Genomic DNA, 70,711 nt, shown 5'->3' with positions numbered 1-70,711 from the left:
AGGCTGGAGTGCAGTGGCACGATTTCGGCTCACTGCAACTTCCCAGGTTCAAGCAATTCTCCCGCCTCGGCCTCCCGAGTAGCTGGGATTACAGGTGGGCACCACCACACCCAGCTAATTTTTTTTTGTATTTTTAGTAGAAATGGGGTTTCACCATGTTGGTCAGGCTGATCTCGAACTCTTGACCTGAGGTGATCCACCCGCCTCGGCCTCCCAAAGTGCTGGGATTACAGGTGTGAGCCACTGCACCCAGCCCAAAGCATCTTGAAAAGTATTCTCTTTTGTTAATGTAATGTTCTGCCATTCTTACCTAGTGAGAATATAGAACCTAAGTTTTACCTTATTGGGGAAGAAGCTCATGTAATTATATACAGAACATCCAAGGGAGAGTTAACTATTCCAATCTTTATCTTTTTTCCTGTAGCTTCATAAACAAGCAGATATGCAAGAAGAGAAAAACCGAATCGAAAGAGTCCTTGGCGCTACTCTTTTGCCTGACCTGATTCAAAAAGTCCTCACGTTTGCACTTTCAGTAAGTTATAGTGAAAACTGCATTTAGAGTGAATCATTAGCCATCTGTGACAAGTGTCTCTGATTCAGCTCTGATCCTCTTGAGCTGCCTTAACCCTAACTAAAGCTTCCTTTTCCAGATCAACTGGCTTGAGTTTTTGTTACTGACTTCTGTTTTTCTCCCACTAGTGGCGAGAATCAGAATTCTCTCTCCAGAATGGAAACTGTGAGGACAGGGATTCTTGAAAACTGGGAAACTGGCTTATGCCTTTGCTTACTTTGTGTCTCTTCCTTTCTTAAACCTATAGGCTCCTAAGCAAGTATCTGTTGAGCAGTCTGTCTGTCTGAACCTGTCTCAGTACCTCATTCTTATTTTGGTTGATCTTTAGGTTAAACATTATCCTCTTTGCTGAGAACTTCTGGTGCCAGTTATTCCTAAAACAAGGAATAAGTGTCTTCAGTGTGATTACTTCAGTGTCAACAGTATGTTGCACTTTCTGGTACCAGAATATGTTTTTGGTACACTAGACTTTTAGCTCTTTCTTTTTTTAGGAAGAGGTACGTCCACAGGACACTGTATCGGTAATTGGTGGAGTAGCTGGAGGCAGCAAGCATGGAAGGAAAGCTGCTTGGAAATTCATAAAGGACAATTGGGAAGAACTTTATAACCGATACCAGGGAGGATTCTTAATATCCAGACTAATAAAGGTATGTGAAAAATTTTGAGTAGCTTGCTAATCATGGATATTATTGAGTGACATCCATGATTCACTACACCCATACATTGTGGTCTTTGCTCTTTAAAAGTTTCCTATGGCCAGGCACAGTGGCTCACGCCTGTAATCCCAGCACTTTGGGAGGCCAAGGTGGATGGATCACCTGAGGTCGGGAGTTCGAGACCAGCCTGGCCAACATGGTGAAACCCTGTCCCTACTAAAAATACAAAAATTAGCCAAGCGTGGTGGCGGGCACCTGTAATCCCAGCTGCTTGGGAGGCTGAGGCAGGAAAATTGCTTGAACCTGGTAGGTGGAGGTTGTGGTGAGATGAGGCTATTGCACTCCAGCCTGGGCAATGAGTGTGAAACTCCGTCTCAAAAAAAAAAAAAGAGTTTCCTTAAATAGTTACTGGCTTTATTTAAGGACTTCTCCATCTCCCATCACACATCCTTTATAACAGACTGAAGTTGGCAGAGAACATAATGATTTGTTTTTAGGGTAAATGGAAGTTTGTTCCCAGCCTCTTTTAGTTTCACTTACTATTTAAAACCATTGTTTTACAGCTATCAGTTGAGGGATTTGCAGTTGATAAAATGGCTGGAGAGGTTAAGGTAAGGAAAACACTGTTTACTCTTCACTTTTCAATCTAGTAAGTAAAAACAATAACCTGATTGTAATTATAGTGTTGGGATAATGTACTGTAGCATCTCTGTGTTTTTGTTTAGAGAAAGACATCATGCAGGGCCGTAAGAATTTCCTAAAAATGGCTGGGCATGGTAGCTCACACCTGTAATCTCAGCACTTTGGGAGGCCGAGGTGGGTGGATCACCTGAGGTCAGGAGTTGAAGACCAGCCTGGGCAACATGGTGAAACTCCAAATTAGCTGGACACAGTAGTGCACACCTGTAATCCCAGCTACTCGGGAGGCTGAGGCAGGAGAATCACTTGAGCCCGGGAGGCAGAGGTTGCAGTGAGCTGAGATCATGCCGTAGCACTCCAGCCTGGGTGACAGAGTGAGACTCTGTCTCAAAAAGAAAAAAAAAAATTTTCCTAAAAATGATAGAAAGCCTTCAGATGGTTTATAAACAAGGCAGTGACTTGATCTGATTTGTGTTATAAAAATTTCAGTCTGGCTGCAATGTAGATAATAGTTTGGAATGAGGAAGAGAAGATGTTGGGAAGCTAACTCTCCCAGCAAGAATGATAGAATAGCTTACAGTAGGGTCGTGGCAGTAGTGGAGGAGACAGAGTAGTGAAGGAGATTCAGGGGCTTGAATTTGTTAACCATTAGTTCAACAATATTTATTGATTGGCTTCTCTGTTGTGAGCATAAAACGAGCCAGGATAATCCCCAGGTTTCTGGTGTGTAAATGTTGGTACTACTTACTGAGATGGAAGGGAAAAAGACTTGAGGCCCTGAGAACTGAACCATGTTTAGGAGTCTTGGAACAGTAGCAATTGTCATCTCTGTAAATAAGGTTATTGATTTCTAAAAGGTCTATGTTTAATCAGATGGATTAGTCATTCTGTCTTTCACTCCTGTGGTGACTAATTCAAAGGAAAAGCCCCATCATTTTGCCAGTTGGTGTTTAAGAGTTGCTTTGTTTTCTGTGAAACCATTAGAAAAGTTTATTCAACTTTTAATCATTAAGCATTGTGATAAATTATAAACTTAGAAATTGTTTTACTGTATTAAAAATGTTGGATTCCTGTAATTCTAGCATTTTGGGAGGGTGAGGTGGGAGGATTGCTTGAGCTCAAGAGTTCAAGACCAGTCTGGGCAACATGCTAGGACCCCATCTCTACAAAAAGGAAAAATAAATTAGGCCTGGGAGTGCATGCTTGTGGTCCCAGCTACCCAGGAAACTAAGGTGGGAGATGTACTTGAGCCCAGGAGGTTGAGGCTGCGATGAGCCATGATCGCTTCATTGCACTCTAGCCTGGGCAACAGAGTGAGACCCTATCTCAAAAAAAAAAGAAAAAAGACTCTGGGATGTTAAATTATTACGGCACAGCAGCAATTTAAACTTCTTTGTATTATCATCTCTTACAAATTAATCTTTATTTGAAGCAGCCAAAATGTGTTGAATCCTTAAGTACTCTGTGCTAGGTGTTTTGTCAAATGTTTATATGGATTGTCTCTTTAATCTTCTGGAGTAAATATTTTTTCATAGTTGAAAAAACTGAGACTTAGAACAGTTAATTTTCTCATTCACAAGCCAGTACATGACAAAGCCTAGATTCAAGTTCCAAGTCTTCAGTCCAAAGACTATATTTACCACTACACAATTAGCCTAAAAGAAAAGCAGTAGGTTCTGTCTCTTTATTAACTTTTGATGAGGCTGTTAAGCATATAATATTTAAGGGGAGAATTCCTATATGCAGTTGCTTGTTTTCTTTTAGCCTGAGGGTGGCAGTGGTAAATTCTCATGCCTGAAGGTTATGCATCCTTCATATAGACCAGTGGTTATTTTTTCATAACCTGTAATATTAACTTCTTATTGCTGGTAATGATCCTGCATTCTTGGTTGTTTTATACCAGGCTTTCTTCGAGAGTCACCCAGCTCCTTCAGCTGAGCGTACCATCCAGCAGTGTTGTGAAAATATTCTGCTGAATGCTGCTTGGCTAAAGCGAGATGCTGAGAGCATCCACCAGTACCTCCTTCAGCGGAAGGCCTCACTACCTACAGTGTGAATCCTGAGGTGCCGCCATTGGCGGTTCTGCTGCTTCGCTGCAGGGATAAGGTGGAGCTATCGAACAGCTGATTCATATGCCAAGAATTTGGAGTCTTCTTTCAAACCAGTGGGGGTTGGACAATGAATGTAGTTAACTGGTTCCTGCTCACACTCCAGAATTAAATTCTATTGAAAAAGGAAAATCAGCAATTCAGCAAAAAATAAATAAAAAATAAAAATGTAAATATGATAGTAATAAAATAGAGCATAACGAAACTGTGAAACTTTCTGAAGCCTTGTCAGTGGTTAAAAGTATTTAACACTCTACTGTTAATGACAGATGTTCTGTTTTTATAACTTACCAAAAGGAAACTAGAGGCTTCTTCGTGAAGAGGATTTTTGTGAAGTGGTTTCTGCAAGCAGCCTATAAGTCAAGGGTGGCATCCATTTCTGGGAATGGTTAAACACAAAAGGCTGATAGCTGGCATAACATAGTTGGAGTCAGTGCATAATTCCAAGTGGCTTTTTTTTTTTTTTTTTGGCATGGGGACTGGCCAGGAAGATATATTTTCCTGCATAACTCAATCTGAACCAAGGATTGTAGTTTTCCTCCTTGCCTTCCCTTCTTTGTGACCCCTTGGCCAAAAAAAAAAAAAAAAAGTTAAAAAACCTACCCTGTTCTGGTTTTTTTCCTCCCTTTAGTTCCACCCCAACCCCCATTCCCCAGTGTCCTTCTTAGAGATAAAGAAATAATAAGGAAACATCTTTCATAGCCACGTTAAATAAGAGAAACTGATACACATTATTTTTTCTTTCTTTTTAAAGATGACTTATAAGAACCCTGAAATTCACACAGGTGAGACAATAGAAATAAAAAGATCTTCAGCCAGGCCTTTCTGAATGAGTTATTCTGCTAAAAATGGTCTTAGTTGTCTGACAAGCCAACTATTGAACCTCTTCATAACAGTGTCAACACTGGTTTCTCCTGGTTCATTTTATGTGTGCAAGAAGTCAGTGGTAACTGCTGCAGGGCTTCTACATTAGTGGTAACTGGTTTAAAAAACAGACTATAAGCCTGTGTGTGCCACTGTTTGCTTCAACAGTATATCCTACTAACAAGCCTCACCTATTTAATCCAATGAGTTTTAAATCTAAATCTCATTCCCTTCCTCTTTCCCTACCTTTTTCTTTTTTTCTTAAAATTTTTTTTGTGTTATTAACATAAATTCATATTTGGTGTGGCTTAACTGTATTTCAGAAGGTCATCAGATTGTGAGACTGCTTCCTTGAAACATTTTTGTGCTATTGTTTTAAAAAAATAATAATTAAAAAACAGTTGGCGTTAATAAAAATGTCAATGTGAAATTGATGTCCTGATTCACTTTATTCTCTTTGATAAGAAACTAAAAACTTTCCTATTATTCAGTAGGCTTATGCAAAGTTATACTATCATAGGATTTTTCAAATTCAAGAAAATCCAGTTCCTTAATTCCTAATCTATAGATCCTAACAGAAAAATCCTGAGATTCATTCTAAATCAGTTCTACATTCTCAAAACTCTCTCGGAGACTCTTAGAGTCAGCATTCAGGAATGAACTTGAGACTTCCTCAGTCCCTACTTTTGAGGCACCCTAGTCCAGGCACCATGCTCAGGGCTGCCCTCAGGCTCTCCAAATGTGCTTAAGGCACCAGTGAAGCAGGGGCACCAAAAAGACTGAGAAAAATGCAGTTTTTTTTTTTTTTTTTTTTTTGAGACGGAGTCTCGCTCTGTCGCCCAAGCTGGAGTGCAGTGGCCGGATCTCAGCTCACTGCAAGCTCCGCCTCCTGGGTTCACGCCATTCTCCAGTTTTAATAGAAGAACTCAGAATTTTACAATCAGAAATTCTGGAAACAGGTTATTTTACTTTCAGCATACACACGATTTTTCTGTGTAATAAGTAGTTTGAATTACATTCAGGGAGAGATTATACTGGATGTCTTCCATTTGCCTTTCAGAACCCCTCTTCATCCCACTCTGGACCCCAGTGGGTGCTGACCCACATGGACTGCATGAATGGCTCCCTTGCCTTCTGACTTGAGCTTGTGTTTATCCAATTAGTAATATCCAAAGAAGATGAAAAGACATGAGGAAAAGATGGTCAGAGTACTCTGGCTTTCTCATTGCCAGGTCACATGGGCTGTCTGTGTCCCTTTACCAAAGACCACAGCTCTTATCAAGCAGCCCCCTCTAGCTTCTGGCTCCTACTCTTTGCTCCTTCATATCTAGGAAAAGGAAGGAGAACTTGAGAGCGGGGTGCGGTGGCTCATGCCTGTAATCCCAGCACTGTGGGAGGCCAAGATGGGTAGATCACCTGAGGTCAGGAATTCAAGACCAGCCTGGCCAACAGGGTGAAACCCTGTCTCTACTACAAATACAAAAATTAGCTGGGTGTGGTGGCGCATGCCTGTAATTCCAGCTACTCGGGAGGCTGAGGCAGGTGAATCGCTTGAACCCAGGAGGTGGAGGTTGCAGTGAGCTGAGACTCCATTGCACTCCAGCCTGGGCAACAAGAGCAAAATTCCGTCTCCAAAAAAAAAAAGACTCAAGCTGGGCGCAGTCACTCATGCCTGTAATCCCAGCACTTTGGGAGGCTGAGGTAGACAGATCACCTGAGGTCAGGAGTTTGAGACCAACCTGGTCAACTCAGTTACCAGCCCTGGATTATGCCATTATTCTTCATTGATTTTCCTGTACTCTGTCCATGTCTTTGTAAATAGTCCTTTATTAAACCTTCCTCAGTTTGTGTTCTTTCCTACGAATACCTTGAGTGATTTGGGCACAATAGCCCTGCTGCTTTGGGTCTCTAAAGGTTTTTAATCTAGCCTTTTCTGTGTCAGATGTTTTGTCTTTCAAGTAGCTCCCTATCATAAGTCATACACCCATTTTACAGATGAGAACGCAGACTCAGAAAAGTTAGGTAAATTAATACAGCAAAATAACTATCAGAACCAGTGATCTAGCCAGGCTTGCTAGTCTCCTAAGGCTGTGGTCTTCCAGGGAACTGCCATGTCTCCACAATTAAAAGATCATAGTTAGATGGGGCCAGGCAATAGCATTAAAGCTTAATTATTTTTTCCTAATATATTTTGGTTACAAATATTAGTGGAAATCAGAAGGTTTGGAAGAAACAAGTATGTTAATGCCTCCTATGGAGAGTTTTACATTACTTTTCATTAATGAGATTCAGTAAAGCTTTTTGGAACAGTGGGCAGTGGTGGGTGAATTCTTAACTTGCAATTTCTAAGGATAGGTTTTAGGGAGCAAGGAATAAATCTGTTGAGTACAATTTGAGGAGGATTAAGAGGAGTTCTATAGCTCTAAATAGATTCTTCAAATTCTATAACCCAAAAAGTTTCCAGAATTACCAGAAAGACATCACGGAGCCACATGTAAGTGCTAATGTTTTTTGTTTTTGTTTTCTAGCAAGTCATTAAATAAAAGCAAGTGGGCCAGGCACAGTACCTCATGCCTGTAATCCCAACACTTGCCACGGCAGGTGGATTACCTGAGGTCAGGAGATGAAGACCAACCTGGCCCACATGGCAAAACCCCATCTCTGCTAAAAATAGAAAAATTAGCCAGTGTGGTGGTGCACGCCTGTAATCCCAGCTACTCAGGAGGCTGAGGTGGGAGAATCTACTTGAACCCAGGAGGCGGAGGTTGCAGTGAGCTGAGCTCGCGCCACTGCACTCCAGCCTGGGCAGCAGAGTAAGACTCCCTCTCAAAAAAATAATTAATTTAAAAATAAATAAGGCAGGCGCGGTGGCTCACGCCTGTAATCCCAGCACTTTGGGAGGCCCAGGCGGGCGGTTCACCCAGGGAGTTCGAGACTAGCCTGACCAACATGGAGAAACCCTGTCTCTTAAAAAAAAAAAAAAGAAAGAAAAGCCGGATGTGGTCGCACATGCCTGTAATCCCAGCTACTTGGGAGGCCGAGGCAGGAGAATCGCTTGAACCCGGGAGGCAGAGGTTGCAGTGAGCTAAGATCGTGACATTGCACTCCAGCCTGGGCAACAAGAGTGAAGCTCCATCTCAAAAATAAAATGAATAAAATAAAAATAAAAATCCAAGCTTTTGGTAATATGTTTATACTGGTGAATCTATACTTACAGCATCATTCTTGATTGAATAATATATTGCCTGATAGAACTGAATCTCTTCCTTTACTAGATACTAGTTTGAGAGTTTCAGAGTTGGTTTTCTCTAAATGAGTATTTGCGACAATGCCAAATACCCACCCAAGAAGGACCATGCCTTCTTGTACCAACCCTGGTGCAAGCAAAATGACTGAGGTGTTTGGTGTCAAATGTGAGAATAAGAGCCTTGATGTTAACAAAACATTGAGCTGAACAACTGCTTTCCCTAGGAAACCAAATCAGAGGATTGGTTGTTCTACCAGTTTGATGGCCAATGTTGTGATAGGTGACAGTGTCAGGTGAAGGAAAGTCAAGTGAGTTGTTACTGCCATTTATAAAGAACTCTGATTGCTCCTGTGATTCCACTGCAAGTATCTGGCAGCTGTAGCTTTCACTACTGGGCTTCTGTTTCCAACACTGAGGAGGAATTGGCAGAGAATGAACATAGTTTACTATCATGATCTGTGCTTTGTCAGGGAGGTTGTAGCAGCTAACAGCAGATATACTATACATCAATTAAGATGACTACCAGGAAGAAAAAAATAGTCCTTGCCATGGTTTGACTGACAGTACCAGTATGGTCCTCTGAGACATCCCCTACCTCTACTCTAACCAACTTTAACCTTCATCATCAATTTGACAAATTTTACAGGTATATTACATTACACTGCAATTTTGGGCAACTCTTAATAGGGCACTGATTACCTTGCATTATTTGTACTAATCTAGACATTCTCTTCCTTAATGCTTATTAGCTTGTACTTTTAAAGTTAAGGAGGGGGCCAGGCACGGTGGCTCACGCCTGTAATCCCAGCACTTTGGGAGGCTGAGGCAGGTGGATCACTTGAGCCCAGGAGTTTGAGATGAGCCTGGGCAACATAGTGAAACCCCAGCTCTACAAAAAATACAAAAATTAGCTGGGTGTGGTGGCACACACCTGTAGTCCCAGCTACTTGGGAGGCTGAGGCAGGAGAATCGCTTGAGCCCAGCAGGAGGAGGTTGCAGTGAGCCGAGATCATGCCACTGCACTCCAGTCTGGGTGACAAGGCAAGACCCTATCTCAAAAAAATAAAATAAAAAATAGTTAAGGAGGTGCAGGTATGGTAGCTCACACCTGTAATCCCGGCACTTTGGGAGGCCAAGGCAGGAAGATAACTTGAGCTCAGGAGATTGAGACCAGCCTTGTCAACATGGTAAAACTTTGTCTCTACTAAGAGTAAAAAAATTAGCTGGGCATGTTGGCATGTGCCTGTAGTCCCAGCTACTCAGGAGGCTGAGGCTGCACTGAGCTATGATCGCACCACTGCATTCCAGGCTGGGTGAGAGTGAGCGTGAGACCCTGTCTCAATAATAGGGTCAGGCGTGGTGGCTCGTGCCTGTAATCCCAGCACTTGGGAAGCCGAGGTGGGTGGATTGCTTGAGCTCAGGAGATCAAGACCAGCCTGGGCAACATAACGAAACCCCGTCTCGTTATACAAAATACAAAAAAGCCAGGCATAGTGGTATGTGCCTGTGGTCCCAGCTACTCAGGAGGCTGAGGTGGAAGGAGGATTGCTGGAGCCCAGTAAGTTGAGGCTACAGTGAGCCATGATGGTACCACTGCGCTCCATCCTGGGTGACAGAGCAAAACCCTGTCTCGAACAAACAAAAGTAACAGTAATAAAAATAAGGAGAAGAAAAAATCAGTATGTGGAATGGCTATTAGGTTAGTGGGAGAAGTCTCAAGAACACCATACAAAATAATAGAAGGGAGATGGAAGGAAACAACTTACAAGAAAAAGTACAAAGCACTTAAATTAAATATTTGAGATGAATGAGAATGGATGAGATTGCTGTTGCTTTTCTAACAGGTCAATTCCCTCTTCTATCAGCAGAGCACTTGTAAGTCAGAATGTAAACAGAAGTGATAGAATGAACTTAATACTGTGACCTCTACAAGTGCAAAGAAGTTCTTTGTTTTCTTCTTTTTTGTCTTGAGATGGTCTCTGTCACCCAGGCTGGAGTGCAGTGGCGCGATCCCGGCTCACTGCAGCCTTGAACTTCGGGGCTCAAGGGATCCTCCCACCTCAGCCTCCTGAGTAGCTGGGCCTACAGGTGTGCCACCACACCAATTTAATTCGTTGATTTTGTGGAGGTGGGGTTTCACCATGTTGCCCAGGCTTGTCTCGAACTCCTAGGCTCAAGTGATCCACCCACCTCAGCCTCCCAAGTTGCTGGGATTACAGGCATGAGCCATCTTGCCCGGCCTTAGTTAATTTCTTTTTGAGATGGAGTCTTGCTCTGTTGCCCAGGCTGGAGTACAATGGCGTGATCTCGGCTCACTGCAACCTCCACCTCCCAGGTTCAAGCGATTCTCTTGCCTCAGCCTCTCGGGTATCTGGGATTACAGGCACGCACTACCTGTCTGGCTAATTTTTGTATTTTTAGTAGACACGAGGTTTCACCATGCTGGCCAGGCTGGTCTTGAACTCCTGACCTCAGGTGAACCGCCCGCCTGGGCTTCCCAAAGTGTTGGGATTACAGGTGTGAGCCACCGTGCCTGGCCTCTTAATTCATTCTTATAACAGTAACAGAGTAGATAGACTACTGGATAAATAATGAAATAGGGCCGGGCGCGGTGGCTCAAGCCTGTAATCCCAACACTTTGGGAGGCCGAGACGGGCGGATCACGAGGTCAGGAGATCGAGACCATCCTGGCTAACACAGTGAAACCCCGTCTCTACTAAAAATACAAAAACTTAGCCGGGCGAGGTGGCAGGCGCCTGTAGTCCCAGCTACTCGGGAGGCTGAGGCAGGAGAATGGCGTAAACCCGGGAGGCGGAGCTTGCAGTGAGCTGAGATCCGGCCACTGCACTCCAGCCTGGGTGACAGAGTGAGACTCCGTCTCAAAAAAAAAAAAAAAAAAAAAAAAAAAAAGAAATAGTACATGACTTAGATCTCTTGGCTACCAAACCTGGCCTTCTCTTAATTTCTTATTCTCAGCAAATGGAAGACCTGTGTGATCAATACAGTAGCTACTAGCCATATGTAGCTATTTAAATTAATTAGAATTAAATAAAAAGTTGCTTGGGGCTGGCTCATGTCTGTAATCCCAGCACTTTGGGAGGCTAAGGCAGGTGGATCACTTGAGTTCAAGACCAGCCTGGCCAACATGGCGAAACCCGTCTCTACTAAAAATACAAAAAGTAACCAGGCACATGCCTGTAATCCCAACTACTAGGGAGGCCGAGGCAGGAGAATTGTTTGAGTCCAGGAGGTGGTGACTGCACTCCACGCCACTGCACTCCAACCTGGGCAACAGGGCAAGACTCTGTCTCCAAAAAAAAAAGTTGCTTGGTTGAACTAGCCATATATCAACTGTGCAGCAGCCACATAAGGCTAGTGGCTACTGTATTGGACAGCACAGATATAAATCATATTCATCACTTAGGAAAGTTCTGTTGGACCACCCTGAGCTACATCTCGTATATGCAAGTGTATTTTTTTGTGTATCACTGAAAGTAACAGCCTGGGAAACATGGTGAGACTCTGTCTCTACAAAAAATTTGAAAAATTAACTGGGTGTGGTAGCACACACCTGTAGCCCCAACTGCTTAGAAGGCTGAGGTTGGGGGATCGCTTGAGTCCAAGAGGTGGAGGCTGCAGTGAGCCGTGTTTGTGCCACTGCACTACAGAGCCTGGGCAACAGAGTGAGACCCTGTCTCCAAAAAAACAAAAAAGCTACATTTCTACTAATCTTGTAACCAACTGCTGTTCATCTAAGAACAGTATATCACTAACCACTATTCATTTAAAATTTTATTTTTCATGAATGTAATACATGTCGTATTCATTTTCCAAAAATTGAAGGGAAAAAAGTGACTCTCTTCTTACAAACTCATCTACGTTTTTATACTCTATGCATTTTGTGTATTTTCAGTAATGAAGATAGGCTGTGCCTCCTTCACTTGTCCGACCATGTAACCAGAGCCACGTGTTTTCAGTCTTTGCTGTATGAAGCTAAATGTGCCATGCTCAGAGCTGCCACCCATGTCCTAAGACATGAAGCTAATCACTAAAGACTACTTGTGAACAAAGTAACAAGCTGGCAAATGCATACCTTGAGAAGTGTTTCTTCCTTGTTTAGAGTCACTGGTTCATGAATGTTTTCCAGCCTGACTTCCTGATGTTAAATGCCAGTTTTGTGGAGTGTACACATTTGAAGAATGTGACTTTAAGTTCCTGGCTCAATTAGTTTAAGTCGCTCATGTAATGAATTCACTCAATGTTCTTTCCTCGCTGGAGATGTGAACTGCACTATTTTTGGAACTAACACTTGCAATCCTATACACTATTGCCTGGGTGTTGAGCTACAAATTTTGGTTAATATCACCATTAACTAGATTCAGAAAGTTATATGATGATGAATTTCAGAAAGATTTTAGTAAAGAGAGATGTGGCTGGTTTGAAAAAAAGCGGGGTGAGGGTGCTCTTCTCATAGGTTCCCAATGTGCAGGGACCTCAGCTTGCTGACACTGTTGAAATGAGGCCATGCATTCCTCCCACTGGGGCTTGCTTACCTGCTGATGCTTGTCACGCCAGCCTGAGCAACTGTGTTGCCCTGACTCCTAGGCTTGGTTGCCCCCATTAACTTGGTGACACTTCACTGCTTCCAACAAATAAAACAAATGTGCCACCCATCCAGAAATGACCCAAGTATGCACTAAACCCAGGAAAGACCTGAGATAGGAAAAATCTAGGTAGCTTTAAATGTTCCTGTTCTTTAGGATCCAACCTTAGCCATCCCCAGTAAGATGCTGGGCAAAGGTTCTCATTGGTATGTAAGCATCACAGAAGGCTGGTGAGAAGGGGACTGGCCTTTTCTAGTCATTATCAAATAATACAGGGGCACTGTGCTCCAGCCTCACAGGCTGCTGTTTGATGTGACAGGTGTGCATTTTGGCCACTGGTCAGAAGACCTTGGTTATCACAAGAACCTTGTCAGAAAAACCCCACAGCATTAAACCTGAGTGCAGTATTCAAGGCAAGGTTCTGATGGTTTTGTTCAATGGCTACGGGATTCAGATAGCAGACAGTAGTTGCAAAAGCTTTTACTGCAGAAGGAAATGCCTATTATATTAGACATTGAGGCTACAGTATCAAATAAGATAGACTTGGTCTCTGCCCTAATGGAGCTTATGATCTAGCAGGGACAAGGGATATCGAATGAGTAATTTTAAGCGTGCCAACTCTGGAGTGGGAAGTTCAGTGTGCTATACCAGACAGTCCAAAGTAGCCTGAAGGTTCAGGAAAGTCTCCCTGGAAAAACGTTAAACTGAAACCTGAAAGATGAGTAGTTGCCAGGCAAAGAGGAGAGAAAAAGTATTATTAGCAGAAGAAACAGCATGTGCAACGGGCCTGTAGTTAGAAGGAAGCAGACGTGGCCGGGCGCGGTGGCTCACACCTGTAATCCCAGCACTTTGGGAGGCCGAGGCGGGTGGATCATGAGGTCAGGAGATCGAGACCATCCTGGCTAACATGGTGAAATCCCGTCTCTGCTAAAAAAAATGCAAAAAATTAGCCAGGTGTGGCGGCAGGCGCCTGTAGTGCCAGCTACTCAGGAGGCTGAGGCAGGAGAATGGCGTGAACCCAGGAGGTGGAGCTTGCAGTGAGCCGAGATCACACCACTGCACTCCAGCCTGTGCGACTGAACGAGACTTCGTCTCAAAAAAAAAAAAAAAGAAGAAGGAAGCAGACCTATTTAAGAAAGCAAAAGAGGGCTAGGCACGGTGGCTCATGCCTGTAATCCCAGCACTTTGGGAGGCCGAGGTGGGCACATCACCCGAGGTCAGGAGTTCGAGACCAGCCAACATGGTAAAACCCGTCTTTACTAAAAATACAAAAAATTAGACAGGCATGGTGGCAGGTGGCTGTAATCCCAGCTACTCAGGAGGCTGAGGCAGGAGAATCGCTTGTACCTGGGAGGTGGAGGTTGCAGTGAACCGAGATGGTGCCATTGCACTCCAGCCTGGGCAACAAGAGCGAAACTCCATCTCAGAAAAAAAAAAAAAAAAAAAAAAAAGCAAAAGAAATCCAAGATGGGCCGGGTGCAGTAGCTCACACCTGTGATCCCAGCACTTTGTCAGGCTGAGATGGGAGGATCGCTTAAGCCCAGGAGTTCAAGACCAACCTAGGTAACATAGTGAGACCCAGTATCTACTTAAAAAAAAAAAAAAATTAGCTAGGCATGGTGGCATGTGCCCATAGTCCCAACTACTTGGGAGGCTGAGGTGGAAGGATCGCATGAGTCCAGGAAGTTGAGGTATGTGAGATGTGGTCCAGTCACTGCACTCTAGCCTGGGTGACTGAGCAAGACCCTGTCTCAAAAACAGGGTTCTTGGCCGAGTGCGGTGGCTCACACCTGTAATCCCAGCACTTTGAGGGGCTGAGGCAAGTGGATCATGAGGTCAAGAGATCGAGACCATCCCAGCCAACATGGTGAAACCCTGTCTCTACCAAAAATACAAAAATTAGCTGGGCATGGTGGTGCACGTCTGCAGTCCCAGCTTCTCGGGAGGCTGAGACAGGAGAATCGCTTGAACCCAGCAGGCAGAGGTTGCAGTGAGCTGAGATCGCACCACTGCACTCCAGTCTGGTGACAGAGTGAGATTCCATCTCAAAAAAATAAATAAATAAAAAAGGAGACTCAGCCAGGCGCAGTGGCTCACGCCTGTAATCTCAGCACTTTAGGAGGCCAAGGCAGACAGATCGCCCAAGGTCAGGAGTTTTGAGACTAGCCTGGCCAAAACAGTAAAACCCCGTCTCTACCAAAAATACAAAAAAATTAGCCAGGCGTGGTGGTGCACGTCTGTAATTCCAGCTCCTCTAGAGACTGAGGTACAAGAATCACTTGAATCTGGGAGGCAGAGATTGCAGTGAGCCTAGATAGTGCCATTGCACTTCAACCTGGGTGACAAGAGCGAGACTGTCTCAAAAAAAAAAAAAACTGAGGAAAAAAAAGAAAGGAGAACAGAAAGCTCTTGGGAAAGTGGTACAAGAGGGGTTTGGAGAGACAGACTAGAGCCAGGCTGGCAAGAACTTGGGCCTTGTTAAAGATTCAGAACTCGGCCAGGCATGGTGGCTCACATCTGTACTCCCAGCACTTAAGAGAGGCAAAGGTGGAAGAATCACCTGAGCCCAGGAGTTCAGGACCAGCCTAGGAAACATAGTGTGCCTCCATTCTCTGAAAAAAGTAAAAATACTCAGAACTCTAACTAAGGAACAAAGGGAGAGCATCAGATTCCTTACCTGTAAAGTGGGAATAATAACAGTTATCTCATAGTTACCGGGGAGCAAAATGAGAATAATACAAATAAAAGGTCTTTTTAAGTTATAAAGCATTATAGGAATACTACTAAGATTATATTGTCGGTAATAATAAGTTGTGCTGCTTTCTTAATAGAACCCAAGAGTTCAAATCTCCTTATAATGGGAATATGAAATACCCTCTAAAACCCTGACCTACTCCAGGGAACTGATGGAAAGGTCATAAGTTTATTTCAGTTGGAACTTCCAGTATGAGGCTTATGAAGCCTGGGGGTGAATGCAGCTGTTTGGAGCAGGATCACACCATTTATGGCAATGTAGATTTCTCAGCTCTACACCAACTCCCCGACACCGCTTCCAGAAAAGATCATCCTGCCTCCTTCTCAAACCCACCAGAGCAGAATCACCAAAGCATTCTTGCCTCTTGATTTCTTTCTTTTTTCTTTTTTTAAGACAGAGTCAGGCCGGGCGCGGTGGCTCAAGCCTGTAATCCCAGCACTTTGGGAGGCCGAGACAGGCGGATCACGAGGTCAGGAGATCGAGACCATCCTGGCTAACACAGTGAAACCCCGTCTCTACTAAAAATACAAAAACTTAGCCGGGCGACGTGGCGGGCGCCTGTAGTCCCAGCTACTCGGGAGGCTGAGGCAGGAGAATGGCGGGAACCCGGGGGGCGGAGCTTGCAGTGAGCTGAGATCCGGCCACTGCACTCCAGCCTGGGCGGCAGAGCCAGACTCTGTCTCAAAAAAAAAAAAGACAGAGTCTCGCTCTGTCGCCCAGGCTGGAGTGTAGTGGTGTGATCTCAGCTCACTGCAACCTCTGCCTCCCGGGTTCAAGCAATTTCTTCTGCCTCAGCCTCCCGAGTAGCTGTGACTACATGGGTACGCCACCACGCCCAGCTAATTTTTTGTAATTTTAGTAGAGATGGGATTTCACTGTGTTAGTCAGGATGGTCTCCATCTCCTGACCTCGTGATCCACCTGCCTCGGCCTCCCAAAGTGTCAGGATTACAGGTGTGAGCCACTGCGCCCGGCCACCTGTTGATTTCTTATAGCCAAAGTTTAAGCCCAGCTTTTTTTTTTTTTTTTTTTTTTGACAGAGTCTAACTCTATTGCCCAGGCTGGAGTGCAGTGGTGTGATCTCCGCTCACTGCAACCTCCACCTCCTGGGTTCAAGCAATTCTTCTGCCTCAGTCTCCTGAGTAGCTGGGACTACAGGCATGTGCCACCACATCCAGCTAATTTTTGTATTTTTAGTAGAAATGGAGTTTCACCAAGTTAGCCAGGGTGGTCCTAGCTCAGCTTTATAGAAGCTGCCATCATTCCAGAAATGTTACACTCCTCTGAGCTGTTCATGGCAAAATCATTATCCCAATTGGTACCTGCTTTATTACACTTTAGGGAAAATTCTACCTATTTCCAAATATGTGATATTTTATTCTTACAATGGTTTCGAGTAGTAGGCACAACCAGTAGTCAAATTTCATAGAATGGATGAGAAACCTGGAGTTTACCTCTCCAATCTGATCAGCCCTGACATGCCATCATGGAGAAACATAATGGTTCATTTTAGGCCATTTCCTCTCTGCCTGCAAAATATGAAACATTGCCCAAGGATAGGAGGGCAGAGCTTCTGCCCAGATAGGCATGTGATTTACCATTACCACAACCCTCTTGCTAGCTCTGAGTAGAACAAACAAGACACAGTTCTTCCCCAGGGAGGACACTGACTACTCTAAATATTCTATAGTACTGCACCCCAGAGGTTGCAAACTTGCAGTTTTTTTCTTGACCTACACAATGCTTTAAAAGTCTTTTTGAAATTTTATTTTTTATTTTATTTTCTCATGTGGCCAGTATGTGGGAAGGCCAAAAATCCTCAATCTGCTTGAAAATTTCCATTCCAGCTTTTAAAAATCGAGGGATTTTAAATAAAAATCCAGATTACCAGCTTTTCTTGAAAAATCACCACCAAGCACAGCAGCTCATGCCTGCAATCCCAGCACTTTGGGAGGCCAAGGCGGGATGATTCCTTGCTTGAGCCCAGGAGTTCAAGAACAACCTGGGCAACAGAGCACAACCTCATCTCTGCAGATAATTTAAAAATGAGCCACAGGGTTGGCCGGGCGTGGTGGCTCAGCCTGTAATCCCAGCAATGGGGAGGTGGAGGTGGGTGGATCATCTGAGGTCAGGAGTTTAAGGCCATCCTGGCCAACATGGTGAAACCCCGTCTCTACTAAAAATACAAAAAATTAGCCAGAAGTGGTAGCACACACCTGTAGTCTCAGCTACTTGGGAGGCAGAGGCAGGAGAACTGCTTGAACCCAGGAGGTGGAGGTTGGAGTGAGCCGAGATCATGCCACTGTACTCCAGCCTGGGTGACAAAGTGAGACTCTGTTTCAAAAAAAAATTAGGTGGGCATGGTGGTGCGTGTCTGTGGTACCAGCTACTCAGGAGGCTGAGCTGGTTACATAGCATTCAGTCACTTACACAGCACTGCCACATCCCTGTGAGCTGCACTGTGGTTGATGCTTTTATTATCTCTTCCACCCTCCCATTTTTCATAAAAGGACCTGAGTCCCAGAGGGTGCTTTACCCAAGGTCACACAAGTCATCACTGGAACCTCTGTCAAAACCCTGCTGTTCTGGACACTCAGTGATGCATTTATATTATTTTATTTTATTTTTTTGAGACAGAGTCTTGTTGTTGTCACCCAGGCTGGAGTGCAATGGCACGATCTCGGCTCACTGCAACCTCTGCCTCCCAGGTTCAAGCAATTCTCCTGCCTCAGCCTCCTGAGTAGCTGGGATTACAAGTACCCACCACCACATCTGGCTCATTTTCGTATTTTTAGTAGAGACGGGGTTTCACCATGTTGGCCAGGCTGTTCTCGAACTCCGCCCGAAACAGGGTCTCTTTTTTTTTTTTGAGACGGAGCCTAGCTGTGTCACCCAGGCTGGAATGTGGTGGTAAGATCTCAGCTCACTGCAGCCTCCACCTCCCAGGTTCAAGAGATTCTCCTGCTTCAGCCTCCTGAGTGGCTGGGACTACAGGTGTGTACCACCATGCCCAGCTAATTTTTCTATTTTTAGTAGAGACAGGGTTTCACCATGTTGGCCAGGCTGGTCTCAAACTCCTGACCTCAAAGGATCTGCCCACTTCAGCCTCCCAAAATGTCGGGATTACAGGCGTGAGCCACTGTGCCTGGCTTTTTTTTTTTTTTGAGACAGGGTCGCCCACTGTCATGCAGGCTAGAGTGCAGTAGCACAATAGTCGCTCACGGCAGCCTCTACCTCTCGGGCTTAACTGATCCTCCCACCTCAGCCTCTGAAGTATCTGGGACTAGAGGCATGAGTCACCATGCCCAGACTAACATTTTAATTCAAACATGTATTAACTTAATGCTTTAATTTACTAATTGAATTTCATTAATTCAATTCCCAGTTAACCAAAAGAAACCCAGGATAGCTGGAACAAAGAGGACTCATGCTGGCTGGAGTGCAGGCAGGGTGGTTGGAAAGGAAGTAGCCATCTTGGACCATAAAGAGGAAAGCCCATGTTATGCTGGGCTTGGTGGAAATTGACATACTCGTTTATGCCTCTGTAAATATTATTCACCACTGGGCAATTTAGTCTACTATGATTATGTTTTGTTTCTTTGTTAAAAAAATTTCATAGAGTCAATTATACATAAAAACAAAATTGGGATTTATTTGCTTAGTTTCTATGTACCAATCATGAATTTATTCTCCATAATTCACTAAAACTATAGATTTTTCCTGTATTCATTTCATCTTATTTCTTGGGTACCTCCCTCCTGGAGGCTTCTGTCCTCTGGCTCTAGCCTTACTGATTGCTCCCTAGGCCTGCTGCCAGGCCAGCTATCACCCTAGGATTTCCCTTCATTATCATCCTGGAGACTTTATTTCTCACCTATACTGGAATATCCTGTTGCCTGGATCACGTCTTCCTGTTTCTTGGTTTATTCTCTTATTCCGGTGCACCACATCCTCCAGTAGTTTCCTGAGAAAGGGTACACGGATAGTAAATAAGATTTCACATATCTGAAAATATGCTTTATTTTTTTGAGACAGGGTCTCACTCTGTCACCCATGCTGGAGTGCAGTGGCATGATCATGGCTCACGGCAGCCTCTATCTCCCTGGGCTCAGGTGAACCTCCACGTGCAGCCTCCCAAGTAGCTGGGAGTCCAAGCGCACACCATTTTTTTTTTTTTTTTTCTTTCTGTAGAGATAGGGTTACACCATGTTGCCCAAGCTGCTCTTGAACTCCTGAGGCTCAAGTGATCCATCAGCTTCGGCTTACCAAAGGCTTGGTATTACAGGCATGAGCCACTATACCTGGCCTTGAAAATATGCTTACTCTACTGAATTCACAATTTAAATAATTTATAAAATTATATATCATAAATCATTGGAAAGCATTCCTACATTATCCTTCAGCATGGCTAATAAGCAGCATGATGCCATTCTCATCGTTGTTCCTTTGAATGTGACCTGCTTTTTCTGTTTTAGGATCCTCTATTAACTCATTGATCTGAAACAGCATGATAATATGTCTTTGAATGAACGTTTTCATCCATTACATTGTGTACTCACTGGGCCTTTCATTTTGGAAATCTAGGCCATTCAGATCTGAGATGACTTCTTGAATTTTTCCTTTGATGATTGTTTTCTCTCCATTTCTCTATGTTGTTCCGTATCACTGTAATGCTTCTTTTTTTTTGAGACAGAGTCTCACTCTGTCACCCAGGCTGGAGTGCACTGGCGCAGTCTCCGCTCACTGTGACCTCCGCCTCGCAGGTTCAAGCAATTCTCCTGCCTCAGCTTCCCAAGTAGCTGGGATTACAGGTGCACACCAACATGCCCGGCTAATTCTTGTATTTTTAGTAGAGATGGGGATTCATCATGTTGGTGAGGCTGGTATTTAACTCCTGACCTTGTGATGTGCCCACCTCGGCCTCCCAAAGTGCTGGGATTACAGGCGTGAGCCACCACACCCGGCCCTCTGTAGTGCTTCTTAATTGAATATTAGTCTTACTGGGCCACCTTTAGTTCTTAAAAAAATTTTCCAGCTTTTAGGGTTTTTTAAAAAGCTATTTTCTCAATTTTATCTTCTAACTCATTGATTAAAGTTAATGGTTATCATATTTTTTAGATGTTTTATTCTCCAATGTTCTTTTTAAAAAACAACCTGTTCTTATTTCATTGATACAACATTGTTATATCTCTGAGAATATGTATCCTCTGTTTAAAGTCGTCTAAACGATTTTGTTTTTTCCTGTTCAGGCACTGTAGCTGGGATTACAGGCACGTACCACCACCCCCAGCTAATTTTTGTATTTTCAACAGATACGGGGTTTCACCCTGTTGGCCAGGCTGGTCTCAAACTCCTTACCTCAGGTGATCCAATCCCCTTGGACTTCCAAAGTGCTGGAATTACAGATGTGAGTCACTGCACCCAGCCTAGATCAGTTTTTTTAATGGGCAAAATATTTAAACAGATATTTCACAACATAAGATATATGAATAGCCAATAGACTGGTAAAAAATGTTCAACATCATTGGCTGGGCGTGGTGGCTCGCGTCTGTAATCCCAGCACTTTGGGAGGCCAAGGCAGACGGATCACGAGGTCAGGAGATCAAGATCATCCTGGCTAACGCAGTGAAACCCGGTCTCTACTAAAAATACAAAAAATTAGCCAGGCGTGGTGGCGTGTGCCTGTAGTCCCAGCTACTAGGGAGGCTGAGGCAGGAGAATGGCAAGAACCCAGGAGGCAGAGCTTGCAATGAGCCGAGATCGCACCACTGCACTCCAGCCTGGGTGACAGAGCGAGACTCCATCTAAAAAAAAAAAAAAAAAAAAAAAAAAAAAAATCGACCTCATTAGGTCATCATAGAAATGCAAATTTAAACTATAATGAAATACCACGATTAGAATGGCTAAAATTAAAAAGACTGACAATATCAAGTGTTTATGAGAATGTGGAGCAACTAAAACTCTCAAACATCTGTGGTAGAAATGTACAGTAATACAGCAACTTTGGAAAAGAGTTTGGTAGTTTCTTATAAATATATGCATACCATATGACCTAGCATTTCCACTCCTAGGTGGAAATAAGATAAAAGCGTAAGTCCAAGCAGGGCACGGTGGCTCATGCCTGTAATCCCAGCACTTTGGGAGGCTGAGGTGGGTGGATCACTTGAGGTCAGGAGTTCAAGACCAGCTGGGCCAACATGGTGAAACCCCGTCTCTGCAAAAAAAAAATAAAAAAAAAATTAGCTAGGCATAGTGGCACATGCCTGTAATCCAACTACTTGGGAGGCTGAGGCAGAAGAATTGTTTGAACCTGGAAGGCGGAGGTTGCAGTGAGCCGAGACCACGCTACTGCACTCCAGCCTGGATGACAGAGTGAGACTTCGTCTCAAAAAAAATAAAGCACATGTCCACACAAAGACTTACACAAAAACATTCAAAACAGCATTAATTCACAGTAGCCCCAGACACAATCCAAATGTCCATAAACAGGAGAATGACTAAGCCAATTCTGGCAAATTCCTACAACAGAGTATTACTCAGCAAGAAAAAGGAACAAACTATTGATACATGGAACAACTGGATGAATCTCACACTAAGTAAATGACAACAGACACAAAAATACTACATGTTTTATGATTCTATTTGTACAAAAGTCTAAAAAAGACAAATCTGGCCAGGTGTGGTGGCTCAGGTCTGTAATTCCGGCACTTTGGGGAGGCTAAGGCAGAAGGATCACTTCAGTCCAGCATTTGAGATCAGCCTGGGTAACACAGCAAAACCCTGTCTCTACAAAAAATACAAAAATTAGCTGGGTATGGTGGCACGTTCCCATAGTTTCAGCTACTCAGGAGGCTGAGGTGGGAGGACTGCTTGACCCAGGAAGTGGAGGTTGCAGTGAGTCGAGATTGCATCACTGCACTCCAGCCTGGGTGACAGAGTGAGACCCTGCCTAAAAAAAGAAAAAAGAAAAAAAAGACAAATCCAATCTATACTGACAGAGGACAGATTGGTGGTTGCCTAGAGATGGAGGTGGAGGAGGAAAGTCGTTTGGAAATGACACAAGAACTTTTGGGGGTGACAGAAATGTTCACTATCTTGATTGTGATGGTGATCAGATTAGCATAGAAACTTAAAACCTACATTAAAAAAAATATGTTATACCACAATAAAGGCAATTTAAAAATAAACACAATGAGATAACACTATACATCCACCCACTAGAATGTCTAAAACTAAAAAGACAAGACTGGCTGGGTACATTGACTCGTACCTGTATTTCCAGCACTTTGGGAGGCCAAGGTGAGAGGATCACTTGAGCCCAGGAGTTCGAGATTAGCCTGAGCCACACAGTGAGACCCTGTCTCTACAAAAAATAAAATTAGCCAGGCGTGGTGGCATGCACCAGTGGTCCCGGTTACTTGGGGTGTTGAGGTGAGAAGACTGGCTGGGGAGGTTGAGGCTGTAGGCCACTGCACTCCAGGCTGGGCAACATAGCAAAATCCTGTCTCAAACCGCTTTGGAAAACAGGTTAGCAGCTCCTTATATAAAAATATAAGCTTAACATATGACCCAGCAACTCTACTCCTAGTTATTTTTCCAAGAATAATTCAAACTTGTCCACCCAATGACTGGCACATACATGTTTATGACAAGTTTATTTATAGTAGTCCCAAATGGAAACAACCCAAATGTCCATCACCAGATGAATGAATAAATGTGTGGTACATCCATGCAATGGAAAACGATGAAAAGGGATGAACTACTGCTATGCGCAACAACGTGATTAATTTCAAAAACACACTGAGCAAAAGAAGCACCAAAGAGTACATATGGCATGATTTTACTTATATAAAATTCTAAAGAACACAAAATAAAATAATGTCCACAAGTAGACTGTGGCTGTAGGATATAGGGGGTTGATTGCAAAGGAGGGTAAGTCATGGTGCTGGTAAATTGGTTCCCAAAAACAGAAAGAAAAAGCCTGGATATGTGGTACTTACTGCTTTCTGTGGTGTAAATACTCCCACCATGACCAACTTTGAGCTACTAACATGATGTTACTAATGTAGATTTGGGAAGAGATGTACATATTTGGCTCTTCTGAGCTGGTACTAGCCAGCTCCAGCACATTACCACAGAAAGGAACAAACATGATCAGATGGTCAACATCTTGACTGTGGTAGTGGTAGCACAGGTTTATACAATTGTCAAAATTTATTGAACTGTACTCTTAAAATTGGTGCACTTTACCGAATATAAATTGTATTTCAAAAACAGTTATGTTTCGAATAAAATATCGGCAACAACCCATATGCCCAATAACAAGGGACTGGTTACATTAGTTTATTGTCTATCCTCTTGATAGACTAGGATGCAGCCATTCAAACAACTTAGAAGATTTCAGCAACACTGCAACATGCTTTGCTATACTGTATTGTGTTTTGTGGCAGAATAGGAAATTTTATTTATTTATTTATTTTTATTTTTATTTTTTTTTGAGATGGAGTTTCACTCTTGCTGCCCAGGCTAGAGTGCACTGGTGCAATCTTGGCTCACGGCAACCTTCGCCTCCCAGGTTCAAGTGATTTTCCTGCCTCAGCCTCCCAAGTAGCTGGGATTAGAGGCATGTGCCACCACACCCAGCTAATTTTGTATTTTTAGTAGAGTCAGGGTTTCTCCATGTTGGTCAGGATGGTCTTGAATTCCCGACCTCAGGTGATCCGCCCGCCTCAGCCTCCCAAAGTGTTAGGATTATAGGCGTGAGCCACTGCGCCTGGCCAGGAAATTTTATTTTTACCATATGTTTGTCTATGCAAATTTTGTGGGCAGATGGATAACATGAGGCTTTTTGAAAGCACTGTCATGAGTTAATTCTTTTCTTTGTATTTAGAAGCAGTATATAGCTAAATGGTTGACAGCCCAGAATCTGTAGCCAGACTACCTGGGCTAGTGTTCAGATCCCACGTGTTACCTCTCTCAGCTGGGTGACCTTAAGCAACTAACCTAAACTCTTTGAGCCTTAGTTTCTTTTTTTTTTTTTTTTTGTCTATTTTTGGGACGGAGTCTTGCTCTGTCGCCCAGGCTGGAGTGCAGTGGCACGATCTCGGCTCACTGCAACCTCCACCTCCTGGGTTCAAGCAATTCTCCTGCCTCAGCCTCCTGAGTAGCTGGCACTACAGGCACCTGCCACCACACCTGGCTAATTTTTTTTATTTTTTAGTAGAGACAGGGTTTCATCATCTTGGCCAGACTGGTCTTGAACTCCTGACCTCATGATCCACCCGCCTCGGCCTCCCAAAGTGCTAGGATTACAGGCATGAGTCACCACACCCAGCCAAGTCTTAGTTTCCTGACTGTAAAAAAGGTACAATAGGAGGACCTATCTCGGAGGGTTGCTGGGAGGATTAAATGAGTCACTATATGTAAAGAGCCTTGAACAATACAAAGAGTATGTGTTTTAAAGACATTAGGCTGCCTGCAGTGGCTCATGCCTATAATACTAGCACTCTGGGAGGTGGGAGGTTCACTTAAGCCTAGGAGTTTGAGATCAGCCTGGGCAACATGACAAAACCCCATTTCTACAAAAAAATACCCCCCAACACACACACACACAAATTAGCCAGGTGTGGTGGCACACACCTGTAGTCCCAGCTACTGAGGAGGCTAAGTTAGGAGGATCACTTGAGCAGGAAGTTCAAGGTTACAGTAGGATCACGTCACTGCACTCCAGCCTGGGTGACAGAGCAAGACACTGTCTCAAAAAGAAAAAAAAAGGGGGTCTGGGTGCAGTGGCTCACGCCTGTAATCCCAGCACTTCGGGAAGCTGAGGCGGGAGGATCACCTGACTTTGGGAGTTCGAGACCAGTCTGACCAACACGGAGAAACCACGTCTCTACTAAAAATACAAAAAAATCGGCCGGGCGCGGTGGCTCAAGCCTGTAATCCCAGCACTTTGGGAGGCCGAGACGGGCGGATCACGAGGTCAGGAGATCGAGACCATCCTGGCTAACACGGTGAAACCCTGTCTCTACTAAAAAAATACAAAAAACTAGCCGGGCGAGGTGGCGGGCGCCTGTAGTCCCAGCTACTCGGGAGGCTGAGGCAGGAGAATGGCGTAAACCCGGGAGGCAGAGCTTGCAGTGAGCTGAGATCGCACCACTGTATTCCAGCCTGGGCGACAGAGCGAGACTCCGTCTCAAAAAAAAAAAAAAAAAAATACAAAAAAATTAGCCGGGCATGGTGGAGCATGCCTGTAATCTCAGCTACTCGGGAGGCTGAGGCAGAAGAATCGCTTGAACCCAGCAGGTGGAGGCTGCGGTGAGCCAAGATCACGTCATTGCACTCCAGCCTGGGCAATAAGAGTAAAACTCGGTCTCAAAAAAAAAAAAAAAAGCTATTATTTCCATGAAGCAATGATATTGTTTGGACAATAAAAATGCTTACTATGTGCTAGGTAGGGAACACAGGAATTTATATGACATGGCTTCTAACCTCGAGGAGCTATAAATGTGGTTCTCAATTGTGGGGAGGGTTTGTGAGGGATTTACTCCCTTCCTAGGAGATATATTCTGTAACATCTGGAGACTTTTTTGATTGTCCCACCATGATTTGGTGGGAGAGGAGCTAGTGGAACTTAGTGGGCAGGGGCCAGAAATGCTGCTAAACATTCTGAAATGCACAGGGCAACTTCCCCGCAAATAATAATGTGAGGGCAGGCACAGTGGCTCACGCCTGTAATCCCAGCACTTTGGGAAACGGGTGGATCACTTGAGGCCAGGAGTTCGAGACAAGCCTGGGCAACACAGCAAAACCCCATCTCTACAAAAAATAAAGAATTAGCCAGGTGTGGTGGTGCATGCCTGTAATCCCAGCTACTCAGGAGGTTACCCAGCTACTGGGAGGCAGAGGTCACAGCGAGCCAAGATCACGCCACAGCACTCCAGTCTGAACAAGAATGAGACTCGGTTTCCTGCCACCACCACCCCCACCCCTGCAAAAAAAATAATTATGTTGTCCAAAATAATCAAGGTTGAGAAACCCTGAGTCATAGTCTAACTCAGGACAAAAGATACATGCATACATACAAATTGTACAAAGCAGATAATCAAAATAGAGCATTATGCAATTATACATATAAAAAGATAAAAACAGAAAAGAAGAAGAGCCCTGGGCCAGAGTACAGGATTCCCTGTGACACCTGGCCCGGAAGACAGGCCTCAGTGAACTTCCAGTTTTGGGACCCAGTGGACATACTTCAATGATTTGCAACTTTTAGCTTATTCTACCAGAAGGTACCTTTTTTTTTTTTTTTTTTTTTTGAGACGGAGTCTCGCTCTGCCGCCCAGGCTGGAGTGCAGCGGCCGGATCTCAGCTCACTGCAAGCTCCGCCCCCCGGGTTCATGCCATTCTCCTGCCTCAGCCTCCCGAGTAACTGGGACTACAGGCACCCGCCACCTCGCCCGGCTAGTTTTTTGTATTTTTTAGTAGAGACGGGGTTTCACCGTGTTAGCCAGGATGGTCTCGATCTCCTGACCTCGTGATCCGCCTGTCTCGGCCTCCCAAAGTGCCGGGATTACGGGCTTGAGCCACCGCGCCCGGCCGGCCAGTAGGTACCTTTTATAAAGGTTAAGTCAAAAGGCTTCACTTCTGCATTGCACTACCAGTGTGAAAATGTACTGGGGCCAGTTCACATATATTTAATTCATATTATCTTTTCAATGCAACTTGATAAAGAGTTGAGTCAATTAAAAATTCTTAAAACAGTGGAGCAAGGTGGCTCATGTCTATAATCCCAGCATCTTGGGAGCACCTTGAGCCCAGGAGTTTAAGACCTGTCTGGGCAACACAGGGAGACCCTGTCTCTACAAAAAAATGAACAAAATTAGCCAGGTGCAGTGGCTCACACCTGTAGTACCAGCTTTTTGGGAGGCTAAGGCAGGAGGATTGTTTGAGCCCGGGAGGTTGAGGCTGCAGTGAGCCAAGATCATGCCATTGCATTTCAGCCTGGGCAACAGAGCAAGATCCTGTCTCAATAAATAAAATAAATAAATAAACAAACAAACAAATAAAATTATTAAAAGGACATTTTTTGGAGTTAACAAGAAATGATACATAGGAATATTTTGGTTTCCATTTAAAATAGAACTATTTTGGGGAAAATATGCCAATATTTTAATGGTGGATATAATTTGAGGTTGCAGGTGGTTTCTGCTGAATTCCTTTTCAAAATTTCTACAGTGAGGAACATACATTACTTTGATAAGCTGAGAAAGAAGAAAGCATCTGGGCGCAGTAACTCACACCTGTAATCTCAGCACTTTAGGAGGCTGAGTCAGGTGAACTGCTTGAGCTCAGGAGTTCGAGACAGCCTGGGCAATGTGGTAAGACCATGTCTCTACAAAAAATACAAAAATTAGCTGGGTGTGGTGGCACATGCCTGTAGTCCCAGCTTGAATAGAGGTAGTGGAGGCTGTAGTGAGCTGAGATTGCGCTACTGTATTCCGGCTTGGGTGACAGTGTGAGACCCTGTCTAAAAAAAAAAAAAACCTGATGTAATCCATAGATAGTTCAAGGAAATGCAACTTCAAGTCTCGGTGTAATCCTCCCCACCCTACTAAACCATGTGGCCACCAACTCCTCCCATTTGGGAAACACTGCAAAGTGGCACCACCACCTATTTCACAGTGCAAGCCAGAAACCTAGTAGGGACCAGTGGACACTTCCCTCCTCTTTCAATCAATCACAAAGTTCTTCATGCCACTGCACTCTAGCCTGGCTGACAAAGCGAGATCCTGTGTCAAAACAAACAAACAAACAAAAATCACCAAGCTCAATTAATTTTGCTATCTCTGTGTTTCCACCACTACTTCCACCCTTCTCCTTTTCACAAGTATCATGTCCTATGTGATTACTGCAATGGCCTCCTAACTGGTCTCCCTGCATCTACTCTTTCCCCTTCCCATCCAATCTCTACATTGTAATGACCATCCTTCTTAAAACCTTTCAATAGCTCCCCTTTGCTCTTAGGATACAGACAAAACCACTTGCATGGCAGGGAAGGTCTTGTGGTCTTGCTTCCACTCAACACTAGCTCAACTCAATCCCTTGTTCTCTGTTTTGGGGACACTGGCATTCTTGCAGTTGTAATCCCCAAGCTCCTTCCCACCACAGAGCCTCCATACACACTATTCCTCTCTTCTTCACCTGAGTGACTCTCTTCCCTTCCTCAGCTAAGCTTTCCCTGAACTCCCTGACTGGAACCTTCCTTGCCATATGTCACTTTTACAACTTTACATGTTTGAGAGATAAAATGATTAAAGTTTATCTTCCCTAACAGACCAAGGACCACTCACTTAGCATAAAATACACGGTAAGTAGATAATAGCCATGCTAAACTGGCATTCACCAAGTCTTTTATTTTTTCTTTTTAAAAAATTAAAATTAAAGCTGCCATATTTTTCTTTTTTTTTTTTTTTTTTTTGCTGCGTTACCCAGTCTGGAGTGCAGTGGTGTGATCTCGGCTTGCTGCAATCTCCACCTCCTGGGTTCAAGTGATTCTCCTGCCTCAGCCTCCCAAGTAGCTGGGATTATAGGCTCTTGCCACCAGGCCCAGCTAATTTTTGTATTAAGTACAGATCAGGTTTCACCATGTTGGCCAGGCTGGCCTCAAACTCCTGGGCTCAAGTGATCCTCCAGCCTCAGCCTCCCAAAGCACTGTGATTATAGGCATGAGCCACTGCACTCAGCCCATTCACCAGGTCTTAACTCACTTAGGACCTCCCCATTTGTCCCTACATAGTAAGGACAATTAATAGTCCCATTTTACATTGAGGAAAGTTAACTCACAAACTAAGAAGTGGAAGAGCTGGGATAGGAACTCAGGCACTCAATTTCTGGAGTCTGTGCTCATCACTCAAGCTCCAGTACCTCACCAGCATTTATTGAATGTACTTTTGATGGGAACTAAACAGCATCATCAGAACTTTAGTTCAACTAAAGTCAGTTCATTTTGATTTTGGTAAGGATTTTATGTTCGATTGGAACTTTGCTGCAAAACTTTCATTTTCTCAGCATTTTACTTCAGCCACAGGGTCCAGCTGTCACCCAGGCTGGAGTGCAGGATCATAGGTCACTGAAGCCTTGAACTCCTGACCTCAAGTAACCCTCCTGCCTCACCCTCCTGAAGTACATGCCACTATGCCTGCCTTTTTCAAAATTGTATAGGTTGGGCGCGGTGAATCACACCTGTAATCCCAGCACTTTGGGAGGCCGAGGCGGGTGGATCACTTGAAGTTAGGAGTTTGAAGTCAGCCTGGCCAACGTGGTGAAACCCCATCTGAAATACAAAAAAAAATTAGCTGGATGTGGTAGTGGGCACCTGTAATCCCAGCTACTTGGGAGAACAAGGGATTGAGTCAAGCTGGTGTTGAGTGGAGGCAAGACCATACAAGACTTTACCTGACATGCAAGTGGTTTTGTCTATATTCTAACGGCAAAGGAGAATTGCTTGAACCCAGGAGGCGGAGGTTGCAGTGAGCCGAGATGGCGCCACTGCACTCCAGCCCGTGTGACAGAGCGAGACTCTGTCTCAAAAATCCATGTGCCCTCACTGGTATCATCATGACTGATGTTGAGACAGAGGTAGCCCAGCAAACTGCTGGAGAGCAGGGGAAAGTTAACCTGAGTGAAACAAATTATGGATAATTTGTAGTGTAGGTAACTCACGTAAGGACAATTCCAGGATTTTCAGAGATGACATCTTACTTAATCTTCATTGACTTTTTTGCAGGGGGGAGGGGGGGCAGTCTCACTGCAACCTCTGACTTCTGGGTTCAAGTGATTTTTCTGCCTCAGCCTCCTGAGTAGCTAGGATTACAGGCTCCCGCCACCACAACTGGCTAATTTTTGTATTTTTAGTACAGACAGGGTTTCACCATGTTGGCCAGGCTGGCCTCAAACTCCTGGGCTCAAGTGATCCTCCAGCCTCAGCCTCCCAAAGTACTATGATTACAGGCGTGAGCCACCATGCATGGCAAATCTTCATTGATTTCTTTTTTTTTTTTTTTTTTTTTTGAGATAGAGTCTTGCCCTGGCATCCAGGCGGGAATGCAGTGTTTTGTTTTGGTTTTTTTTTTGAGATGGAGTCTTGCTCTGTCACCCAGGCTGGAGTGCAGTGATGCAATCTTGGCTCACTACAAGCTCTGCCTCACGGGTTCAAGTAATTCTCCTGCCTCAGCCTACTGAGTAGCTGCGATTGATTACAGGTGCCCACCACCACGCCCGGCTAATTTTGTATTTTAGTAGAGACAGGGTTTCACCGTGTTGGCCAAGCTGGTCTCTAACTCCTGACCTCAGGTGATCTGCCCACCTCAGCCTCCCAAAGTGCTGGGATTACAGGCGTGACCCACCACACCCCGCCCAATCTTCACTGATTTATAACAAAGTTACACAGGGCAGTTCTTCCACAGTTAATAGATGAAGCAAAAGGCTGGGGTTAGGGAACTGCTAAGCCATGGGAAATCCACTAGTCACAGTATGGTATGAGGAACGGTGTCCCTACATTTTTAGCTTCAAAACTGCAAAGATATCTCTAGCAGAGAAAGACCATTTCTTCCTCTCTTAACAAAGAGTTCGCCAAGCTTTCCCAATTCTTTTTTTTTTTTTTTTTTTGAGACGGGGTCTCGCCGTGTCGCCCAGGCTGGAGTGCAGTGGCGCGATCTCGGCTCACTGCAAGCTCCGCCTCCCGGGTTCACGCCATTCTCCCGCCTCAGCCTCCGAGTAGCTGGGACTACAGGCGCCCGCCACCACGCCCGGCTAGTTTTTTGTATTTTTAGTAGAGACGGGGTTTCGCCGTGTTAGCCAGGATGGTCTCGATCTCCTGACCGCTTTCCCAATTCTTTGTGAAACCCTTCAGCAAAGTCAGACTTCCTCCTAGGTTTTCCCAGTGTGGCTAGTGCAGGACAATTACCTCACAAGCTCAAGTCATATGTTAAAGAGCTCTATGAACTGCTACATCAAATTACCCCTACACCAGTACTGTGAAAACGAAACAATTCAAGAAATTCTTTGTTCCCATTTATTTTTTATTTTTTTTGAGAGTCTTACTGTCGCCCAGGCTGGAGTGCAGTAGTGAAGTCTCGGCTCACTGCAGCCTCCACCTCCCGGGTTCCAGAGATTCTCCCATCTCAGCCTCCCAAAGAGCTGGGATTACAGGCGTGCGCCACCATGCTCGGCCAGCTTTTTTTTTTTTTTTTTTGTATTTTTTTTGTATTTTGTAGTAGAGACAGGGTTTCACCATGTTGGCCAGACTGGTCTCGAACTCCTGAAGTCCGGCCTCCCAAAGTGCTGGGATTACAGGCATGAGCGACTGCACCCGTCCCCATTATTACACTTTTCCTTTATCATTTTAAAAATCTTTGTTTTTTAAAAGACAGGATCTCGCTACGTTGTCCAGCTTAGTCTTGAACTCCTGGGCTCAAGCGATCCTCCCAAAGTCCTGGGATTACAGGTCTGTGCCACTGCTCCCAGCCTAGGAAATTCTTTTTTTTTTTTGAGACGGAGTCTCGCGCTGTGTCACCCAGGCTGGAGTGCAGTGGCGCGATCTCGGCTCACTGCAAGCTCCGCCTCCCAGGTTCACGCCATTCTCCCGCCTCAGCCTCCGAGTAGCTGGGACTACAGGCGCCCGCCACCACGCCCGGCTGGTTTTTGGATTTTTAGTAGAGACGGGGTTTCACCATGTTAGCCAGGATGGTCTCGATCTCCTGACCTCGTGATCCACCCGCCTCGGCCTCCCAAAGTGCTGGGATTACAGGCTTGAGCCACCGCGCCCGGCCCCAGCCTAGGAAATTCTTAACCTACAGCCCACTTACCAATGTCAAAGAAAGTCAAGATACTGTATGCACATTTTTTTCTTTTCTTTGAGACGGAGTCTCGCTCTGTTGCCAGGCTGGACTGCAGTGGCGTGATATCGGCTCACTGCAACCTCTGCCTCCAGGGTTCAAGAGATTGTCCTGCCTCAGCCTCAGCCTCAGGAGTAGCTGGGACTACAGGCATGCGCCACCACGCCGGGCTATTTTTTTGTATTTTAGTAGAGACGGGGTTTCACCATGTTGGCCAGGATGGTCTCCATCTCTTGACTCGTGATCCGCCCCGCTCGGCCTCCCAAAGTGCTGGGATTACAGGCATCAGCCACCGCACCCGGCCCACATTTTCTTTATATGCATTTTGCTAAGAAAAGGCATTCATGAGTTTCTTCAGGAGTTCAGAACGAAAACAGGTCAAGAACCACGATCCTTTATGCCTGTACACACATTCTTTCTGGTTCGAGGTTGAGCCTTTACAGGGTGAAGCATTTCCATTCTGTCAAGGATGGGGTGTCTTAAGTGTAGGATTCCCTTAGCTCACCCCTAAGCAAGTCAGACTTAGTACAGGTCTCAAGCCCTATATAAGCAGGCCTAGGGGACTCCTTGGAGAGAAAGCTGCTTATAGGGGCAACGGCAGTCAGGAGAGCTTGAGCTTATCAAGCCACTAACCAGCTGTACGACCTTGGACAAGTTCCATACCCTCTAGGTTCCTGAACCCATTCCTTACCAAGCCACTAACCGGCTGTGTGACTTTGGGCAAGTTCCATACCCTCTCTGGGCTTCAGTTTCCACATCTACACATTTCAAGTGGAGCCACATGGCCTTACGGATCCGTCCCAGCCAAGAGCACGGTACCAAGCCGACCTAGCCATTAAAGCAGCTTCCTGCGGGCGCGGCGCAGGACTTCAACGGTCCCCCCTCCCCCGCTCACGCCCGCGAAAGCCTCGCTCAACACGCCCCTCGGAGCGACGGCGCTTACCCAACCGCAGCCCCAGCGCTCGAACCCAGCTCCGCCTCTTCCCGGGGGCGTCCCATCGTGCCCCGCGCCGGGCTCCTAGGGCAGCCGGGCGCCTCCCGCCTTCCCGCGCCCCGACCCCGAACTCCTCTCCCCAGTTCTCCCAGGCACCCTATCCTATCAACGCCCACTATCCCAGCCAATCGCGCAGGCTCCGAGTCGTGCCTTCGGTCCACCCTCCTCGGCGCTCAGCCGGTCTGAGCTCAAGGCCTTTACCAAGCCCACCCAATCAGCGGTGGGCTCTCTCCGGCCCCATCCCAATCTCCCTCCCCTCGGCCAATTAGGGCGCTCCATTCCCCTGCCCGCCCAGCCACCCCGGGCCTTGAAACCAGCAGGCGAATGGGCGAAAGGCGGCCTTTCGACGCTGAGCGCCTGGCCAATTGGGGATTCCGCGTGGCCAGAACAGCGGCCAATCGCCGTGGAGCGCGGCGCCGCCGCGGCGAGGTCCGGCCCGAATATCCCTCCGCCTTCCTCCCGCCCTCGCTCCCTCCTTGCGCGCCGCCTCTCACTCACAGCTTCTCTTCCTTCTTTCTCCCTCCGCCTCCCGAGCACCAGCGCGCTCTGAGCTGCCCCCGGGGTCCCTCCCCCGCTGCCAGCAGCCCATTCGGAGGGAGGAAGTAAGAGAAGAAGAGACTAAGGGGAGCTGGAGCGACTACCCAGAAAGAGCCGGTGAATGGGCTTGTGGTGACCCCCGCCCCCCACCCCACCCTCCCTTCCCACCCGACCCCCAACCCCCATCCCCAGTTCGAGCCGCCGCCCGAAAGGCCGGGCCGTCGTCTTAGGAGGAGTCGCCGCCGCCGCCACCTCCGCCATGGAGCTGATCACCATCCTCGAGAAGACCGTGTCTCCCGGTAGGACGCAGGAGCCGGGGGTCGGGCTGAGGTGATTGGGGTGGGGGAGGGGAGCCCGGCCCCTCTGACCCCGCTCCGTCTCCCACTTTCCTCCCCCCAGATCGGCTGGAGCTGGAAGCGGCGCAGAAGTTCCTGGAGCGTGCGGCCGTGGAGAACCTGGTGCGTGCTACCCCGCCGCGCCCATCCCGCCGCGTCCCCATCCCCTGCGTGCGGGGCCTTCCCGCCCTCCTGGAGGCCCAGGCCTCGGGAACCTACCCCGCCCCATCCCGTCCCCCTCCCCCCCAACCCGGTCCAACCTAACCCCGCCATCGGGAAGCCGGTGGGTGTGTCCCGCCCCGGGCCCTGCGACTGGCCAATGGCGCGGCGCGCCGGGCTGCCTGTCGCCCAATCATTGCGCGGCCTGAGGGCGGCGGTGCAGCGGGAGGGAGAAAGAGGGAGGGAAGGGAAGTTAGGTTGCGCGGCGCTGCGTGTTCAGCAGAGGTGGGGGTGGGGGAGTCAGGCCTAGGGGCCATGTGGAAGCTCTGGGCCCGGTTGCCCTCCCTGTCTGACCCCGGCCGGCTATCCTTCCTGTCCCGTGGCCCCTGTGGCTCTCCCCACCTATTTCCTAGAGCTCTGCCCTTTCCTCGCTACCTTGGTCTGTGCTCATGGCCAGGCCTGGCACCCGACTGCCTCTTAACCCATTTCCACTAATATTTTTCCCTCTTCTGCCCGGTTATTCCTCTCGGGGTATTTTCTTTTTCTTCCTTTTTTTTTTTTTTTTTCCTTTCCTTCTGACCTGGATGAATAGAAACCTAATCACTAGGGATCTGCACCCAGACAACAGTCTGAGGCTCATCTTTGAGATCGGGCCTGTTTCCTGATGAAATCACAGAGGAAAGTTACTCGTTTTTCATATTTTAAAATTTAAGGGGTCCGGAGAAAATGAAGCTAAGTCCGCTAGAGACTGGTCCTTTGTATAAAAATGTGGGATGGATTGGTTGAAACAGCCTAGATGCCAGTTAAGTTTCTCTTTGGTGTCCATCTCCTATTGGGAGATGGGGTCAGAGGGAAGGATTGGATGATGCTTGCCATCTTTGAGAAAGGTAATAGGAAATAAGTCTGAATAACATTGTAACCATATGTGTTTCTTTGTGTTATATAGGCAAAATGTCAACATCAACAAAGTGACAAGGCTTATTTTATACAGACTGCCTTTGAATGATTTTTTTTTGTTCTTCATATGTGCCAATTTTTACAACTAACCTGTTTATCCTTTCCTAGAAGAGATTTTTCCACTAGTATAGGCTGATAATTCCATTTAGGGTATTATTCCTGTTTCTGCTTTTGCTAATTTTGCAAGAAGCTTTTTATCTCATTCCTAACATTCTTAACATTCTTTAGTGGTACATAATTAATAAAACTTTTAAGAATTATCTTCTGCTGTGATTGCAGAACTTGTTAGCAGTAAGAAAAATGTATCTGCTTTTGGCTTTTCCTGCTAACTTTGCTGTTTGGGCACGGTTTTTTTGCTGGACAGAGAGGTGTGTGTGTTAAATTTTTAAACAAAGGGAGTAGTTTTTGAGGCCTGTGGATTACAAAAGGTTACAAAAGAACATGCTTTTCAGGGATCCACTGTATTCCTCAACTAAAGTCCAAATGTATAGGAGCAAGTAATTGTTGATTATTAGATACAAAGTTATTTTTCTTGAACAGCTTGCCTGAACATTTTTTTCTTTCACTTTTTCCCTATTTCTAAATATCTTACCACTTTTCCTTATAAATCCGCTTTTTTCGTTGTTCCCTTTTTGCTGAGTGCCCACAAATAAAACAGAGGATGAGGCTCCTAAGTTTGTTTAGGCTTATCTGTATTTCCCTCTCTCATAAAAGATCACCTCCTTCCATGGGATGAAAAGCTACCCTGCTGCTGCCATGAGATGGAAAGTTGGATCATTCTTTTGGGGCCAAGGTTTTTGAAATTTAGATAAACAGTTTTATTTTCTACCCGCATCATAACAGCCATTCATTCAAGTACCAGACATTATTAAGAATTCTTGGGACACCTCAGTATACACAGAAGACTAACTACTACCATACTCTAAAACCTTGCAATTCAGGGGGTATAACGTGACAATTTGGGTACTAGGAATGATTTTGATAGGAAAATCTGCAATTCCTCATTAAGTGCTAGGCTCCATGAGAAAAGTGGAAGACTTCCTGTTATATACTAAGTAACGTTTTTATAGAAGTCTTGTAGTAGGTATTTTGTGGTTTCCTGAGATGCTTATGATATACCAAAAAAAAATTAGACATTAGTTCCCCCCCCACCTCGCCCCTCCTCCGGTGGTTCAGTGCTCCATAAATTATTCTCAGTTGTGGAAATTCCTAAGATAATTTTATTTACAAATGTATCTTCCCTTAACAGCCCACTTTCCTTGTGGAACTGTCCAGAGTGCTGGCAAATCCAGGAAATAGTCAGGTTGCCAGAGTTGCAGCTGGTCTACAAATCAAGAACTCTTTGACATCTAAAGATCCAGATATCAAGGCACAATATCAGCAGAGGTGGCTTGCTATTGATGCTAATGCTCGACGAGAAGTCAAGAACTATGTGAGTAACACTCATCTGTTTGGTTATATTGCCTAGAGAACAAGAAATTGCTTTCTCAGATCTTTTGCTATTTGCATGGGATAGAGCTGACAGTGTGATAGGTTTCTGGGACCTGAACTTCACCTAAAGATAAAAATTGTCTTTGTCTTAAATCTTTCTCAGCACAGCTTGTCCATTCCCACTGATGGATTGGAATTCTTTTTAGATGATTGAGGTAGGCTGCAGCAGCTTGGGAAACTTTAATTGTGTGTCATAATTTGTAAAAATCTGTTTGACAAATGGGAGTAGTGTATAAATTGGTGCTGTATACCCACATCACTTAGGGAATTTGTTAATACGTATTTCCAAGCTCTCCAGAAATTCCGATTTGGTACTTCTGGAGTACAGCTCAGGCACTTTTTTTTTTTTTTTTTGGAGACAGTCTTGCTCTGTTCCCCAGGCTGGAGTGCAATGGCATGATCTTGGCTCACTGCAACCTCCGCCTCCCGGGTTCAAGAAGTTCACTGCCTCAGCCTCCCAAGTAGCTGGGATTACAGGCACCCGTCACCACGCCCAGCTAATTTTTGTGTTTTTAGTAGAGACGGGGGTTCACCATCTTGGCTAGAGTGGTCTTGAACTCCTGACCTCATGATCCATCTGCCTCGGCCTCCCAAAGTGCTGGCATTACAGGCGTGAGCCACTGCGCCTGGCCAAGGGATGTTTTTTAAACTGTCTCCCCAAGTGATTATCCAGTCAACCAGCACCTGGCTCTTGTTGAACTTCTGCTGTTTCAATCTCAATCTTTGCTGGTTTAGCATGGCACTATGTGGAGTCAGAAGGAAAGTTACATGATCTCTTGGGCCTTGGAGGCCCAAAGAGTTTGTGAAATAGGAGTGTGACATTAATGGCGTTTTATCTACTTAGCCAATTATAAAAAAATCTTTCTTCAGAAACACTTGACTTTTTTCCCAGGGCATTTAGAGTGGGATGAATTTTGGGGAGAAAAGGTGATGAATTTTGAATCGTGACATTCTTGTTACTGTCTTGTTGAATTAGAAATTCATAGTTCTAAATGAAGCAAAGGACTCAGAATATATGGACTGGTGTTTTGTTTTGTTTTTTTGCTTGTTTGTTTGTATTTTTTGAGAGGGAGTCTTGCTCTGTTGCCCAGGCTGGAGTGCAATGGCGCAATCTCGGCTCACTGCAACCTTCACCTCCTGGGTTCAAGTGATTCTCCTGCCCCAGCCTCCTGAGTAGCCGGGATTACAGGTGTACGCCACTAGGCTGGCTAATTAATTTTTGTATTTTTAGTAGAGATGGGGGTTTCACCGTGTTGGCCAGGCTGGTCTTGAACTCCTGACCTCTGATGATCTGCCTGCCTGTCTTCCCAAAGTACTGGGATTACAGGCGTGAGCCACTTCGCCTGGCTGTTTTTCAATTAAGTTCTTTAGTGATCTGTCTGACATGGGTAAGGCACAAAGAGGAGTGAGTTAAATACCTGTGCAATCATCATTTTGTCCTTGGTATCTGAGTGGAAACTAGTAGGGAATTCCTACATATGTACTTGTGCAGGTCATGGTTATGCACATCATACTTGCTAATTCCTGGTTCTAGATATCAGCGTTAGGTAAAGTAGTGCCCTGTAAGGCACCAACTTTTCTATCTAGTTGTGTACCTCCTTCTGTCACCAATTTTGCATACCCATGATAAGGAGCCAGCTTATTAAATCCAACTTGGTTTCAAATCTTTTTGGAATATGTAGAGCTGTTTCTATTCATGTTGGGTCTGCTTGTGTAATAATAACATTTTAATTCCTTCTCTCTCAGCTAAGTGACATAAATGGAAGTATATTCTATCACTGGAAATCTCGATACTGATAGTGCCCATTCAGTTTCTCATCTTCTTAAATTACACACTAGTAAATGGGATAAGATGTAATTGGAATTGGAATTGGCTTATTTTTTGGCACATCACTCTTAACACCAACCTTTAAAAAAAACAAGTGGGCGCAGTGGCTCATGCCTGTTATCCCAGCACTTTGAGAGGCTGAGGTGGGTGGATCACCTGAGGTCAGGAGTTCGAGACCAGCCTGGCCAGCATGGCGAAAGCCTGTCTCTACTAAAAATACAAAAATTAGCTGGCTGTGGTAGGGGGTACCTGTAGTCCCAGTTACTCAGGAGGCTTAGACAGGAGAATTGCTTGACCCTGGGAGACAGAGATTGCGGTGAGCTAAGTTTGTGCCATTGCATTCCAGGCTGAGTGACAGAGTGAGACTCCGTTTCTTAAAAAAAAATAAATAAATATTAGATAATAATTTGTATAGGCATGGTTAAGCCCTTGGGCATGGGGGGAAAAAAAGCTAACAGTTACCTTGGCCTTTTTCTCTTTCATAGCACAACTGATAATTAATACTAAGTTTCACTGTCAGTGATCTTTTTTGAAATCTGGATACTGGGGCACAATTGAGCCAGTTTCTCTTTTTTGATAATTGAATATTACTATTAAGGTTACCTCTAGTTTAAACAGAAAACTTTTAGTACCCAAGAGTTGGACATTTGTAGTTTCTTAATCACCTCAAGTAATATGGAGTCTTCAGAAAGCAATCTAAAGGAAAAAGGTAAAAGTAGAATGGGATTCAGTGCACTCCACATATGTACTAGGATATGATGTAGTGCGGTGTGAAGGCACCCTGGACTTGGGTTAATAATATCCATTCAGCCTCTGGCATTTTGGACAATTCACCTTGTTTTTCCCCCTTGTTCCCTCATGTCTTTGACATACAGTTTTTGTCCATTCTAGCTCTGCTGGTCCTCCAGAGCAAAGCCTTTCATTCAACATCAATCAGAACTGTTTAGTGTTGGGTAGAGCTGATGGGGGTGGGGGCCAGGGATGATGATATACCATATAAGAAGGAAAGGGGGAGTTCATTATTGGTACTAGCTGCTGCAAAGCAGGATACTAAGTGATCCAACCCAGTCAGCAGAGCTGGTCTGAATATCTGGCAGCTATTCTTTGTCCCGTATTCATGCCAGAACAGTTAACTGTTTGCCTGTGAGTGGACTGGTGATTCTTAGTGAGTTCATTGACTGAATTAGCTGATCATGGTAATGATTAACTCTAGGTCAATTGTGACTTCATCTTTTATCATACCTGTGCTATTACCCTTTACATAAATGGTGGTGTGGTTACCATGTCAAGCGAGACATGTTTAATGACAAGTGGATCTTGTTTTGACATCTGGCTAGATTCTGTCAGTGGTAGAGAGAACAGTTCTTTGATTCTTGGGCAAACAGAACAAATCCTTTCAAATTGGAAGTTATATAAAGATAAGTTCATGGGTGTTATTAACATCAGCAACTTTGTTTTTGTATTTAGTGATGTTGTTACTTGACCAAGGCCTTTCTATGTAAGTCACCCAGAGTTCTGGGTTGTCAGTGATTAGAAGGAAAACGTTTTGTTTCAGCCCACGTCTCATGAGTGAGATCTCCTTGGATCAGGTTAGACAGTGATCTACTGTGAATCAGACCCACCTGAATGCCCCAGAACTAGCTTCATTCTAGTGTCCATGTCTGTCCACAAAATGAGGTTGTTATTGTTATAAAAGCAACAATGAGCCTGGAAGATGAGTTTTGTCCCCATCTCTCTCCTTTGCCATTTACTGCTACCTCCCCTTGTAACTTCTGGTTTCCCATCTTGTGTTGAAGGTTGAAGTGAGGTGTGTTATTTTGGAGAATTCCTTTTGGAAGCAGGGGATGACTGGTTTTATTTCTAGGTTCTGGGGCAGTGTTGATTATGCTGATGTTGCTACTGTGCTGGATTTTTCTGACAGCCTTTTCTGCTTCTCCATATTATAGATAAGAATTCTGAGGCCAGGCACGGTGGCTCATGCCTGTAATCCCAGCACTTTGGTAGGCCGAGGTGGGTGGATCACCTGAGGTCAGGAGTTCGAGACCAGCCTGGCCAACATGGTGAAACCCCGTCTACTAAAAATACAAAAACTAGCTGGGCATGGTGGCAGGCGCCTGTAATCCCAGCTACTTGGCGGGAGGTGCTAAGGCAGGAGAATCTCTTGAACCCGGGAGGCGGAGGTTGCAGTGAACCGAGATTGCGCCATCACGCTCTAGCCTGGGGGACAAGAGTGAGACTTTGTCTCCAAAAAAAAAAAAAAAAAGAATTCTGAGACAGCTGCCTGGGCGCAGTGGCTCACACCTGTAATCCTAGCACTTTGGGAAGCCAGGAATTTGAGACCAGCCTCGGCAACATAGGGAGACCCCCATCTCTACTAAAAATCCAAAAAGTTAGCTAGGTGGGATGGCACATGCCTGCAAGTCTAAGCTACATGGGGAGGCCTGGGAGGTCGAGTCTGCAGTATCGTTGTGCCACTGCACTATGGTTATGCTACTGCATTCCACCATGGACAACAGAGTAAGGCCTTGTATTTCCTTTTTTTATTTTTTTTAAGAGCCTGGACAATATGGTGATGCCCTGTCTCTACAAAAAATAGCTGGGTATGTCTGCATATCCACCCCTGTAGTTCAGGTACTCAGGAGGCTGAGGCGGGAGGATAGATTGCACCATAGAGGTGAGGCTACGGTGAGCTGTGACGGTGCCACTGCACTCCAATCCGGGCAATAGAGTGAGACCCTGTCTTAAAAAAGAAAAAAAAAAAAAGAAGAATTCAGAGACACTAATATAAGAAGTGTGGTGGTGGGCAAAATGTGGTCAAATAGTGTTAGAAATTTGTATCTTTTGTCTTTTTTGGTGCAGGTTTTGCAGACATTGGGCACAGAAACTTACCGGCCTAGTTCTGCCTCACAGTGTGTGGCTGGTATTGCTTGTGCAGAGATCCCAGTAAACCAGTGGCCAGAACTCATTCCTCAGCTGGTGGCCAATGTCACAAACCCCAACAGCACAGAGCACATGAAGGAGTCGACATTGGAAGCTATCGGTTATATTTGCCAAGATATAGTAAGTGCTTGCCTAATGTATCTGGTTTATATACCTCTGATTGCCTCTAGCTGTGACATGAATGATATTGGTACTACCTTATTGAATCACGAAGAGAGCCAAGCTAAATTGCACAGTGTTTTGAAAGTAAGACTGATTTATTTCCCCTAGGCCTCTGTCTTCACATTACTAATCATGCCCTAAAGTTAAGAAACTTGATCACAAACTGAAAACAGAAGTCCATGTTTGAAGAGTCTTAGATTCTAGACTTACAAAATGAGGATATTCTCATTTGGAGCATCCCTGACCAATCCTTTTTCTTAAGATCCTGAATGTACCATGATTGTTGTGGTGCATTTTAGTTTACTACATTACGGAAAGTTTGCCAACACTTGATGTAGTTGGTTTAGCCACTGGAGACAAGGTATTTTAGATGCAGCCCTCCCAGCACTGTTGTTCCTGATGAGGTTACCACTCTTGGTGTCTATTTTAATATATAGACTTTATGAAACACAGGAGCCCACAGCACTTGACCTGGTCTTAGACTCCCTAGATGTGGCCAGGTGTTGATTCTTGGCCTTGGCCCTTAAATGTCCTGAAGCTTTACCGTAGAGTACAGATGGCCTGGAAAACACCAACAGACTGCCATCTCCATTTGTACAGAAGGGGGAAGAAAGCTAATATTTTAGCTCCTTATGGCAGTCTTCTGGGGTGGATTGATTCCAACACCTTCCTCAGGTACCAAGATGTTCAAGTCTGTTATATAAAATGGTGTAGTATTTGCATATAACCTATGCACATCCTCCCATATACTTTATACTTTAAATCATCTCTAGAATACTTACAATACCTAATTCAATGTAAATGCTATATTAATAGTTGGTATACTGTATTAAGGGAATGATGACAAAAAAAGGTGTACACGCACCTTTTGGTGCAGTACAAATGCAACCATCCACTTTTTTTCCTCTAAATATTTTCAATCCATAGTTGCTTGAGTCCACAGATGTGTAACCCATGGCTGCAGAGAGCCGACTGTATATTCATTGCACTTCTTTGCTTGTTACAGGACCCAGAGCAGCTACAAGATAAATCCAATGAGATTCTGACTGCCATAATCCAGGGGATGAGGAAAGAAGAGCCTAGTAATAATGTGAAGCTAGCTGCTACTAATGCACTCCTGAACTCGTTGGAGTTCACCAAAGCAAACTTTGATAAAGAGGTAAGTTTTTTCACAATAAGGTATAGATTCAGACAGTAAAGGATGAAGGAGTTAAATGTAAGTTTTTTGTTTTGTTTTCTTAAGTTTATGATTTAGAAAGTACCACCTACTTAAAAGTATTTGTTTCCAGTTTAGTCCAGTTTGTATTGTGTGAGATATGCCCATGGAGTGTTTGCCATTTCTCATCATGCTTTTGGAAATAAAGTGTTTCTAAGCTTAGGTTTTTCCTTTTGCAGTCCAAAGCGTGGAATGTTGTTGGGTTTTTTAAAATTATAGGGCATGGTGGTGCATACTTGTACTCCAGCTACTTCAGAGGTTGAGGCGGGAGGATTGCTTGAGGCCAGTTGTTCAAGGCCAGCCTGAGCAACAAAGTCAGATACAGTCTCTTAAAAAAAAGAAAGAAATAGGCTGGGCACGGTGGCTCAAGCCTGTAATCCCAGCACTCTGGGAGGCCGGTTGCGGGGGGAGGGTGGATCATCAGGTCAGGAGTTCGAGACCAGCCTGACCAACATGGTGAAACCCCATCTCTACTAAAAATACAAAAAAATTAGCCGGGCGTGGTGGCATGCGCCTGTAATCCCAGCTACTCAGGAGGCCGAGGCAGGAGAATCACTTGAACCTGGGAGGCAGAGGTTGCAGTGAGCTGAGATTGCACCACTGTATTCCAGCCTGAGCAACAGAGCAAGACTGTCTCAAAAAAAAAAAAAAAAGAAAGAAAGAAATTATGGTATGTACTATATACTTTGGTTTACTTTGGTTTCTTTTAAGGTTGTGTAAATCTTTTAAATCTTTTGCCTTGTACTAAAGATTTTGGGGAGGCTGGGTGCTGGGGCTCACATCTGGTAATCCCAACACTTTGGGCCATCAAGGCAAGAGGATCACTTGAAGCGAGGAGTTTGAGACTAGGCTGGGCGATGTAACAAGACCCTATCTCTAAAAAAATAAAGATTTCTGTGGAGAGGAGCAACTGAGTTTTTAACCAGCTTTGTGAGCTCTTGTGTTTACAGGGCTTATAATGGAAAGAAAAAGAATGAAAAATGAAATAAATAAAAATTATGGCAATTGGTCTGTTTCATACCACCTTAGGAAGGTGTTTTTAAGAAACAGGATATAGCCAGGTGTTCTGGCACATGCCTATAATCCCAGCTACTTGGGAAGCTGAAGTGGGAGGATCACTTGAGCCTGGGAGTTCAAGGCTCAAGATTGCACCACTGTACTTCAGCCTGGGCAACAGAGCAAGACTCTGTCTCCAAAAAAAAATACATATGTGTGTGTGTGTAGATATTTGTATATATATACATGTATATGTATGTGCATAATATATATGTAAACGTTTTGTGTGTATATATAATATGTATATAAACTTTTGGCTGAAAATGCAATGAATAACATAAAACCATCTTAAATCATTTTTAAACGTACAGTTAAGTAGATTCACATTGCTGTGGAAACAGTCTCCACAACTTTTTCATCTTGCAAAACTGAAACTACATACTGAACAACAACTCCTCATTTCCCCTTTTCTCAGCCACTGGTAACCATCATTTTACTTTCAGTTTCTATGTATTTTACTACTCTAACAAAATACCTTACGTAAGTGGAATAATATAATATTTGTCTTTTTGCAACTGGTTTGTTTTAATACGATGTCCTCGAGATTCATCTAAGGGGTAGCATTTGTCAAAATTTGCTTTTCAAGGGTGATTAATATTCCATTGTATGTATATGCCACATTTTGTTTATCTAGTCGTCCATCCATGGCCATTTAGCTTGCTTCCACCTTTTGGCTATTGTGGGTAATGCTGCTATGAACATGGGTATGCATGTGTGTCTTTGAGACTCTGCTTTCAGTCCTTTTGGGTAAATACCTACAAGTAAAATTGCCAGGGTCATGGTCTGAAAGTATTTCTGTATATATGTTTATTGACACTTTAGCTGGCTTTTTACCATTTCTTGACTTTCGAAAGGTCTGAAACCCCAGAGCAAATGGCAATTCTAATTGATTAAAAAACTGGATTTTTCCTTAATAGATTTTGGAAGATTTAGGAGGGTAGCACATAAAGTTCATTACTCTATTCTCCCTTTTCTCGCCACATTTGATGTGAATTTGCTACCTCTCAGAAAACAAATTTGGTCTCTGAAATAAAGCAGATGTTTTGAATTCTCTTATATTTTAACTATAAGGAAATTGATTTTCCTACATGTAGATTTTTATCTTTTAACCAACCATTTTTATTTAAACCTTGTGACCTACATTTTTCTGTTTCCTCCCTGAAGTCTTTGTTAGTGAAGGTCATCTTGGAGATTAAAAGATTAGGGACCTCATTGGAGGGCAAGTCACATAGCAGACACCGAAGGTAAACTCTTTATAGCCTTTATAGTGCGGTACCATCTCAAGGGAGAGTGGCTTGATTGTACCAGGCAGGGCTGTGTGGGGCCCTGAGGGAGCGAGTGGTTTTCCTTGTAGAGGGAGTCTGGAAATCTTCTATGTACAGGTTATGCTCCCCTAATTCTCTTTATTTTTATTCTTCCTACAGTCTGAAAGGCACTTTATTATGCAGGTGGTCTGTGAAGCCACACAGTGTCCAGATACGAGGGTAAGTGTAAGGGTAAGGTTATGTGAAAAATCTGTCTCGGCCGGGCGCGGTGGCTCAAGCCTGTAATCCCAGCACTTTGGGAGGCCGAGACGGGCGGATCACGAGGTCAGGAGATCGAGACCATCCTGGCTAACACGGTGAAACCCCGTCTCTACTAAAAAATACAAAAAACTAGCCGGGCGAGGTGGCGGGCGCCTGTAGTCCCGGCTACTCGGGAGGCTGAGGCAGGAGAATGGCGTGAACCCGGGAGGCGGAGCTTGCAGTGAGCTGAGATCCGGCCACTGTACTCCAGCCTGGGCGACAGAGCGAGACTCCGTCTCAAAAAAAAAAAAAAAAGAAAAATCTGTCTCACATCTTTCCTAGGAAATGTCAAATCTAATGTAAGTTTGAAATATTGGGAATCAGTTGACTTCAGCAATAAGGTTTGATTGTTACTAATAATTAATATTCTGGGTGGGCATGGTGGCTCACACTTGTAATCCCAGCACTTTGGGAGGCCATGGCAAGCAGATTATCTGAGGTTAGGAGTAATTAATATTCTGGCTGGGCATGGTGGCTCACACTTGTAATCCCAGCACTTTGGGAGGCCATGGCAAGCAGATTATCTGAGGTTAGGAGTTTCATACCAGCCTGGCCAACATGGTGAAACCCTGTATCTACTAAAAATACAAAAAAATTAGCTGGGTGTGGTGGCACGTGCCTGTAGTCCCAGCTGCTGGGGAGGCTGAGGTACAAGAATTGCTTGAACCTGGGAGGTGGAGGTTGCAGTGAGCTGAGATCATGCCACTGCAAATGGAGTGAGACTCCATCTCAAAAAGTAATCATGATAATTAATATTAATAAAAACATTGGAGAAGAGGGAAGAATTGTAATGGAGGTTGCCATCCTCTTAAAAAAGGTTTAAGGGGCCAGTGTGGTGGCTCACACTATAATCCCAGCAATTTGGGAGGCCAAAGCAGGAGGATCACTGAGGTCGGAAGTTGGAGAACAACCTGGGCAACATAGTGACACCATCTCTACTAAAAAATATACACAAATAAACAGTTAAGGGAGAAGACATTTTTGATCAGCTTTGCTACTTCATTGCCTTGGGTTATTCAAGCCGTTTCTACTAAAAATATATGTATACACAAACAGTTAAGGGAGAAAAAGTTTTTGATTGGCTTTGCTACTTTATTGCCTAGTGATTTGCTACTTTATTGCCAACAATCACTTATTCAAGTGATTGTTTTCCACTCCAGCCATTAAAACAGCTTTGCTATTGCTATACCCGAAACCTGACCCTTCAAGAAGGTAGAAGTAACATCTTCAGTCTGAATAGTATTAGTGAATTTAGCCCTACCATGGGTTCCACACGCACCTTTAATACAAAAAAAAAAAGAGGACTGAGGCCAGGCGCAGTGGCTTACGCCTGTAATCTCAACACTTCACAGGCGCATGTCTGTAATCTCAGCTACTCAGGAGGCTGAGGCAGGAGAATCGCTTGAACCTGGGAGGTGGAGGTTGCAGTGAGCTGAGATCACATCACTGCACTCCAGCCTGGGAGAGTCCATCTCGAAAAAAAAAAAGACTGGGTGACTGGGTATTGTGGCTCATGCCTGTAATCCCAGCACTTTGGGAGGCTGAGGCCAGAGGATCGCTTGAGCCCAGGAGTTGGGAGACCAGTCTGGGCAACATGGTGAAACTCCATGTCCACAAAAATTAGCTGTGCGTGATGGGGTGAGCCTGTAGTCCAAGCTACGTGGGAGGCTGAAGTGGGAGGATTGCTTGAGCCTGGTGGTTGAGGCTGCAGTGAGCCATAATCATGGCTACTATACTTGCACCAGGGTGACAGAGCAAGAAGACTGTCTCAAAAAAAAAAGAGAGAAATGGCCGGGCGCAGTGGCTCACACCTTTAATCCTAGCACTTTAGGTGACTGAGGTGAGTGGATTGCCTGAGCTCCAGGAGTTCAAGATGAGTCTAGTCAACATAGTAAAACCCTGTCTCTACTAAAAATACAAAAAATTAGCCAGGCATGGTGGCGGGCACCTGTAGTCCCAGCTACTTGGGAGGCTGAGGCATGAGAATTGCTTGAATCTGGGAGGCAGAGTTGGCAGTGAGCCAAGATCACGCCACTGCACTCCAGCCTGGGCAACAAGAGTGAAACTCTGTCCCCTCCCAAAAAAGAAAGAATATAGTATTAGTGAATTTAGCCCTACCATGGGTTCCACATGCACCTTTAATGCAAAAAAAAAAAAAAAAAAAAAAGGCGGAGGGGACTGAGGGAAAATAAATAGGAACGAATAATGAGGGAATTGAAGGGAGAGAACGAATTTTAGGGAAATGATAGCATATCCCATATTTACCTCAATTAATCCTTAGGATTATTGGCCCATTTGAGTGACTCTAACTTTGTCAGATTGCGTTGTTATTTTAGTAAACTGTCTGATCTGCTCTTCATAAAAGGTACGAGTGGCTGCTTTACAGAATCTGGTGAAGATAATGTCCTTATATTATCAGTACATGGAGACATATATGGGTCCTGCTCTTTTTGCAGTAAGTATTTCTATTTATATGATTTGAGCTTGTAGCTAATTACAGAGCCCATCATCCTTAGTTGCTATTTTGCCAATTCTGTAATATTTTACTTAATATTATGGAATCAAGGAAATTCCTTGAGACTGTTAGGTTTAAGCTTATCAGTGGTGTGCCAAGAAAACTGGTGCTACTTTGTGTGGGTAAAAGACCTTCATTTTGAGGCCAGTCCCGGTGGCTAACGCCTGTAATCCCAGCACTTTGGGACACTGAGGCGGGCATTATCACCTGAGGTCAGAAGTTCGAGACCAGCCTGGCCAATATGGTGAAACCCTGTCTCTACTGAAAATACAAAAATTAGCCGAACGTGGTGGCATGCGCCTGTAATCCCAGCTAGTTGGGAGGCTGAGGCTGGAGAATCGCTTCAACCCAGGAGGCAGAGGTTGCAGTGAGCCAAGATCGTGCCATTGCACTCCAACTTGGGCCACAAAGTGAGACTCTGTCTCAAAAACAAAAAAGAAAAAGCCTGCATTTTGAAAATCTGAGGCTGGGTTGGTGACTCTCGCCTGTAATCCCAGTACTTTGGGAGGCTGAGACTGAGGGATCACTTGAGTCCAGGAGTTTGAGACCAGCCTGGGCAACATGGTGAAACCCTGCCTCTACAAAAAATATAAAAATAAGCCAGGTGAGGTGGCATGCACCTGTGGTCCCACCTACTCAGGAGGCTGGGGTGGGAGGTTTGCTTGAGTGTGGGAGGTGGAGGTTGCAGTGAGCTGAGACTGTGCTACTGTACTCCAGCCCGGGTGACAGAGTGAGACCCCATCTCCAAAAGAAAGAAAGAAAATCTTCCTTTTTCTATCTTTTCTTTCAAGCCTAGCTTGCTTTTTATAAGTTACATTTCTGAAATTTGCATGTCTGTGGTTAAAGCTGGGTTGGGGCAGGGACTCACTTGAATCAGTACTTATTTGGGGCCTGGGGTGTTTTTCTTCTTAAGATCACAATTGAAGCAATGAAAAGTGACATTGATGAGGTGGCCCTACAAGGGATAGAATTCTGGTCCAATGTCTGTGATGAGGAAATGGATTTGGCCATTGAGGCTTCAGAGGTGAGCTGGGGAGAACTTATTATTCTGAATAGACTTTGGGACATATCTCATTTGTGGATGACATTCCCCTTCTAGGAGAACTTTATTCTGTCTGGGTTTAGAGGGTATCTCCATTGGCAGAGATTTTGACTTTTCTGCTAGCCAGAGCCCTTCATGAAGAAGGCAGATAATTTATGAGGGCTCTCAGTTTTTGCCAAGCAGTCAGGCATGATTGAGCATAAATAGTGGTATTATCACTGTGAACACAAGGGGGCAGCAGGCTGTTGCAGTTTACCAAGGTGATACCTGATGCTGAATTACTTCCTTTTGGAAGTCCTAATGCAAGCCTGGGATGTATAATTGATACTTTACTAACTCTGGTGAAAGAGTCAGATATGGGGGAGAAGGGGGAGTTCTGTATTTGGAATCTTTGAATTCAGAATTTTGTTTCCAGCTTTGTCTTTACTTATTTCAGGACAAAAATAAAATTTCTTTTTTGGCATCTTTAGGCAAACTGGGTGTGTGTGTTGATCCAAGGAACACTTAAATATCAGGTTGTCAATACGAATTGAACTTATGAAAAAAAGTTGTACTCAGTGTTGCCTTGGACCTGTAATATATGGCCTAAAAGGGCCTAAAAGATTCTCACTGAAGTAGACCAAAAAATGAGCACTTTCCAAGATCACATTGTATGTTACCATTTATCCCTGTATGTTTCTGTTTCTGTTAAGAGATCCCTGGTCAGCTCTCATTGTATGCCTTTAGTATATAGAGCTTGGTTGCTTTTGTCTAGAATTTGCTTTGTTTCTCCTCAGGCAGCAGAACAAGGACGGCCCCCTGAGCACACCAGCAAGTTTTATGCCAAGGGAGCACTACAGTATCTGGTTCCAATCCTCACACAGACACTAACTAAACAGGTGAGTTACCTTCCAAATATAGGTAGGTAAGCTGTGAAACCTTACTAAGAGTAAACTGTTTGCTGTGGAACAGTTTCCATGGAAGGAACTTGGCAACCCATCAACTATTTGATGTTCTGTTGTTGATGGCTCAGGAACAGCTAAGCTGGATCTAGAAGATCCCCTAGGCTCTGACTTCTTTGTGAAGGAGAACTAGGTCTTAACATCTCAGATGCATCTTGCTCAGGAGTGAGCCACATGCTGCTCTGATTTCCTGAGTGCTCCATTGTCCAAACTCATAGAAGAGAGGTGCTCTATCAACGCTTCAGTGAAGCAAGGTTGGGAGCAAAGATATGCTGGTTTTAGGCCACTTGCCTATCTGTTCTAATGTCTAGGATACTTTTGTGAGTTCACAGGGTATATGCTTTTAAAATGCTAAGAAAGTTGGATATGAGTTATTCAGATCCTAATGAAGGACCCCAACCCAAGAAAGAAACCCTTCTACTAATCCTTTAAGATGATTAACTTGAATTATTAAGATTCAGGCTGAAAGTGAAGTGACAAGACTTCATAAAGATTGGGGTCTAATGAGTAAATATAGAAGTTCTTTTATGAGGACCGTGTCCTGGTTGCTTTTGTTCTCCCGACTTTATGCAACACAGTGTTTCTTGATATGGTGTTTGGGAAGGTTCTTTTGGTGCATGTGAAGTTATTACCAAAGAGCTGCTAGTACTCTGAGGAAACAATGCTGGTAACTGAGCACTGCATCATTTCTTTGTACACAGGAATGTAATTGTTTTTAGGGATGTGTATGATTCTCAATATAGTAGTTTCAAAAGCTAAGTAGGGATGTGTTTGGATTAAAATGAACTGGATGTTCCCTTACATTTTAACCTCTCCTTTCAGGTTTTTTGTTTCTGTTTTTTTTTTCTTTTGTTTTGAGACGGAGTCATACTCTGTCACCCAGGCTGGAGTGCAATGGCATGATCTCGGCTCACTGCACCCTCTGCCTCCCGGGTTCAAGCAGTGTTCCACCTCAGCCTCCCAAGTAGCTGGAAATACAGGTGCGCACCATCACAACCAGCTAATTTTTGTATTTTCAGTAGAAATGGGGTTTTGCCATGTTGGCCAGGCTGGTCTCGAACTCCTGACCTCAGGTGATCCGCCCGCCTCAGCCTCCCAAAGTGCTGGGATTACAGGCATGAGCCACTGCGCCTCGCCTATCGTTGCTATTTTTATCTTTCGACTTTGTGTCTTGTCTTTTGTGTGTGTGTGTGTATATTTTATATTTATTTGTTTGTTTATTTCTTAGACGGAGTCTCACTCTGTCGCCAGGCTGGAGTGCAGTGGTGAGACCTCGGCTCACTGCAACCTCTGCTTCCTGGGTTCAAGCGATTCTTCTGCCTCAGCCTCCTGAGTAGCTGGGACTACAGGCATGCACCACTACGCCCAGCTAATTTTTGTATTTTTAGTAGAGATGGGGTTTCACCATGTTGACCAGGATGATCTCGATCTCTTGACCTTGTGATCCGCCCACCTTGGCCTCCCAAAGTGCTGGGATTACAGGTGTGAGCCACCACACCCGGCCTACTTTCTTATATTTTTACTGTGCTTTTCCTCTTTGAGAACACATTATTCTTTGTGTGATTTTCTGAAACTGCGTAGGCAACATGCCTTAAGTTATTATGTGGTGTGAATGGCCACAATTAGGAAGCTATACCTTGGATTTTAACTTAAGAGGAGATATTAGTGGAATCTTTTCTTTTTTGAACTTTTGTGTTTTTGTTTTTTGTCTTTTAGGGGGGTACAGAGTCTCACTCTGTCATCCAGGCTGGAGTGTGGTGGGGCAGTCTTGGCTCACTACAACCTTCATCTCCCAGGTTCATGTGATTATCTTGCCTCAGCCTCCCGAGTAGCTGGGATTAACAGGCATGTGCCACTATACCCAGCTAATCTTTGTATTTTTAGTAGAGGCCAGGTTTCACCATGTTGACCAGGCTGGTCTCGAAGTCCTGACCTCAAGTGATCTGCCTGCCTTGGCCTCCTAAAGTGCTGGGATTACAGGCATGAGCCACTGCGCCTTGCCTCTTTTTTGAACTTTTGATTGAATCATGTCTTCTTTCCAGTCATGAAACTCCCTCACTTTCCTGGTCTGTTATTCCATAGGTTAATTTTTGTTGATTTTGGACGTTATTTATTCTTTTTATTTATTTATTTTTTCTGAGACAGTCTCACTCGGTTACACAGGCTGGAGTACAGTGGTGCAATCTTGGCTCACTGCAACCTCCGCCTTCCAGGTTTAAGCAATTTTCCTGCCTTGGCTTCCTGAGTAGCTGGGACTACAGGAACGTGCCACCACACCTGGCTAAGTTTGGTATTTTTAGTAGAGACGGGGTTTCACCACCTTGACCAGGCTGGTCTCAAACTCCTGACCTCAGGTGATCCACCTGTCTTAGCTTCCCAAAGTACTGGGATTACAGGCGTGAGCCACCGCGTCTGGCCAATTTTGTACTTTATGTAACTGGAATCATACAGCATACACTCTAGTTCTGCATTTTGTTCTAAATGTTTGGGATTCATTCTTTTTGGATGTAGTTGGAATATTTTCATTCTTGTTGTTTAGTACTAAATGGAATCTTCTTCCTTCTGAATCTTGTTTAACAAAGACTATGCTGGCCGGGCGCGGTGGCTCAAGCCTGTAATCCCAGCACTTTGGGAGGCCGAGGCGGGTGGATCACAAGGTCAGGAGATCGAGACTATCCTGGCTAACAGGGTGAAACCCCGTCTCTACTAAAAATACAAAAAACTAGCCGGGCGCGGTAGCGGGCGCCTGTAGTCCCAGCTACTCGGGAGGCTGAGGCGGGAGAATGGCGTGAACCCCGGGGGCGGAGCTTGCAGTGAGCCGAGATCGCGCCACTGCACTCCAGCCTGGGAGACACAGTGAGACTCCGTCTCAAAAAAAAAAAAAAAAAAACAAAGACTATGCTGTGATGAATGTTTGTGGAAGAGAGAAAATATAAAGGTCTTATATTTTATTTCCCTGAAGTTTAAGTTCTAAAGACATTCAAGTAGTCAGAGGACCTTTAGAGTTAAAATGATTCTTTGGACAAAATCTTAACTAGTGCCATATTCTTTCACCAGGACGAAAATGATGATGACGATGACTGGAACCCCTGCAAAGCAGCAGGGGTGTGCCTCATGCTTCTGGCCACCTGCTGTGAAGATGACATTGTCCCACATGTCCTCCCGTTCATTAAAGAACACATCAAGAACCCAGATTGGCGGTACCGGGATGCAGCAGTGATGGCTTTTGGTTGTATCTTGGAAGGACCAGAGCCCAGTCAGCTCAAACCACTAGTTATACAGGTGAAGCTGAGGGATTTTTGGAGTAGAAAGTAGAATATTTATTGTTTAAACTTAAAGCATATCTTTATTTTTCAAAACAAAACTGTAAATTGTCATCTACAAAGATTATTTCTAGATACCTATTTACTTTTAATGAGAGTAAAATATATTTCTTAGGTTTCTAATTAGTCAGCATGATCCAGAGACTTTTGAAAAAAGCCAAAAGAGAAGTCACCTTTAATTTCATTGCCCAGAAATAACCGCTCTTAACTCTGTATTTATCCTTGAAGCTTTTTCCTGTGTATATGTGTGTGCAACAGGCGCTTTCTGTGCAGATTGTTTTATAACTTGTTTCTTCATTTAATACTATGTTGTAAACATTTCCCGATAATTTTTTTTGCACCTAGCACTGATTCCCCATAATTTTTAATAATGGCATTATTATTCTATTCTTTGGACAAAATGGCCTTTATATAATGAAAATGTTCTTGTGGAAATGTTGTGCTTTTTTTTTTATTAAAAATCGTGCCATTGCACTTCAGCCTGGGCAACAAGAGTGAAACTCCATCTCAAAAAAAAGAAAAGGAGTTTGTTATACTTGAGTTTAGTGCTTAAAGAATTCAGTCTTTCTGGATATAGCCAGATGCCATCATAGGTGCATCCTGGGAATTCTGAGTATCTGAGTAATTTTTTTTTTTTTGAGGTGGGGAGGCGGGGGGCTGGAGTCTTACTCTGTTACCTGTGCTGGGGTGCTGAAGCTTAGTGGTACAATCTAGGCTCACTGCAACCTCCAGCTCCCCAGCTCAAGCAATTCTCGTGCCTTAGCCCCCTGAGTAGTTGGGACTATGTGCCACCATGCCCAGCTAATTTTTGTATTTTTAGTAGAGAGACCGGATTTCATCATGTTGACCAGGCTGGTCTTGAACTCCTGACCTCAAGTGATCTGCCTGCCTCAGCCTCCCAGAGTGCTGGGATTATAGGCATGAGCCATCATGCCCGGCCTCTATCTGAGTAATTTATTGCAGACTACTGAAAGCATTTATACCAAATTTTTAATATAAAACTCTAAACTGGAGTTTTGAAAGATATTTTCAAATATTTTGAAAACGGCCGGGCGCGGTGGCTCAAGCCTGTAATCCCAGCACTTTGGGAGGCCGAGACGGGCGGATCACGAGGTCAGGAGATCGAGACCATCCTGGCTAACACGGTGAAACCCCGTCTCTACTAAAAATACAAAAAACTAGCCGGGCGAGGTGACGGGCGCCTGTAGTCCCAGCTACTCGGGAGGCTGAGGCAGGAGAATGGCGGGAACCCGGGAGGCGGAGCTTGCAGTGAGCTGAGATCCGGCCACTGCACTCCAGCCTGGGTGACAGAGCCAGACTCCGTCTCAAAAAAAAAAAAAAATATTTTGAAAGATGTTTCATATCATGTCCTGTAAAATTACAAAAGTATCTTGGTGACTTTTTTGAGTTAAGCCATCCATTAGTATTTCTTTTTCTGAAGTAGTAGTTAACATGAATTTTAATCTTTGTTTTGCTTTGCTAATAACTGTTATATTTTCAGGCTATGCCCACCTTAATAGAATTAATGAAAGACCCCAGTGTAGTTGTTCGAGATACAGCTGCATGGACTGTAGGCAGAATTTGTGAGCTGCTTCCTGAAGCTGCCATCAATGATGTCTACTTGGCTCCCCTGCTGCAGTGTCTGATTGAGGGCCTCAGTGCTGAACCCAGAGTGGCTTCAAATGTGTGCTGGGTAAGGGGTTTTCTTCCGGGTGAGAAAAGGAGCTTGCCTTGCCATTGGCAAGAAAGTAGAAGGTGTGGGAGAGAAATGGATCTGCCTCACCGGAAGCCTTTTTCTGAATAACATTTTCTTCCTAATTTATTCAATTAAAATGTGGGGGAGATTCCAACTGCAAGAGCCAGTGGGAACAGTTGACTCACGGTTACTGGTTCCTGAACCACTTAGAACAGTCATGGTAACCCAGTGGGGAAACTATCTGGATTTGGGTTGCTTTCTTGAATTGCTTGGGGACAAGAAGTTTTGATTAAGGTAGAGAGTTGTTGGCTACAAGAAGTATCATTGCTGAGAAGAGGGCAAGAGGAAAGGAAGGTAGGCAGCCTAAATGCTGAGTCAGTATAGGCTAATGTAATTGGTTAAGGGGAGGAAGTTCAAATAAGGAATATAAGGAATGGGGCTAAAAGTCTGTGAAAGGAAACAGGAGAAATGAAATGGACAGGATTTCTGTGATCAGAAACAGAAGAAATGGCAGGTATTGGTGAAAGTACTCTGCTGCTTAGAGAGTTGTCAGATTATCAGACGGGATGAACAGAAAGTACAAATCAAATAAATAAATAGTTAATTTAAAAGACACCTGTAAAATGCCATCTTAGAGATTACCTTGGCAGAAAAAGTTGGAAGTTCACTGACACAGCCCAAAGTATCTTAATGAAAAATGAGATGGTCCTAAGGTGTGGGGTTCTTTCAGGATTAACACTGAACCTATCTGCATTTCAGGCTTTCTCCAGTCTGGCTGAAGCTGCTTACGAAGCTGCAGATGTTGCTGATGATCAGGAAGAACCAGCTACTTATTGCTTGTCTTCTTCATTTGAACTCATAGTTCAGAAGCTCCTGGAGACTACAGACAGGTAACTGATATTTCACAGAAATGAGTGACGTCTTTGCATCCAAGTTCTGTTGCCTTCTGTGTGGAGGATATCTAGCTTAATCATAGAAGCATAGTGAGACAGGACAAGACTCTACCTTCTCTAGTGGAATTAAGAGTCCCGCCAGAGGCCTGGCGCAGTGGCTCATGCCTGTAATCCCAGCACTTTGGGAGGCCGAGGCCGGGAGATCACGAGGTCAGGAGATCAAGACCATCCTGGCTAACAAGGTAAAACCCTGTCTCTACTAAAAATACAAAAAATTAGCCAGGCGTGGTGGCGGGCGCCTATAGTCCCAGCTACTCAGGAGGCTGAGGCAGGAGAATGGCGTGAACCCGGGAGGCGGAGCTTGCAGTGAGCCGAGATTGCACCACTGTACTCCCATCCTGGGCAACAGCGAGACTCGGTCTCAAAAAAAAAAAAAAAAAAAAAAAGAATCCCACTGGGCGCGGTGGCTCACGCCTGTAATCCCAATACTTTGGGAGGCTGAGGCAACTGGATCACCTGAGGTCAGGAGTTCAAAAGTAGTCTGGCCAACATGGTGAAACCCCGTCTCTACTAAAAATACAAAAAATTAGCCGGGTGTGGTGGCGCATGCCTGTAGTCCCAGCTACTCAGGAGGCTGAGGCAGGAGAATTGCTTGAACTTGGGAGGCAGAGGTTGTAGTGAGCTGAGATTGCACCACTGCACTCCAGCCTGGGCAACAAGAGTGAAACTCCATCTCAAAAAAAAAAAAAAAAAAAAAAAAAAGAATCCCATGATTGGTTGACTGGTTTGTTTAAAGATAAAGAGATGTAAATTCCACCTACCTTAAAATTGTTCAGTTTATAGCTTAAATCTGAATATAGTGTAATTTCTCTAGTTTCTTTGTAGACAGTAATTGATCTAGAGAGGTTCCTTCATTTTGCAGCATTGACAGTTAACAGGAGTATTTGGTTACAAGAGAAATGATAGTATTCATTATGAATTTGATTGCCACACCAAATCAATAACTACCATTTTTATTTTATTTTTATTTTTTATTATTATTATTATTTGAGACAGAGTGTTGCTCTGTTGCCCAGGCTGGAGTGCAGTGGTGCAGTCTCGGCTCACTGCAACCTCCTCAAGCGATTCTTCTGCCTCAGTCTACTGAGTAGCTGGGACTACAGGCACAAGCCACCATGCCCAGCTAATTTTAGTATTTTTAGTAGAGATGGGGTTTCATCGTGTTGGCCAGGATGGTCTCGATCTCCTGACCTCGTGATCCACCTGCCTTGGCCCCCCGAAGTGCTGGGATTACAGGCATGAGCCACCGTGCCCGGCCAACTACCATATTTTTATGTGGGATGAAGAACTTGGGGTAAATGCAGTTGACTTAGAAAAAAGCTTTTGAAATGTTGTTTAAAGGTGTTTTAAGTTGGAGACAACCTTTAACAGTTCATGTTTTGTGTGAGCTATACCTAAAGTCATAAGCAAAGTAAACCTGAGCTGAGCACAAAAATCTCCCCTTTTTTTGAGACAGAGTTTCGCTCTTGTCACCCAGGCTGAAGTGCAATTGTGCAGTCTTGGCTCACTGCAGCCTCCCGGGTTCAAGTGTTTCTCGTACTTCGGCCTCCCGAGTAGCTGGTACTAAAGGTGCCCACCAACATGCCTGGCTAATTTTTGTATTTATAGTAGAGATGGGGTTTTGCATGTTGGCCAGGCTGGTCACAAATTCCTGACACCTCAGGTGGTCTGCCCACCTTGGCCTCCCAAAGTGCTGGGATTAGAGGCCTGAGCCACTATGCCCATCATCTCCATGCCTCTTTGAGATTGTATATGAAGACATCTTTTTTAAAGGAATGAAGAAAATTGTGGTATTTTCTTTTCTTTGTTTGTTTGTTTTTGTTTTTGTTTTTGTTTTTGAGACAGAGTTTCGCTCTTGTTGCCCTGGAGTGCAGTCTCGGCTCACTGCAACCTCCACCTCCCAGGTTCAAGGAATTCTTGTGCCTCGGCTTCCTGAGTAGCTGGGATTACAGGCATGCGCCCCTACGCCTGGCTAATTTTTATATTTTCAGTAGAGATGGGGTTTTACCATGTTGACCAGGCTGGTTTCAAACTGACCTCAAGTGATCCGCCCGCCTCAGCCTCCTAAATTGCTGGGATTACAGGCATGAGCCACCATATCTAGGCAAGAAAATTGGGGTATTTTCTTCATAGCTCTTCAGACAACCTGTTAAATTGTTCACATGATTCTTTACCATTTCAAACCATTTTTTCCTCTATAATTTTAGCCCATTTCCTAAAAGGGCCATTCTAAATTTTAACTGTCTGGAGACCATAATGAACATAGCCATTGGCTCAAAGGACTTGAAGATTTGGTTCTTGGATATTGTGTTTCCAGACTCAAACCAGGTCCGCAGTCATACCAGTTCCTGAGTTCTTATTTTTGGCAAGACATTGTCTATGTCCTTCCCTGTCCTTTTCAGTTGAGACTTTTTAAGATTTTTGCTGTATTCTTTACAGACCTGATGGACACCAGAACAACCTGCGGAGTTCTGCATATGAATCTCTGATGGAAATTGTAAAAAACAGTGCCAAGGATTGTTATCCTGCTGTCCAGAAAACGACTTTGGTCATCATGGAACGACTACAACAGGTGCTTCAGATGGAGGTGAGATCTAAGAGCACCCCTGACTATGGGTGGGAATGGGGCAGTACTTTTGACGCCTAGGTCTATTTTCCAGACTGTTCTGTCTTTTTAGTGTTTAAGTATGTATTTTCTCAGAAAGATATAAAGTTTATACAAAAAAACATTGCACTTTAACATTAGCATTGCTTGTCACAGTTTACTCATATATGTGTGCCACTATATGTATTATGGGTTTTTTTGTTGTTGTTGTTGTTTATTTGCCTATGTTAGTATTAGGGAAGATTATTAAGTGGTCCCAGCAAAAGTGGAAGGTTTTTATGTAAAGTATGTTTTCTTATTTTCTTTGTAGTCACATATCCAGAGCACATCCGATAGAATCCAGTTCAATGACCTTCAGTCTTTACTCTGTGCAACTCTTCAGGTATGATGGTGCCTTATCACTTCTTAACTCCAGGGAAGATAATTAATATCTCAGTATGACAAGTTCGTGTACACACAGAACTCAAAAATGGTATAGATGATGCAGATCAGAAGCTGTTCTCAGAAGGCTTTGATCTGTGATTGATTGGGAGAGGAATTTCCCACCTGCCTTTCCTGTCTGTCTAGAAAGATTCAAATCCTACTTACTTACAGATGGTCTAGATGTAATCTTGATAAAATCAAACCAACTTAACTTCTCCTAATTCAATATACACTCATCAAACCTCCCGTCCTCACTCTCGTTTGTTTCAACTAACATCACTGTGTAGAGAAGGAAACTACTTGATGTGTGATGGTTCCTCTCAGCTGTATAGTTCATTTGTGTTGGCAGCTTGAATGGTTTTGGTATTTCGATTTTGAAAACCAAAAAACTCTTGGTTTTTTGTTAGGTTATTCAAGCCTTGCTCAGTCAGATTTGGTTCCTAGCTGTAGTTCACTTGGCTAAAAATAAAGCCTTGAATTTGTACCTTCATCTTTTGAAACATTTGCTGTTTGACCTAATGTCAGTGATATTAGTTAAACAAGAGTGAGGAAGGAATGTTTGATGGAAGAAGTCAGGTTGGTTTGATTGTATCAAGATTATTTCTAGATCATCTGTAAATGGGTAGGATATAGGAAGGGTTGCTTTTTGTTTGTTTTATGAGTAAGAGTAAGGTGATAGGGCCTTCTCTAAAGCTGAAGTAATTTAACTATCATTCTAGTAAGACTGGACTATGGAGGCTACCAGCAGGGATTTGTCAGACAGTAAGACAAACGCAATTCAGAGGAAATGACCTTCTGCACAATGGAGGATCAGCTCACGTTTGTTCTGAAATGAGAAACAGGAGAAATGTTAAAATGCATTGCTGATGACTGGTACTGTCAATGTTTTTGAGTATAAAAAGTACATTTGGCATTTCCAAAATTTAAAAATATCAAGGGACTTAATTGATTTTAAAAAGAAAAGGTATAGTGTTCTGAATGGGAGATTTGGAATCAACTGATCTTGAACTCTTAACTCATTTCACAGAATGTTCTTCGGAAAGTGCAACATCAAGATGCTTTGCAGATCTCTGATGTGGTTATGGCCTCCCTGTTAAGGATGTTCCAAAGCACAGCTGGATCTGGTGGAGTACAAGAGGATGCCCTGATGGCAGTTAGCACACTGGTGGAAGGTCAGTGAGAAATACTGTCTGGTCAGGGAATGTCTTTGGAATGTAGGCATTTCAGTGGCCGTAAATAATTGTCACCCAGGCTGGAGTGCAGTGGCACAATCTTGGCACACTGCAGCCTTGAAATCCTGGGCTTAAGTGATCCTTCCACCTCAGTGCTCCCCGAGTAGCTGGGACTACAGGTGCACACCACCATGCCCGGCTAATTTTTATATTTTTGGTAGAGGCGGGGTTTCGCCATTTTGCCCAGACTAGTCTTCAACTCCTAAGTGATCCTCCTGCCTCAGCCTCCCAAAGTGGTAGGATTATAGATGTGAGCCACTGGGCCCAGCTTAATTTTGTGTGTGTGTGAAGATAGGGTCTCACTATATTGCTCAGGCTGGCCTCAAACTTGTGGGCCCAGGCAATCCTCCTTGCCAGGACATTAAAGAATTTTTGACTACAGAAAGCATAGTCCTTTTACTGGGGCATGAGTCACTTCAAAGTTAGATTGAACTTAAGTGCACACCACTTAAATTTGTATAACTGCCTTGTCAGTCCATTTAAATGGAGAGCCAGTTTGCAGCTAAGATTGGTAGAAGTGGTTTTTTTTTTTTTCTTTTTTTTTTTTGAGACTCGTTCTGTTGCCCAGGCTGGATTGCAGTGGCACAATCTTGGCTCACCACAGCCTCCACCTCCCAGGTTCAAGCAATTCTTCTGTCTCAGGCTTCTGAGTACCTGGGATTATAGGCGTGAGCCACTGTGCCCTGCCAAAAGTTTCTATTTTCTTTCCTGGTACTTGCCATCACCTGATTTGGTTCGTAATGCTTTTGGACTAAGGTTGACACATCATGGTGCCTGGTATGGGATGAAATGAAACATTGAGCAAGTTCTAGGAATTGATTTTCTGATTTTTACATGTCTGACTGCAAAATTGGTTTGGGGAAGTCATATCTGACTTAAGACTCTTTGAAGGGCCATTACAAAGCACTTTAGGAATCTGGAATGCCTCTTCATGTGTGGCCTGTAAGTACATTACTAAGGCCGTTTACCTGAGGACCACTCTCCTGAGGACCAGACCTGTTTTTGGCATAAACAGCCTATGTCCAACTGGTCTGTCAACATGTGACCACTCCTCTGAAAGGGCAAAGAAGTTAATTTTGGCTCCTGGAGTGGCTGATTTGGATCTGAAGCCCAGTGCTGCTTTTCCTGACTGTGGCTTGTTTAGCCCTTGATGGGACTGCCTAAGGACCCTGTTTTGCAGCTGGCCTGCAGAAAGGACATGCTGTTATCAGATGAGGGGGCGGACAAGAGTCAGTACTGCTGGTTCAGACCATTTAAAATTAACCCCAACATTCCTTGAGGGCCATACCACTTTGTTGTATTAGCCAGAGTAAAGCCCTGTTCTGTGGAGAGTGGGCATTGTCTCTGTGGTGTAAGAATTAGGGCCCTTCCAGCAGTAATAAATTTGGCTTATGCAAGCCTTTAATGTCTTCATGATGGAATCGGTAACTAACATACATTCCACCCAACCTGTTGAGTGGAGTGAGTACATTTTGGGAGAGGTAGGTTATGGGTTATTTTTACCTGCCTCTGTGTTAACACGTGGTGCTGTCATTGGCTAATAGTTTATTTCATTACAGTGTTGGGTGGTGAATTCCTCAAGTACATGGAGGCCTTTAAACCATTCCTGGGCATTGGATTAAAAAATTATGCTGAGTACCAGGTAGGATATGCTTTTCAAAATAGTATATTCCCATTTATACCTGATAGTCACTGTAGTGCAGACAAAACCAGGTTCTTATAGCTTAAGTAGTTTTTCCTTATACATTGTCCTAAAAGGCAAGCTGCTTTATTCATTGCCTGAATATTTGAACTGGAAGTAGTCCATGAAAAACAGGATATTAGATGCACCAGATAAAGGTGGATAAGATGACTGTTTATTTGCCTAGACAGTACTAATGTGGGAGCAGCTGTAAAGTTGAGCTATCAGCACCCTGGAGAGCAAGGCTTTTTTTTTTGTTTTTTTAAACCTTTATCAGTGATCTCTCTCAGATAGTCTTTGTTCCCTTCCTGCCGTGTTGGTTGCTGAAAAACTAATCTCGGCAGAGGGAAGATGTTTTCTCCTTTGACTCTAGGTTCAAGTGATAAAAGCCTAGCAGCTAGTTAAAAATAATGTCTTGCCCCAGCAGGCAGCCTTTTCTGTTAGAAGATTATTTCCTTGATTCTTGGCAGGTTTGTTTGGCAGCTGTGGGCTTAGTGGGAGACTTATGCCGTGCCCTGCAATCCAACATCATACCTTTCTGTGATGAGGTGATGCAGCTGCTTCTGGAAAATTTGGGGGTGAGTATCTACACACAATGTAATTAACCAGTCTTCTTTGAAGAAATCAATAGTTGGAAAGATAGTTAAATATCGACAGGCCGGGCACAGTGGCCTGTAATCCCAGCACTTTGGGAGGCCGAGGTAGGTGGGGTCACCTGAGGTCAGGAGTTCGAGACCAGCCTGGACAACATGGTGAAACCCCGTCTCTATTATAAATACAAAAAAAATTAGCCAGGTGTGGTGGCAGGGGCTTGTAATCCCAGCTACCCGGGAGGCTGAGGCAGGAGAATCGCTTGTACCTGGGAGGTGGAGGTTGCAGTGAGCCAAGATCGCACCATTGCACTCCAGCCTGGGCAAGAAGAGCCAAACTCCATCTCAAAAAAAAAAAAAAAAAAAATCAGTGACAGGGAGCTGTGAGTTTCTAGAACATTGGCTTTGGGCTTATAAACGGGAGTTGTTCATTTCACGGATGATTCTAAAGAAAGTGTAAAGTAATTAAAGGAATGTGTGCTCTATTAGAGGTTTTTAAAACAAAACAGTAAAATGCAAAGGAAAAGTAAATATAGTTGTTCTTTGACTTATGATGGAGTTAGGTCCCAATAAACACACTGTAAAGTAGAAAAATCAAACCATCATGAGCAGGGGACTATTTGTATATCATACCTCTCTCCAGAGGTAGCCATTGTTAATTATTATACGTGTCTTTAAGTTCTATATCCAACTTTGCTACTTTGCTTCTGTGTTCTCGGACAAGTCACTTGACTCTTAAGTCAGTTGCCTCATGTGTAAAGTGGGAATGCCAATACCTGGCTAGCTTCTTACAGTTGATGTGAGGTGCAATTGGGAAAGGTTTTGTAAGCTATAAAGGACCATCCAAATATTTAAAATCAGTAGTTGCTTGTTAGAAATGAAATTTTTGTGGATCTTTGGACCAAACAAGTTTTGACTTAATTGACTTTTCCTTTTGTTCCTTGTCAGAATGAGAACGTCCACAGGTCTGTGAAGCCGCAGATTCTGTCAGTGTTTGGTGATATTGCCCTTGCTATTGGTGGAGAGTTTAAGAAATACTTAGAGGTTGTATTGAATACTCTTCAGCAGGCCTCCCAAGCCCAGGTGGACAAGGTAAGCTTAAAGCTATCTTGGCTGTTCTTTAAGTCTATCTCTAATTGGAGGGACTGTTGACAAACATGCAGCTAAAGGTGTTCAGTATGATGTAGGTTCTGTTCTTTGTGTCTTACAGTCAGACTATGACATGGTGGATTATCTGAATGAGCTAAGGGAAAGCTGCTTGGAAGCCTATACCGGAATCGTCCAGGGATTGAAGGGGGATCAGGAGAACGTACACCGTTGAGTATACAATCCAGTTCCCTTCGTCCACTGGCCAGTGTGCACTTAGCCAAATGGGCTATGTCTGTCATTCTGTAGCTCGCTTGTGAATTAGTACCTGTTGCTTAAAGGCAGGAAGAAGGGAGAGCAGTGCCCTAATGAAGAGAGTGGCTTAGGGAAGACTGTACAGTATTGTTTTTGCTGTGCTGCTGCTTTTTTTTTTCTTTTTTTTTTTGAGATGGAGTCTCATTCTGTTGCCCAGGCTGGAGTACAGTGGTGCAATCTCAGCTCACTGCAGCCTCCACCTCCCAGGTTCAAGCAATTCTCCTGCCTCAACCTCCTGAGTAGCTAGAACTATAGGCATCTGCCACTATGCCCGGCTAATTTTTACATTTTTAGTAGAGGCAGGCTTTCACTTTGTTGGTCAGGCTGGTCTTGAACTCCTGACCTCAAGTGATCTGTCTGCCTCGGTCTCCCAAAGGGCTGGGATTACAGGCCTGAGCCACTGTGCCCAGCCTTTTTAATTTTTTTTATTTATTCTTTTTATTTTTTTGGAGACGGTCTTACTCTATCACCCAAGCTGGAGTGCAGTGGCGCGATCACAGCTCACTGCAATCTTCACCTCCCGAGTTCAAGCGATTCTTATGCCTCAGCCTCCTGAGTAGGTGGGACTATAGGCACGCACCACCATGCCCAGGTAATTTTTTTTTTTTTCTTTTGTATTTTAGTACAGATGGGATTTCACCATGTTGTGCAGGTTGCTCTCGAACCCCTGAGCTCAGGTAGTCTCCTACCTGAGTCGCCATTACAGGCGTGAGCCACTGCACCCAGCCCTCTGCTTCTTTTTCTCATATTTCTTGAGTTTTGCAAGGGATGGGATTCTGCAAAAGCGTTGGGGGGAAGAAACCCAACATAAATGCTTTCTGTATCAACCATGAGTGGCAGGTTCCCTACCCGCTTCCCATCCTCACAAGCTAAATTGGAGGATTGGGGAGTCAGAATTCCTGTCACTTGTTCTTGTTGCTGATTGGGGAAATTTTTTTACTTCGCCCCTTTGGTATCATTAGCTCAGGAAAAAGTTACATTTGTTTCTTCTATGTTTGCCTATAGGAAGAGGAATATTTGTCTCTTCTGTCGACTTGAGGAATGACACATTAGTCAAAGGAAGAATAATTTGATATAACTATATGCATTTAGTTATCCAGCTTGGACCTTGTATGATAGGGGTATAATAGTTGGAAATTTTGAAAAAGGATGTAGTCCTGCCATATGAGGGACAGGTGCATCAGACCGTCTCTTTTTTTTTTTTCTTTTTTTGAGATGGAGTCTCGCTCTGTCGCCCAGGCTGGAATGTAGTGGCGCAATCTCGGCTCACTGCAAGCTTCGCCTTCCAGGTTCACGCCATTCTCCTGCCTCAGCCTCTCGAGTAGCTGGGACTACAGGCATCCGCCACCACGCCCAGCTAATTTTTTTGTATTTTTAGTAGAGTCACGGTTTCACCATGTTAGCCAGGATAGTCTCGATCTCCTGACCTCGTGATCCACACGCCTCAGCCTCCCAGAGTGCTGGGATTACAGGTGTGAGCCACCGCGCCTGACCAATACCTTCTCTCTCTTTTATAGCGGATGTGATGCTGGTACAACCTAGAGTAGAATTTATTCTGTCTTTCATTGACCACATTGCTGGAGATGAGGATCATACAGATGGAGTAGTAGCTTGTGCTGCCGGACTAATAGGGTAAGTTATACCGTGCTTCTAAGAGCTGAATAGAACTTCTCATGGAAAATGAGAAACATGGAGTAAGGAGTTTTGAGAGTATCGCAGATGGCAACAATTCACTTCTTTGGCATAGAGATTTCTTTGTAGAACCCTTCATGTCCTGTTTTGAGTGTTCACATGATAGTTTATTCCAGACCCTCAAGGTCTCTGTATTACACCCCAATAAACTCTGATGTTGGTCAACAAATTGCCTCTGTTGAGTGAACTCTACTGAGGGTTTTATTTATCTTTGAATTATGCTAAGAAACCCATAGCATTGGTTTGGAAGGCTCAAAACATGATATTGGTATGGGGCCAGGAGCTCATTCTCAGCTGTGTTTGTTTTGCACAGGGACTTATGTACAGCATTTGGGAAGGATGTACTGAAATTAGTAGAAGCTAGGCCAATGATCCATGAATTGTTAACTGAAGGGCGGAGATCGAAGACTAACAAAGCAAAAACCCTTGCTACATGGGCAACAAAAGAACTGAGGAAACTGAAGAACCAAGCTTGGTAAGATCTTGCCTCCACTGTCCTCTTCTACTTCTTGGAGGAGGGAGGTATATTTTCTTCAGGCCATTCTGGCAAGCACTGCCTTCTGGCATTTTTTTGTTTGTACTGTTTCCCGTGTAGGTGCTTCTGAGTCAGGCAACCTCAGTTTTTCCTTGAGCCAAATGTTTGACTCCTCATAGTGATGGAGAGCAGAACTTTTATAACTGGAATTCACTGAAATTACCAGAGTATTTTGGGTCCTAATAAAATCATCAGTAATGTCATTTCCCCCTAATTCTCTTCTGTTTTCTATTCCTTTCCATTCTATTCTTTCTTTACAGCAGTGCTTTTAGACGTTTTCTAGCTCTAGAGAAGATTTCCAAAGTCAAAGTTGTCTGGCTTCTATGTTGTTTTTGTGTGTGTGTTTTTTTTCTTTTTGAGACAGAGTCTCACTGTCGTCCAGGCTGGAGTGCAGTGGCACAATCTTGGTTCACTGTATCCACCGCCTCCTGGGTTTGAGCAATTCTCCTGTCTCAGCCTCCTGAATAGTTGGGATTACAGTCACATGCCACCACACCTGACTAATTTTCTTTTTTCTTTTTTCTTTTTCTTTTTTTTTTTTTTTTGAGACAGTCTCACTCTATCGCCCAGGCTGGAGTGCAGGGGCGTGATCTCAGCTCACTACAACCTCTGCCCTCCTGGGTTCAAGTGATTCTCTTCCCTCAGTCTCCCAAGTAGCTGGGACTACAAGTGCAAGCCACCACATCCAGCTAATTTTTTTTTTTTTTTTTTCCTGAGACAGAGTCTCGCTCTGTTGCCCAGGCTGGAGTACAGTGATGCGATCTCAGCTTATTGCAATCTCTGCCTCCTGGTTTCAAGCAGTTCTCTGCCTTAGCCTCCTGAGTAGCTGGGATTACAGGTGCCCCACCACCACCACGCCCGGCTAAGTTTTTTGTATTTTTAGTAGAAATGGGATTTCACCATCTTGGCCAGGATGTTCTTGACCTCCTGACCTCGTGATCCACCTGCCTTGGCCTCTCAAAGTGCTGGGATTACAGGCGTGAGCCACCAAGCCTGGCCCAGTTTTTGTATTTTTAGTAAATACGGGGTTTCATCACGTTGGCCAGGCTGGTCTTGAACTCCTGACTTTAGGTGATCCACCCCTCAGCCTCCCAAATTGCTGGAGTTATAGGCTTTTTTTTTTTTTTTTTGTATTTTTAGTAGAGACAGGTTTTCACCATGTTGGCCAGGCTCTTCCTGACCTCAGGTGATCCACCTTTCTCGGCCTCCCAGGTGTGCACCACCACTCCAGGCCTTGGCTTCTACTTTGAAATGCAATTTTGTTTGGAGACAGAGTCTCCTCTGTGACTCAGGCTGGAGTGCAGTGGTACAATCATAACTCATAGAAGCCTCCAGCTCCTGGGCTTAATTGGTCCTCCTGTCTCAGCCTCCCAAGTGGTTGGGACTGCAGGCAAGAGCCTCCATGACTGGCTAGTTTTTTTTTTTTTTAATTTTTAGAGACAAGGTCTCCAGTTGCCCAGGCTGGTTTTGAACTCCTGGCCTCAAGCAGTTCTGCCTCCTTGGCCTCCCAAAGGGCTGAGATTATAGGCTTGAGCCACTGCACCCAGACTGAAATATAGTTTTAATTTCTTTCCCTCTTAATTAGTTATCTTACCCCACAGATCTCAGTAAAATTGGCTCTTTGAGTTTCCCTCCAATCCTCTGATATAGGTGTTAATAAGAGCAGGTGGATGGCACATAGGACAAGAAGAGTATCATTCCTTGAAAAGTTGACAAATTCCATTCAGGCCTAGGAGCATGTAATTGTAGGAGTCAGCATTATTGGCTGTGTTGGGTATATGCGATCTCAAAGATTGACCTTTTTTTCCATCTGTTTTCAGATCTGTTACCATTGGGATGATAACCTGAGGACCCCCACTGGAAATCTCCAATCTTTTGAAAAACCTGGAAGTGAGGAGTGTGCACGGATGCTGAATGTTTGGGAATGAGAGGATGAGTGAGTGAGGCTTGAAAACACACCACATTGAAAATCCTGCCACAGCAGCAGCCGCAGCCGCCAACAGCAGCGCTGTTAGTGAGCTAAGTAAGCACTGACTTCGTAGAAAACCGTAACATCGGCCATCTTGGAAAAGAGAAAAACAATGGAGTTACTTATTAAAAAAGAAAGAAAGAAAGCTGTCTCTTCCCAGGAGAGGCTAGAAGTAGCTTTTCTGTCTTTTGGCCGGTGCCGAGTGGAATGCCTGGTTTGGGGGAGGAGGAGGGACTGGGTTCAGCTGTGGTGCTTTGTTGTAAAAGGCAGCCTGGCCTTTGCTACTGAGGAGAAAGATGGAGTCTGGGTCTCAAGCCCACCTTCGCTGTACCTTTGCCACATGGTACTCTATGCTTGCCGGCTAGAAGGAGGGTGAGGGATTTTTTACAGTCTGAGAATGAGTGTGTGTGAGTGAGGCGGTATCCACATTCTCAACTTCAAGTCATTGCAGTTTCTTTTTCCCAGAAAACAAGGGGTTAGATGTTGCATTTCATAAAACTAACCGAAGTTCTGTCTACTGATGCAGCACAAGAGATGTAAAAAAAAAAACAAAAACAAAAAAAACAAAAAAAAAAACAGGAAAGACGCTCTTTAGGTTTTGTTTTGTTTTTTCGTTTTTTTGTTTTTTTTTTTTTTTAATTCTAGGGAAAACACTGACGAATGGTCAGAGCTCCTATCCTGATCTTTTCATCAAGGCGCCTTTCCTAATAATATGGTTCAACTGTGAATGTAGAAGTGGGGGGGAGGGGGGAGAAAAAGAAAACTCTGGCGTTAGAGGATATAGAAAAATATAAGTACAATTGTTACAAATAACGCAGATTTCAAAAACAAAAAAAGTCACAACCCAAACAAACCAAAATTTAAATGATCAGAATTGGCAGCACAAAGAAAACGCCCTCTCCTGACTTGTATTGTGGCAGTCTGAACGCCCCCAGAAAATTGTGCCAAAGAGTTTAGAAAAATAAATATACAATAAAAGTAAACACACACATACACACAGAACAGCAAACTTCAGGTAACTATTTTGGATTGCAAACAGGATAAATTAAATGTTCAAACAATCTGATAAAATAACCATTTGGAAACTGCTTGGCCTTCTGTTCTTTTATTTGATTGACTACAATGCGGTATTGGTCTCTTGCTGCACTTCAAAACCAACAAAACAAAAAAAGTGTGTGTGTGTGAATACACAAACACACTAACTAGAACTCTTGTGATGAAAATGGCACTTGAAAAAGGTTATATTTTTCCACTGAAGTTGAAGGTTAATAAAATGGTGTCAAACGTCCCCTGGTCACACACTTTAATATTTTTTTAGAAGTGTGATGTATGATTACCATAAATCAGACTTAATTATTTTCCCTTTTACAGGGGAACAGGGCATCCTGAATTTTAGAGTCTTTCAGCAATAAGAAGGGATGTTGGTGAGCTTTGATCCTCTTTTGGTTTTGCAGTTGTTAGGAGTTTTTGCTGGCATTTTGAATATGCTGCTTTCAGAAAAACCAAGGAAGTTTTAAAATTGCTTCCTGGTCCTTAGAGGACTAAAAACAAGACCCTCATTCCCACTTTTATTTCCACTCTAGCAAAAAGTATGGTCTTGTGTTTTTCTCCAACTCCTCATTTATATCCTCCCTTCCATGTCCAAGCCTTCCATTCATAAGTGGGATTGGCTCAGTTTTGCCCATCCATATGGCAGCATCTCTAATAGCTCTTGTACAGGGTATCAGATATTGTGCCTTTTGGTGCCAGGTTCAAAGTCAAGTGCCGATCTATGAACCAGTGTACAAAAAAAAAAAAAAATCCAGGTATTTGAAGGAGAGACGCTCCATTGTGAATAAAGAGCTCATACCAGCTCCTAAGCCCTATTAAGAAGAGGCCTGGTCCTCTAATGCCTTGTTTCCATTTCAGTTGTTCTTTGAGAAACAGAATGATGTACTAACCATTCCTGATTATTAGATAGGCTTGGGTCAGGGCTTAGGGAGGGGGCAGAAATATTGGGGATAGAAAAAAAATCTGATCATTCCTCAGTGCTACCCATTTCTGTCCTGTGTGGGCTGCTTAGCTAGACAGCAGGAGAATAAAGTACACCGAGAACCATAATGAAAAAACCTTCCGTGTGTTTTGTCATGTTTTGTTCCAGGGAAGCAGTTGATGAGTGCTGTTACTAATGCTTTCTCCCAGATCCATTCAGTGGTGGAGAGGAGGAAAATGGGCTGGTTGGATGTGGTCTTGGTGCCTTGCAGTTACTCTGCACTGGTTATGCATTTAATCCTCTTTTCTAGTTAACCTTTTGCTAGTGGATTTTCCATAGTCTGGGTATTTGTCCTTAAATCAGTTATACCACCTAAGGCAACTGGATGCAAAATGCATTCTGTCCACTCACTGTCTGGGCCTTCCCCACCCTAGTCTTGGCACATTCCTTCAAGAATGTAGTTACCGTCTGCTTGGGAAGATGTCAGTGCAAATGTGAAGAAAATGGGCATCAGACTAGGCTTTGGTTTACCACAAGTGGCAGCTGCCTATATCAATTAC

At 44.2% G+C, this 70,711-nt stretch overlaps 2 protein-coding genes across 5 annotated transcripts in view; both read left to right on the top strand.

The window, feature by feature from the left end:
* NPEPPS (aminopeptidase puromycin sensitive) overlaps positions 1-5,272 on the top strand; it is a 104,440-nt gene extending 99,168 nt beyond the window's left edge. For both annotated transcript variants that reach the window (XM_025360918.1, XM_025360917.1), the window contains 4 exons: positions 425-532; positions 1,063-1,218; positions 1,791-1,838; positions 3,770-5,272. In XM_025360918.1, coding sequence (XP_025216703.1) covers positions 425-532; positions 1,063-1,218; positions 1,791-1,838; positions 3,770-3,922 — 465 coding nt within the window. In that variant the 3' untranslated portion in view covers positions 3,923-5,272. The remainder of the gene's footprint in view (positions 1-424; positions 533-1,062; positions 1,219-1,790; positions 1,839-3,769) is intronic.
* A 27,271-nt stretch (positions 5,273-32,543) lies between these two features.
* Positions 32,544-70,279, top strand: KPNB1 (karyopherin subunit beta 1). Of its 3 annotated transcripts, XM_025363535.1 has the most exons (23): positions 32,544-33,764; positions 34,065-34,171; positions 34,272-34,330; positions 36,573-36,755; positions 41,502-41,702; positions 42,751-42,903; positions 45,441-45,500; positions 47,947-48,036; positions 49,010-49,120; positions 49,915-50,016; positions 53,137-53,361; positions 54,904-55,095; positions 55,858-55,988; positions 58,491-58,638; positions 58,967-59,038; positions 60,107-60,251; positions 61,871-61,953; positions 62,463-62,570; positions 63,531-63,674; positions 63,793-63,898; positions 65,501-65,615; positions 65,989-66,150; positions 68,031-70,279. In XM_025363535.1, coding segments are annotated over exons 2-23 (2,631 nt in total). In that variant the 5' UTR covers positions 32,544-33,764; positions 34,065-34,131; the 3' UTR covers positions 68,032-70,279. The 3 variants fall into 3 exon arrangements, with proteins under 3 accessions (XP_025219320.1, XP_025219319.1, XP_025219321.1); XM_025363534.1 differs by having other exon boundaries at positions 32,544-34,171; positions 68,031-68,755; XM_025363536.1 differs by lacking the exons at positions 32,544-33,764; positions 34,065-34,171; positions 34,272-34,330 and adding an exon at positions 35,073-35,253 and having other exon boundaries at positions 68,031-68,755.
* The last annotated feature ends 432 nt before the right edge of the window (positions 70,280-70,711 follow it).

Source organism: Theropithecus gelada, chromosome 16, assembly GCF_003255815.1.
Source record: "Theropithecus gelada isolate Dixy chromosome 16, Tgel_1.0, whole genome shotgun sequence".
Classification (NCBI taxonomy): domain Eukaryota; kingdom Metazoa; phylum Chordata; class Mammalia; order Primates; family Cercopithecidae; genus Theropithecus; species Theropithecus gelada.
The sequence above is the reverse complement of the archived record's forward strand: the minus strand, read 5'-3'. Positions and strand labels throughout refer to the sequence as shown.

What these genes read in the sequence shown, in the direction of transcription:
- KPNB1 (XM_025363535.1), top strand. Translation starts at nt 34,132, where the DNA reads ATGGAGCTGATCACCATCCTCGAGAAGACCGTGTCTCCCG. An exon ending in TGCTTCTGGAAAATTTGGGG is followed by an intron (nt 62,571 to 63,530) that starts GTGAGTATCTAC and finishes GTTCCTTGTCAG; the next exon opens with AATGAGAACGTCCACAGGTC. An exon ending in CCCAAGCCCAGGTGGACAAG is followed by an intron (nt 63,675 to 63,792) that starts GTAAGCTTAAAG and finishes TGTGTCTTACAG; the next exon opens with TCAGACTATGACATGGTGGA.